This window comes from Sorex araneus, chromosome 2 (genome assembly GCF_027595985.1).
Source record: "Sorex araneus isolate mSorAra2 chromosome 2, mSorAra2.pri, whole genome shotgun sequence".
Classification (NCBI taxonomy): domain Eukaryota; kingdom Metazoa; phylum Chordata; class Mammalia; order Eulipotyphla; family Soricidae; genus Sorex; species Sorex araneus.
The window spans coordinates 80,562,445-80,634,533 of NC_073303.1; the positions used below are offsets into that span (position 1 = coordinate 80,562,445).

Sequence of the window (72,089 nt, forward strand, 5' to 3'; positions counted from 1 at the left end):
CCGCGAGTTCCAGTCGAGTCTTCCAGCTCCCCAGCCCCGCCCTCCGTCGCGCGCGCTCTCCCCGCCCCGCCCCCGTCCCCCCGCGAGCGCCCGCGACAGCCAATGAGGTTGGGGGCCGCGTGCGCAGATTCAAACGGCGGCTCTTGAGGGAGGCTGGGCGCGAGATTCGGCGGTGCGGACAAAACCCTGCAGGAGGCTGCGAGCGCTGCACAGCTGCTCGCTGCGGGGAGAGGGCGGGGGCGGGCGGCCGCGGGGAGAGCCGCGCCGGGACCGCTGCGCGGAGGCTGAGCCGAGGCGGGAGGGACTCGCGGAGGGCGGGAGCGCGCTCCCTGACATGTTGGGGCATTTTTGACCTGGCCTGGCCGGGACGAGGAGCCGTGCCGCGCACCGGGGGGGCGGGTCGCCGTCCGCCAGCCCATCCCTCCGTGCTGCCCTTGCCCGGGACGTGCGTTCCGCACTCGGTCTCGCCTGAGAGAGGGAGCAGGTCAAGTGACGGGGAGGGTCGGGGAGAAGCAGCATTCGCCCGAGGCTGGAGGAGGCTGAGCTGCATCCCTGCCCAGCCTGCCTATGCGGTTCTTGAAGGATGGCGAAGAGGTCGCGCAGGTGGGTGTGACATTCCTTTCGCCCAGCGCCTGTGGGTCCGCCTCGGCCCCGACTCTCCGTCTTTCCCGACTGCTTCCCCCACCAGGCCCCTCTCTCGAGTCCGGCCAGGGCTTTTCCTTGCCCTCAGCTCCGCATCCGCGTCGGTCCCACAGGCCGGAGCGCGGCCGTGACGGTGCGGAGAGTTGGGGACCCGTGTGTTTCCGACGCAGAAAGTGAGTAACTACGACCCAGGTTGCTCCTTTGGTTCGACTCCCTGCCGGTCTGGACGCCTGACTTCTCACAGCCGCTTCTGGACTGAAGGTTTCTCTCGCCAGGGCCACTCGCGGGGTGGGGGGGGGGGGCTCGAGGGGACGGCCACGCAGATGAGAACGATCGTGTCCTGCCTGGACCGATTGGAAAGAGTTGATCGTTTTTCTCTTTCTCCTCCCTGAATGACTGTCCCGGTGACAGGAGGGACTCGGATGTGCCTGGGTGGGTGGGGACCGCCTCTGCCATCATCGCGGCCTGTGAGGAATGGCAGAGACGGGAGTGGACCTTTGGCATTTTTTCTGTGTTGGCTGTTCCAGACTCAGCTTTGTGGCATGTCCAGATACTCGTTTTCATCCCTCTAGTCTCTTCCGGGGAAGCTGCTACACTGTTACAACCTGCCAGGAGTTTGATCCTAAAATAAAAACAATGTATTTGATTCACTTAATACCTTGAGTATTTGTGTTTGGCGCTGTATCTAAGTTTGGCACTGAGGGCGGGCACTCCACCCCCATCCCCGTTGTATTTTGGAGATGTAAGCTGATTCATTTCTAGGTCTGATTCTTATTTGTAGGTCACTAAACTAGCTGCCCCTGACTTGCATGTGGCTTTCATTTGTCAATATTAACTGTTACCTAAAATATCTGTTTGGTAGGGCTTCCAAATTATTTTATTGATCTAGGTCCACAGCCTCAGAGCCTTTTGTTTGATTTGGTTTGGTATTTTGGTTACAGAGTGCTGTGCTCAGGGTCACTTTGGGTGGTGCCCGGATTGAAGTGGGGTTGTCCACATCCAAGGCAAGAGTTCAATCCCTCTATTAATCTCTGCCTATCAGAGCCTTAACTGGAAATTGAAATTCGTTTATTGCAGACATGTCAGATATGTCAAAGCTACACATAATATTTAGTTTAAGCCTTACCAGTGTGTAAGGGTTTTTTTGTTTGTTTTAGACACTGGCATAAAATAATTCCATATTAATAGTCAAGTTCCTCTGGGCTTTTTTTAATAGTCAATAATATAAGTCAAACTTTTGAGGTGGCACAGATGTGTACACACACACACACACACACACACACACACACACACACTGCCTAGAATTGAGGTTGCTTTGTTTTGTTTTAGGGGAGTGGGCCATTGTTCAGTGCTTACTCCTGGCTCTGCTTTCAGGGATCATTCCTGGCAGGGCTCAAGGCACCATATGCAGTGCACGGAAATCCAGTCAACCCCATCAAGGCAGCACCTTAAGGACTGTACTTACTTTTCTGGCCCGTTGAATGGTGTTTTTAATCTTGACACTATTGGTATTTTGGATTAAATAATCAGGCTGTCCTGTGCTTGGTAGGGCAGTTTAGCACCCTCCCTAGCTTCTTTGTGGTAACTGCCAGCAACACTCCACTGCCCCCAGGTGTGACAATCAGAAATGTCTGCTGATATTACCAAATGTCTCTTGGGGGCAAAATCTCCCAGCTAGGATCACTGCTTTTTTGCCAGAATCAGTTTAGAAAAAAAAACATAATAAAGACTTCTGTAATTATAATTGCTAAGTTACTGATTTAGGTCTATTTTTTGGAATTAATTACAAAATTTTTTAAAATATGCCAGGTGACAAGTGTATGTTACCTCAGTAACAAATTTGTTTTGCTCATTGTATGGCATTATTTGCTTATCAATATTGATGTTAATCTTATCTGCAGAAGCTTTTTTTTTTTTTTTTTGGCTGAATGAAGTAACTTTTTGTTTTCAGGCCATCACATGCTGTGTTCAGGGATCTGGCTTTATACTCAGGAATTACTCCTAGCATGGCTCAGGGGACCATATGGGTGCTGTGGATTGAATGCTAGTTAACCACACGCAAGGCAAGGCAAAAACATTGCCTGCAATTCTATCTCTCCAGCCCCCATTTCAACAGTTTCTTGATTAATGCTGTCATCAGCATTTAGTTAGGGTCCTACGTGAATACTTAAATGTCAGGTCTCTACCTTCTCTAACTGATTTTCTTTCTGTTCATTAAAAAATATGTAGGCCAGAGAGATAGTACAGTGGGCAAAGTGCTTACCTTGATGGTGGCTGACCTGGGTTTGATTTACAGCATCCCATGAGGTCCCTCAAGCACACCAGGAGTGATCCCTGAGCAAAGAGACAGGAGTAAACCCTGGGCATTGGGTGTGGCCCTCAAACCTCCACAGAAAAAGTGTTAAAAAGTTTTGTGCATGTGTCATAGTAATAGTCTAAAAAAAATACTTATAAAATTATGTATTTTGATGAAACTGAACTTTGAGATCTAAACATAGTTAAAACTGTAGGCTCAATCTTTGCTGACTAATTCAAACAAATGACTTAAGAGTTCTAAGGCTGGGGTAAATAAATGTGGTGTGGAGCTACTCCTATATCAAAAAGTATTGCACAATTTGATGATGTACCAAGAAATCAATCATGTCTGGATGGGGGTGTGTTTCTTAGGGTCTTCATGCTGGAGTGTATTTCCTGCTCTAAAACATTTCTTTATGTTCATATGATTTAACTTAGATAAAATATGAAATATTTTTAAATGGAAGTAATCTATTTGTTAGACAAAGTCTAATTTCATCCTTTTGGTTGAATATCTTAAGAAATAATTTATAGTTGGAAGAAAAATGCAATAACCATTTTAAGGTCTCTACTCTAGGAGACAGAGAGATAATATAGGTTAAGTACTGCTTTCTTTGCATGCATTCCACCCTGGTTCTATTCACCACAAGAAGTGACCCCTGAACATTGCCAGGTGTGGCCCAAAACATACTGTCCCCCTCCAAAAAATATATCTACTATACAGCCATTTAATTTTTTTAGTATTTAAATTTATTTTTTTGGCATTTAAATATTTGAAGTTTAAACTTTGCTATTTAAAAGTTTTGCATAAGACTACAAGTATTAATACTGTAACTGGATTATTTTTCTGTATGATCTGGGGAAAAAAGATTAAAAACTTAACTGTATGAAACAAATGAAGATATTATCTCTTTTGTTAATGTCACATCTAGATTTACATAAAGGAAAAGGTTCATTTAATGTTGTGATTTTAAATAGTTTTGATCCCACTGGGGCTTTCAATGACATAATTTACAGGTGGTGCTAAAATTGGTGTGTCGGTTATTAATTTGTGTTTAGGGCTTCTTCCCCTTCAGTGCAGAGTCTCAAACTCAGGGCCTCACACAAGCAAGGCATATGCTCTGTCATTAGTGTATTTAGATTTTAAAAGTAATTTCTTCTTTAGTCAATGGCTGAATAAATAGCAGTGCTCCTATATTATAAAATAAATAAATAAATAAAAGTAGTTTCTTCTTAAGGATAAGTCAGTGGTAGAGTTCGTCTGTGAGTCCCGGAATCAAAAAATTCAAAACCAAGCCTAAATAAAAGTCAATTCTGCACTAAATAAAAGTCAGTTCTACTCTTAAGAATAAGTATTACAAAACATTACTTTGGGCTTGCTCTTCAAGCTGGTGTTCCTTAAATATGCATCTCGATTGCTTGTCTCTGTATTTCTTTGCTTGCCTTTTTCTACTCTGGAGAAGCCCATGTTCTCTATTGAACACACATTTCTTCCTTTTTAAATACAAAAACCTTATTGACAATAATTTTCAATAAAAATTTCGTGCTTTATCAAAAAATAAAATAAAAAGGTTACTTAGGAACTGGAAGTCTAGTTAAGTAACAACAGAGTCAGGCATTTACAGGTGAGATGATCTGTGACTAAACTGAAAAGATAAAAACTAGTTAGTTCTTGAATTGGTAAATATTTTTCTATGGGATATGTGAAGGAAACAGTTTTACTATGTTATTCCAATATGAAAATTATAGGTGACTACTGATATATGAAAACTGATTTTTTAATCAGCCTTGAATTAACTTTTAATCAGCCTTGAATGAACAAGCACTATTATTTCAAGAAAGCAAGTAATGTAAGTATCCCAGTTTTTTACCTGTTGATATAAGGGGTTAGGATTTTATTGTCTATAAGATTATTACAGTCTTTCATATAAATCTGATTTTCAACACTTTCATAATATTTTTTATTTTAAAATAAACATACACTAATGAAATAAAATGGAAAAAATAATATTTTTGTTATATCTAGGTAGAACTTTCTTCAGAATTTATTTTAGTTACTATTAATAATGGTTAAATGAAGTCCAATTAATTTTACTTGTGATGCTAGTTCAATCTAGAATAAGAAAACTATTCATGGGTGCAGTACATCATATTAACCACTGGGTGGCCTAATTTCACTTTTATTAAATCAGTATGATTAAGTTCCATATTTAGAACTTGATTGGATTTTAAAAATCAGGCACCCCACTAAGACAATATATTAAAGTTGTATTTTTTGTGATAAAAATTGTAGATTTGATGCCTTTTGTAGTTAAAAATAACTAAATTAAAGAGATTTTATTAAAGCAAACTTTATAGTTCTGATATATTTCTTTTTTCTTTGTTTTGTTTTTTTGGGTCACACCCGGTGATGCACAGGGGTTACTCCTGGCTCATGCACTCAGGAATTACTCCTGGCGGTGCTCGGGGGACCATATGGGATGCTGGGATTCAAACCTGGGTCCGCCACGTGCAAGGCAAACGCCCCACCCGCTGTGCTATCGCTCCAGCCCCACTATTTTCTTTTTAAGTAAGAAAAATCTAAATTCTCAAGATCTTTTTCTGAGTACCTCCTTTTATTCATTTTAGATGACATAATTAGTGTCCTTTAAAACAAGTCTTGGACATGAACTGTAGCCATTAGCGAGCCATTGCTTAACCCCACGACCCCCCAAATAAAATCAAATTTTTCCCAATATCTTATCTTCATATTGTGAAATGTGACTATTTTATTATTTCACAGGGAAAGTTACAATGATCACCTTCTGTTAGCATACACTTGAGTAAAATTACTCCTATTTTTCTACCTTATTTTGAATCAAAGTATTTTTGTCTGTGTATGTGCTTATATTGTTTAATAATTACCCCAGTCACTTTGTTCATAATCTATTTTTTTCTATTGGATCTAGTACTTAGCTTCAGTATTTGTTATAGAAGAAATAGTTTTCTTTGGTTTAGAAAATAAAACTGGCAGATATTTCTGGAAATCAAGTCTGGGTAGAAAGAAGTTCAGAGAGCAAATTCATCTTCTGTTATTGCTTTGTGACTGGAGAAGAAATACAACCTGTTTTCTTGTCTTTTAGTCACCCTAAGCTAGAAATTATTTATTTATTTACTGAGTAGTATGGGGCTGAAGCGATAGCACAGCGGTAGGGCATTTGCCTTGCACACAGCCAACTCGGGTTCAATTCCTCTGCCACTCTCGGAGAGCCCGGCTAGCTACCGAGAGTATGTTGCCCGCATGGCAATGGCAGAGCCTGGCGAGCTACCTGTGGTGTATTTTTTTTTTTTTTTTTTTTTGCTTTTTGGGTCACACCCGGCGATGCACAGGGGTTACTCCTGGCTTTACACTCAGGAATCACCCTTGGCGGTGCTCAGGAGACCATATGGGATGCTGGGAATCAAACCCGGGTTGGCTGCGTGCAAGGCAAGCGCCCTACACTTTGTGCTATCACTCCAGCCCCCTGTGGTGTATTTTATATGCCAAAAACAGTAACAACAAGTCTCACAATGGAGATGTTACTTCTGCCGGCTTGAACAAATTGATGAGCAATGGAATGACAATGACAGTTACTGAGTAGGATGAGCAGGAAATTGACTTTATTTATTACATATGCCAATACTGATTGCTGCAATACAGAAATGATATAAAAAGCAGAAAAAAATTAGTTCGGTTTGATGATGTCTAACCATTATTATACAATGTTTTTTTTTTTTTTTCAAAAAAATAAAATAGTCCTATTTAGAGACATTTTCTTAGAGAAAGATAGGGCAGGGTGAGAGGGAGGAGAGGGCTAGGACTGCTCAGAGGGGAAAGAGTAAATATCTCAGGTTGAAATGCAGTTCACTCTCCAAAGTAAAGAGGGAGAGCTAGCAATGGGGCTGTTTCATTGTTAAGAGTCTTTTTTATTGTTTCTTGTGGGGTTTTTATCCTTTACCCTCTTCCTCTGCATGTTGTAGACATTCTCTTGCATCCTCTGCTTTTATATTTTTTTCCCTGACATGTTTAAGAGTTACATCATCCTTTCAATAACCTTTTAAATAATATTGAAATAACTTCTTGCCAAAACTAAAAACACAGCTAAGGTGATAGACTTTGGAAAGTCCCAGTGGTAGAGAGAAGATTCTAAGAATTCTACTTTAATCTGTCATCACATTCACCTACTCAAAAAAACTCAGTTTCTTCAACATTGATAGGGCTATCAAACTGAAACTAATGCCCTTGCTGATGCAAAACAGAGTGAAATCTCATGTAGAAATAACATTTCTCACAAATGTGGTTAAAAAGTGAGGCAGAAGTTGATTTCATTGTAACCAGGTTTACTAAAACTACAATAAAAAATAATAAAGTAGAATTTTAGTCAGTGGGTAAATTTTCAGGAAAATAACTCGTTGCTTTTTCTACTAAACATTTTTTGATTCATTAAAATATTTTAATAGCAATTTTAAGGTAAATTTCATGCAAATTAGATGTGATGATATTTTTGTGAGTTTTCAAGATATATGAAGGCAATTAAAATTTTTATTTAGAAGAACCTAATTTTTGATTTGTTTTTGGGACAAATCTGGCAGTGCCTGGGTTACTTCCAGCTGCCTGAGAGGAAGGAGGTGTGCAGGGGGGTTTCTTCTGTTATGGTAGGGGACCTTGTGCTTCTGGGCTTTATTACCAAACCTCAAGCATATGCAAAGTATGCTTTTCACAGATTCAGCTTTTCTCCTGCCCCAGAAATAATCTAAAGCTTTAAGACAGTATATTGTAGCTATTAGAATCTGAAGGAAAATAAATGGGAATTTGTGAAAAGCACCACTAAGGGCTATCTGAAATGGCAGGAAGTGGTGCTTGCTGGAGACAGTTCAAGGAAAAGTTAGGAGGCAGCCCACAGAACTCCTCTAGCAATTAAGTTTCTGCAAGTTCTGCTTAATTATCAATTAGGATGCACTCTTTTTTTGTCTTTTTTTTTTTTTTTTTTTTTTTTACGTTACACTCAGAGATGCTCAGGGGTTACTCCTGGCTTTGCACTCAGGAATTATTCTTGGCGGTGCTTGGGGTCTATATGGGATGCTGGGTATCGAACCTGGGTCAGCCTCGTGCAAGGCAAATGCCCTACCCGCTGTGCTATCGCTCCAGCCCCTAGGATGCACTCTTGTCTTGAAAGTCCTTCTGAACAAATAGATGCCTTTTACCTCTCTTTAGAGGCCATTGTTTTATTTGTTAAAATAGGTGTTTTATTTTGATTTTTCTCTCATGGTAACTTGACACCAACTTATGAGGAAGTGGAAGTTTTGATTGGGTTGGAAGGAAGTGGGGGAATTTTGAAATGTTGGAATACTAAGTACTTGGAAGAGGTGAAAGAAGATGGGGAATGTTATTAGTCTTAGCAGTAATTGAATGGCGTGTACTGGTTGTTGCTGTGAGGCAGTTTTACATACGGTCTTTCAATTCTGAGCTTATGAGAAGGTTGGTAAGTGTCAAAAGGATTGTGAGGAAGGGTAAAAGCCGTAAGTATGAGTATGTACAAATTGAACAGTAAGCTTAGCAGTCTTCAAATTCTCAGAATGAATTGTTAAGTGACTTAATTGATTCTGGGCTTATTAGGTGATATTTCTGAGAGCAAAAAAATATATCTTTTATTAAATTTGGCTTTAATATTTGGCATAATTCAAAAATCGAGTATAAAGGCATTTGGGACTGAGTATTACAAATAGATGCTGAATTTAGGATGAGCACTTTGGAATGCTGTAGTACTTTGACTAAAGAAGCAGCTAAATAGCGTAGGTCGGGGATTATGGAATCTTGGTGGCTTTATGTTATGAAGAATTTTAACCCTGTGAAAGTGAGAAGGGAACTTTCAAACTTCTGCAAAATATCTATAGACAGTATATGTTAAATCTATGCCTTTATTTGTTTTTAGTTTTATAATATTGAGATATGTTATTTTGTATATTAAGAACTAGCTATGTAATCTTAAATATAGTAAGATTAAGTCATCAAAACTTTTGCTATTTGAAATCAGAATGAATTTTTGAAAGAGTAAGATGTAGGAAAGCAAAAATAACCTTGAATACTATTAGGCAGTTAGCTTATGCACATATAATACTGAGCCACCTCTCCACATCATGTGCTGTGAATTGTATTTTACTTTTTTCTCCCACTTAATTCTGTCCTAAAGCAGCACTTAAGGTAGGAGGTATTCTGATTTTGAAATAAGAGGAATCTGCAGCAATTTTATAAATAGAGCCTTTGGAAGGTTAATATATGCATGGATACAGAGTGAATACTTAAGCTTGAACTAGAACTTTCTGATTTCAAAGTTTGAGACTTGTCTTTGTTATCTTCCAGCCTCTTGGTTTTCTCTTTCTTTGGTTTTTCTAGTATATAGTAGTAATAGTGGTTGAGTAGTAAGTTTTGGAGTTTAGTCATAAGATATTTGGTATGACCTGTACAAGAAACAACAATAGTGACAATAATATACTGGTGTTCTCTTCTTAGAGTAGTTGTGGGGTTTTAAGAGAGAAATTTCATAAACTGACACAATGCCTGATACTTAGAATATTTAAATAAATTTTAACTTATTTTTAGGTTCTCATGATTTGATTTACTCTTTTGTTTACTCCAAATCATCTCATTCATTTTTTCAGAAAGGCCTGACCTCTTTTCTGGAACTGTTGTGTTCTTATGACTAATGTTCCCAGAATACTGTCTCTGTCACTGTCATCCCATTGTTCATCGATTTGCTCGGCAGGCAGCAGTAAAGTCTCTCTCCATTGTGAGACTTGCAGTTACTGTTTTTGGCATATTGAGTATGAGATTACTAAAAATGTGTGTCTGCCCTTGACCTTTTTTACCTGAGCCCAATGGGCTGTTGTCTTCTTGATATGCTGTGCCCAGTAAGAAAGGAACAAAAGCTAGAAGTGACTGTTGATCTTTTCAAATATGTGGCTACAAAATACTTAACCATAAAATAAACATACTATTTTGAAGACTTTAGTAAGAAAATGGAAAGTAAACTCTTTTATTATTATATTGATTACATGTTGAAATGGTAAATTTTACATATTGGATTGAATACTATTGAATTAGTTTTGCCTGTTTCCATTTATTTAAATGACTACTAGGAAATTACATATGTGCCTTGCATTATAATTCTGTTTGATAATAGCGTTCTAGATATACTCATGTTTAGTTTTTTTGTGTATTATACTTTAGGTAACATAATTATGATAATGTTAAGATTTCTCCTATTGGTGTGCAAAGTGACAAGCTCTCAAGACCCTCCACTGCTGTCCCTGTAGAACTTGAACTTTATTTTCCTTTTTGATTTGTTTTTTTTGGGCCACACCTGATGGTGTTCAAGGGTCCCTCCTGGCTATGCATTCAGGAATTACTCTTGGCAGTGCTTGGGAGGACCATATGGGATGCCGGTGATCGAACCTGGGTTGGCTGTGTGCAAGGCAAATGCCCTACCTGATGTACTACCACTTTGGCCCTTTGAAATTTAATTAAACATAGCCACTTAGAAGGCACAATAGAAGAAATTATCTATTGTGCTATTTGTCTTGGGGTTGGAATGATAGTGTGCTTGCTGTGCACGTCTCAGATCAGGGTTCAATCCCTGAGCACAGAGCCAGGAGCAATCCCTGAGTACACCAAAAAACTCAAAACAATCTATCAATACCATTTATTTTTTTGATTTGTTTTGTTATTGTGATATGAAATTCTCAATTGGATTTTTTTCTCCCCTAAATATTTGATTCTGTTGGTTTGCATATCTGTTTATGTATCAATACTATTATTTTTGTTTATATTAGTTTTTTCATATTGGGTACTGCTTATTCTTCCAATATTATTTTTTAGATTTTTTTACCATAACTGTTAATTTCCTCAAATGAATTATGGAATACACTTAATGCCCCCAGAAAAATCTATCCATGTTTTTATTCATTTTATTTAAATTAGTGAATAAACTTAGGAAGACTGGACATCTTTAATAATTTTTTTTCCTATGAAAAAACGTGGTCTACATGTTTTTCCATTTGTTCAAGTCTTCTGTCTCACAACAGTTTGTTTATTTTATTTTATTTTTTGCTCTTTGGATCACCCCCGGCAATGCACAGGGGTTACTCCTGGCTCTGCACTTAGGAATTACTCCTGGCGGTGCTCAGGGGACCATATGGGATGCTGGGAATCAAACCCGGGTCGACCGCATGCAAGGCAAACTCCCTACCCGCTATGCTATTGCTCCAGCCCCATAACAGTTTGTTTATATCTTGAGATATATGTATGTACATATATACATATATATATTCGAATTAATTGTGTTTTACCTTTTCTTGGTGGTAATATTAATAGATCAGTTATTTTTTGACCTGAATATAATTGCTTCAGTTATTTTTAATGCTAAAGTATAAACCATAGCCACTTAAAAGGCATAATAGAAGAAGAAATGGCTCGTTAAAAATACCACTAGAAGCTAAAGATATAGTTCAACAGGAAGAGCAGACAGTTTGCATGTACATGGCTCAGACCCAGGCACTGAGTGGTCTCCTGAGAACAGAGCTGGAAGAGTAGCCACCAAGCACTGCTGGTTTGGTGTGGCCCCTAAACTAGAACAAATAAAATTTAAACTATCATAAGCATTTTACCTACTGTAGCGATAGCACTGTGGGTAGGGCGTTTTGCCTTGCATGCAGTCGACCCAGGTTCGATTCCCCCCTCCCTCTCTGAGAGCCCAGCAAGCTACTGAGAGTATCTCTCCCGCACTGCAGAGCCTGGCAAGCTACCCGTAATGTATTGGATTTGCCTAAGACAGTAATAATAAGTCTCACAATAGAGACATTACTGGTGCCCACTCGAGCAAATCAATGAACAACGGGAGGACAATGCAACAGTGCTACAGTGCTATAATAAAAATGAATATTTTTAAAATATCCCCCCAAATGTTAAATATGTGGAAGTATTAATTGTTATTGTGAAAGATTAAAGGCCTTTTTTTACCTTTTTTTCTGAAATGATTTTTTTCTGAAGCAGTGATTTTTGTGATTTTTTTTTTCTGTGATTTCAGAAGCCCACGAATTTTCTGAGACACAAGTACATGGTATTCATTTATTTATTTAAAGTCCTTTAACTTTCTAAGCTAAAGGTGAAATAAAGAACAAAGGCAAACTCCTTAATGTGACATAAAAGACCCTGATGGCATTTTCAGCCCCTTCTCTTCATGTCAAAGAATCATAACTCTTCTTCATTGTATGGCTTGAATTATCTCTTATTTTTAAAGAGTTGTTTTTGGGACCACTACCAACAGTGTTTAAGGGCTGTGCAGTGCTGAGGATCAAACTAAGGTTTTGCATATGCAAGTGGTATATGCTCTGCCACTTGAGCCACATCCCTGATCCCTAATTTTGTTTTTTATTTTTGTGCCAGCAGTCAAACCTTGGGCCTAATATATCCTACATAAGCACTCTGTACTGAACTATATCATCTGTCCCTCTTTGGGGACACATAATCAAGTGATGTTTTGAATAATCTCATTTGATTTAGTATTTTAGTTCGAGTGGCTTTTTCACTCATATCTTAGTCACAAGTTTAATTTACAAAGTTAAATAATATTCTGGGTCTCACAGTTTTGTTTATGTGTTTTTAATCAGTGAGGATGAGGATGATGACCTTCAATATGCTGATCATGATTATGAAGTACCACAGCAAAAAGGATTGAAAAAACTCTGGAACAGAGTAAAATGGACAAGAGATGAGGTAATTATATATTAAAGTTTACTAGTAGCATAATTGTATTTATTGATTTGTTATAGTATAGGTATGAAAGATTTTTTAAAAGCAGAAAATGAGAAAAGTTGTTAATCAACTAACTTTTTAGCACACTGTTTTTCTTAAGCCAAAGACATGGATTGAATTGATAGCAGGACTAATAGAAGCAGTATAGTAAAAGGAAGAGCCTGTATTATAGTGAATTAGTCCTTTCAAAAATGTTTGCCAGATATAAAAGCATTGGAAGAGTTATCTTTGTTCAGGGATAATGGACTAGGATGAGGGAAAGATTTTAATTTTTGTATTTGTTTCGATAGGACGATAAGTTAAAGAAGTTGGTTGAACAACATGGAACTGATGATTGGACTCTCATTGCTAGTCATCTTCAAGTAAGTGGAGCTTGATCATTCTGACATAGATCAATGTTTCTCAACCTTTTCCTGACCTTGTATTCTTTCTGTGGCCCTGCTGTCCTCACCAGTTGGCCTCAAGACTCATACCCTGACCCCTCATTTTTGTGAATTTTTTTAAATGTTTTTTTGACCACCTGGTAATGTTCAGGGGTTACTCCTGTTTCTGTGCTCAGGAATTACTCCTGATGGTGCTTGGTGGGCCATTATGAGATGCTGGGTATCAAATCCAGTTTGGCCCTGACAAGGCAAGTGCCCAACCTGCTGTACTATTTCTCTGGCTCCATCATTTATGTGATTTTCACCTCTCCCCCCCTTGAAATATCCTGTGGGTACATAGGGAGACATAGAGCCTTTGGTTGAGAAGTGCTCATTTAGACATTTGGTTTAAATTTTCTATTTTTCAAAAATATATTTGTATTATTTTAGATTTGGTTTTCTAAAAAACATTCTGTTCAGTTAGTTGCCAATAAGCTTAAAAGCCCAATTTTTTAGGAGTTTACCTATTCAGTGGCCTTTAAAACAATATCATAAGTTTGGGTAGGACTTTACAAATTTTTGTGACAAATGTCAAAACATTTTGAGAGGGATTTGAGGAGATAACGCAAATGGAAGAGCACGTGCCTAACATATGTGTGCCTCTGAGTTAGGTCCCTAGTACCACATGATCCCCTGGGTGCTACTAAGGTAGTCTTGGTAGATCTCAAGTGATATAAGACAGAGCACCAAACCCCCAGAGCTGGGTCAGTGTGACCACATCCTTCCAAGATTCCAAATACCTGAGTGGGCCTCTATTAAACAGCCTAAGGCCCTGATAGTTACTACTGGGGTTAAGGGACCTTGCTCATGATTGAAGTTTGATCCCCAGCACCACACATGGTCCCCAAGCACCACCAGGAATGATCACTGAGCACAGAACTAGGAGTATGTGGTGAGTACTTTTGAGTATAGCCCAAAAACCTTAAAACATTTTTTTTGAATTACGTATATTTATATATTTTGAAAGCTAATTAATAAAATTAAAATCTCAGTTAAAAATTTTGTCATCTAATACTAACATTTTAAATTGGTAATTAAAAAATTATTATTATATTGATTACTGTGTAATTTTACAGTTTACAGAGAGTGCCAAATCGTAACCACTAGACCACCAAGGAAAGATAATTTACAGAATATTTTCAGTTATACTTCTACATATTCCTATTCCCATGTGAAATTCTTTTGTTTTTAAATTTTTTTCTAATTTTTTTATTTTAATGAATGACCGTGAGTCATTAAATTCATTTACAGACTTACAAATTTTCTTTTCTTCTTTGTTTTTAAAAATCATATTTATTTGTTTTTTGTTTGGAGATCATACTTGGCATTGTTCAAAGCTTACAAATTTTCATGATTATGTTTCATACAATGTTCGAGTACCCATTCATCCACCAGTGCCCATTCTCCACCACCAGTGTTCCCAGCATCCCTCCTGCCACCCCCACCTTGTCTCACTCCCTGCCTCTGTGGCAGACACATTCCCTCCAACTCTCTCTTTTGGGTGTTATGGTTTGCAAAATAGGCACTATGCAGTCATCATGTTTGGTCCATAGTCTACTTTCAGCATGCATTTACCATTCCAAGCAATTCCGCCTTCCATCATTTGCTTCGTGGTCTCTTCTTCATCCCACCTGCCTTTTCCACCAGCACATGAGATTGGCTTTTAAACCGTGGGGCAATCCTCCTGGTCTTTATCTCCATTATCCTTAGGTGTTATTCTCCTATTATGTTACTTTATATCCCACAAACCCCATTTGAAATTCTGTATTAGAAACTGAATTTCTCATCTTTTTATGTGCTTATGATTACTTCCAATGTAACCAATAAATTAAGACCAAATAGTAGCAAGAATAAATTTTGGAAGTCAATTCTGATTTGTATCAGCTCTATAAGATATGTGATTTTACAGTAGGTCTGAATCTAGTGGGGTACTCCTAACAACAATAGTGAGGTTTGTGTTGAAATATTGAATTTAACCAAAGTAAACAGAAGGTAAAATGAAACTTATCAGTTACAAGGCGGGGGGTGGGGGGGCGGGATGGGAGGTGTGTGTGTGGGGTTTTTTTTTTTTTTTGGTGGTGGTATATGGGTGCTGGTGAAGGGATGGTTGTTTCAGCATTGTATAACTGAGACCTAAGCCTGAAAGCATTGTAATCTTCCACATGGTGATTTAATAAAATACAATTTTTATTTAAAAAAAAATTTAAAAAAAGATATGTGATTTTAGAAATATTATTCAGCTTTCTTATCCAAAGTATGTAAATAACAATATTTGTTTTTATAGCATTTTTTCATATGTTTGGTTCCATTCCTCATATTTAGCAGGTATCCATTAAAAGGAAGCTTAATTTACATTCATCTTATTAGTTTAACTTGTGTGGTAGGACTACAAATACATCAACAGAGAAATACTATAAGGCTAATCAGGAACAACCTGATTACTTTAAAGAAATGAATTAAAAAATAACTGAGTTGCCTGTTTTTTTTTTTTTTAATGTACTGGGGATTCAGCCCAAGGATGCTTCACTCATGCAAGGCACATGTTTGACCACTAAGCTATATCCTGGCCCTAAAAATGAGATACTATATAGTAATCACTTAGTCTATATGCCATTAGAAGTTTTTTAATTGAGTAGGGTAATGTACTGCTGAACTGTGTGTTTACACACACACACACACACACACACTTGTAAATTAGTATTTTTAAAGTTTGATTTATTGACTATGCAGAACCATGTGAGGTTCCCAGGATGGAACCCAGGTCAGCTATGTGCATGGCAAGTTCCCTACCTACTGTATTATTGCTCTGGCCCCTGTTTTTGTCTATTGGTTTAACCTCTGTTTTTATCTATGGCTTAAGCCATGCCAATGATTTCAATTAAAAAAAATGGGTCTCAGATATTTAAAAGAAATAGTACATATTTGGGCTGGAGCAATAGCATAGCGGATAGGGCGCTTGCCTTGCACGCAGCTGCCTGGGTTCTATTCCTCCGCCCCTCTTGGAGAGCCCGGCAAGCTACCGAGAGTATCCTGCTCTCAGAGCAGAGCCTGGCAAGCTACCCATGGCGTATTCATTATGCCAAAACCAGTAACAACAAGTCTTACAATGGAGATGTTACTGGTGCCCGCTCGAGCAAATCGATGAGCAGCAGGATGACAGTGACAGTGACAGTACATATTTAAGGGTATTGAAGGTTTTATTCTTCTTAAGATTGGATGACATAAGTTTGGGTTGACTTGCTTTCTTGAAGACAGTTGTTCAGTAACAAAATTGTCTAAATTCTTTCAGAATCGTTCAGATTTTCAGTGCCAGCATCGATGGCAGAAAGTTTTGAACCCTGAATTGATAAAGGGTCCCTGGACTAAAGAAGAAGATCAGAGGGTAACGTATTCATATTCTTTATTTTCACTGTGGAGGAGGAATAGCTTATTTTCTTTATAATACTTTTTTTTTCTTTTTTGGGTCACACCCAGCAATGCTCAGGGGTTACTCCTGGCTCATGCACTCAGGAATTACTCCTGGCGGTGCTTGGAGGAACATGTGGGATGCTGGGAATTGAACCTGGGCCGGCCACATGCAAGGCAAACTTCCTACCCGCTGTGCTATCGCTCCAGCCCCCAACATTTAAAAAAATTTATATAGTTAACATGTAACATTAATTTTATGTATAAAATATAATTATTTGGTATTGTATTTTTTGAAAAATAATGCCAAAAACAGTAACAAGTCTCACAATGGAGATGTAACTGGTGCCCGCTCAAGCAAATCGATGAACAACAGGAGGACAGTACTACAGACAGTGCTAGTCAGCATAAGTTTAAGTTAATATCCACCATTATACCTAGTTAAAATTTTTTTCTGATTATGAAAACTTTGAAGACTTATCTTATTATTAAAAACTTTTAAATATGTAATATTTGTGCTGGTAACTATAGTGCTTATGCTATATATAGAATCCCCATAATTTATTTATAAATGGAAGTATGTACTATTAATCCCTTCACCCATTTCTCCTACCCTCTCTTACCACTTTCCTTTGACAATAACAGTATGCCTTCTATGACTATGAGCTTTTTTGTTGTAGTTTTTAGTATGACATATAAGTGAGGCATATAGTGTTTTTCTTTTTATGTTTGACATTTCACTTAGCACAATACCCTTCTCCATCTATGTTTCATCTTTTTAAATTCCTGGATTGCATGTACAATTTTATATACACATTGAATATATACCACAATTTCTTTATTCATTAAAGATAAAAACTTATTTTGTTTCCATGTCTTAGCTATTATAAATAATGCTTCAGTGACCTTAGGGGTTCAGATATTTTTTTTTAGAGGTACAGATATATTTTGAATTAGTGTTCAATAAATGTTCAGAAGTGAAATTGTTGGGTCATATGATAGTTCTATTTTTAATTTATTTTTTGGATTTGGGCCACACCCTGTGATGCTCAGGTCTTACTGTGTTCAGGGATCACTCTTGGTCAGATTCACAGGGCCATTTGTGGTGCTGGGGAATGAACCTCGGTTGGCCATTTGCAAAGCAATGCCTTACTCACTGTATTATCTCTCTGGACCCTATTTTTAATTTTTTTAAAAAGAACCTTCATTCTGGCTTCTATAATGATTGCACCAGTTTACCTTCCCATCACCATTGCACAGATGTTAACTTTACTTCACATCCTTGCCAACACTTGTTATTTCTTATTTTTTTAAATACTAGTCATTCTAACAGATGTGAGATACTATCTCATTGTGGTTTTGATTTGCATTTTTCTGACAATTAATGATTGAGCATCATATCTGAGGACCAGCTGCATTTTTTTTTGGAAATATGTTTATTCAGATCGTCTTTGCCCATTTAAAAATCAAATTGTGTATTTGAAGTTGATTTGATCCTCTTTGCCCATTTTAAAATCAAATTGTTTATTTGAAATTGAATCGTGGCTGGTTTATATATTTTGTTATCAGCACCTTTTTTTGTTTTTGTGGGTTTTTATTTGTTTGTTTTGGACTACATTTGATGATGCCCAGGGATTAGTCCTGGCTTTGCACTCAGGAATCACTCCTGGTGGACTTAGGGGACCATATGGGATATTTGGGATCAAATTTGGGTTGGTTGTATGCAAGGCGAGTGCCTTATCCTCTGTGCTATCTCCCTGGCCTCATGTATAGAATTTTTAAGAAATTATAGTTGTAGTTTGTATACAACACATTTAAAAACATAACTTAATATTTTAAAATTATCTTAGTGTATAGCTTTTAAAATTGACATAATTTACATAAAACAGTTTCAAACAAACACCCCATTATTTCAAGTGTACAAAATAGTAATTCAATACTTGTACACAAAAGAAATGTTTGTACACACAAAAAAAAATTTAACCTTTTTTTATTTTTTAGGTTATTGAATTGGTTCAGAAATATGGGCCAAAAAGATGGTCTTTAATTGCAAAACATTTAAAAGGAAGAATAGGCAAGCAGTGTAGAGAAAGATGGCATAATCATCTGAATCCTGAGGTAAAGAAGTCTTCCTGGACAGAAGAAGAGGACAGGATCATCTATGAAGCACATAAGCGCTTGGGAAATCGTTGGGCAGAAATTGCCAAACTCCTTCCTGGAAGGTGCTTATATAAATGTATATGCATTTTTCTATACTTAAACTTGATCTTTGTTTTTGTTACTATTAAGTATACTTTTACTTATAACTAAAATTTAGACTCCATACATAGTATCTTTGGGACTATTCATGATAAATGTTGTTTTTAGTAAAATATGTTATAGCAATAATTTGCTCAATAAATAAATTTTATGAACTTTATTTACTCCCCAAATCATGCTTACATATCATTGTAGATCAGGCAGATGAAAACTTTTCAATTTACATCTTGTCAGAATATAATTTTTCTTGTACAAATAGGGTTGGAATGGAATCTAAACTGAACAGACTTCTGTTTGTTTGTTGTTTTGGGCCACACCCAGAATTTTCTTCTGGGTTTTTGCTCAGGGATCATTCTTTGCAGGGTTTGGGGAACCATATGGGATTCCAGGGATCAAACCAGGGTTGACCACATTGAAAGGCAACCTCCCTATCTGTTGTACTGTCACTCCAGCCCCATGAACAGATTTTTTTAAAAAAAATATTGGATTATATCCTTAAAACCAGAGGATAGCACATAATAATACTGAAATAAACTGCTCTAAAGATGATCTCTAAAAATTCATTTTTTTTCACTTTTGTTTAGAAAATTCAGTCTTAATTATGATATAATTCAAATCATGGGAGCAATGTTTATATTCATGTGTTTAAAAAGTATTTTCCTCACAAGCAATGATATGTTAAGTACATTCGCACTTTTCAAGTGTTTCTTAGTAGTCTCTATATAGTTAAGTACACTAACAATGTTAGGGAAATCTACACTTTTACAAAAAAAATGCATTTGATTTTTATTGCTGTGATCTCTTATTTCTGTTGTACTTTATAGTTTATAAATTGTTTTTGCATCTATTCTATTTGTTTTTTTTAACAAATAGACTAGAATAGCTCTCAAATGAGGAAATATTTTTTGCAAAGTACTATGGTAGTTTTTTCTGGTGTTACTGGGAAACCATGCTATGTCAGGGATCAACCAGGGCTCCCCATGTATGTAAAGCTTGTGTTCCAGATTTTTGAGCCATCTCCCTTGCCCTTATGTATATTTTTAATTATTCTTTATTCTGTTCATATACTATTTACAATAAATGCCAGTATATATTGTGTTCATATACTACTTATAGAAAGATGCTAATATATATTGTATTCACACACTACTTACAGATAAATGCTAGTATCTATTATGTTCATATACTACTTTCAGATAAATGCTAGTATCTATTATATATGCAGGGATCTGGGTCTTATGGCAGATATAAGACACTATATATTGTATTCCTATATATTTACTGATAAATGCTAGCATCTGTCATATATGCAGGAATCCGTGTCTTATGGTGAATGTAAGACACCATGTATTTTGTTCCTATATATTTACAGATAAATGCTACCATCTTTTGTACATGTAGGGATCTGGATCTTATGGTGGTTGTTAGACACTATATACTATATATTTTGTTCCTGTATATTTACAGACAAATGGTAGCATCTATTATACGTTCAGGGATCTGGGCTCCGGGCTTCTCTGTGGCTTGCCAGTGGCTTGCCAGTGGATTAGACCTGAGTCTGCTGCACACTGGAAGGAGGCTGACTCTGTGCCCACTTATTTTCTCTCTGACCCTTGACGGTCAGATAAAATAAGTGCTTCACGGCTACTCGACCTTTAAGCCTAGTTCTCCCTCTGGGAGAACCTGGCAAGCTACCGAGAGTTTCCTGCCCGCATGGGAGAGCCTGGCAAACTCCCCATGGCTTATTAATATGCCAAAATCAGTAACAGTGATGGGTCTCATTCCCCTGACCCTGAAAGAGCCTCCAATGCACCACAATTGGGAAGGATGAGTAAAGAGAGGCTTCTAAAATCCCAGGGCTAGGATGAATGGAGACATTACTGAGACCGCTTGAGAAAATTGATGATCAACGGGATAATGATAATGATGATTCTTTATTTTATTTATTTTTTTTTGCTTTTTGGGTCACACCCGACGATGCACAGGGGTTACTCCTGGTTCTACACTCAGGAATTACTCCTGGCGGTGCTCAGGGGACCATATGGGATGCTGGGATTCGAACCCGAGTCGGCCGCGTGCAAGGCAAACACCCTACCCGCTGTACTGTCGCTCCAGCCCTTTTTTTTTTTTGATGATGATGATTCTTTAAATAGATGTAAAACATGCAAAGCACACACTGCTATCTTTTTTAGATAGATAGATAGATAGATAGATAGATAGATAGATAGATAGATAGATAGATAGATAGATAGATAGATAAGACTTGTTACTGTTTTTGGCATATTGAATACGCCACAGGTAGTTGCCAGGCTCTGCCGTGCGGGCGGGATACTCTCAGTAGATTGCTGGCTTTCCAAGAGGGATGGAAGAGTCGAACCTGGGTCGGCCACGTGCAAGGCAGGCACCCTACCCTCTGTGCTATCGCTCCAGTCCTCACAATGGAGACGTTACTGGTGCCCACTTGAGCAAATTGATGAACAATGGGACGACAGTGTTACAGTGCTAAATATAGATAATAAAGTACTGTATTATTGTTTTTGTCTAAATGAACGGTCCTGGTTTTGGAATTTCTCAGTTTTTTTTCCTCCTTGAGGCAAAGTGCTCCCAAGCAGTGCACAGGAGGATTGGGCGCTGCTCCTGATGATAATTTTTGCCAAGCTCCTTCTTAGAAGTTGCTTATATAAATGTATATGCATTTTTCTATACTTAAACTTGATCTTTATTTTTGTTACTATTATGTATACTTTCACTTATAATTAAAATTTAGATTGCTGTGTGGACCTGCATCAAGGAACAGTGCTGCATGTGCCTACTTGGGTGACCCATCCGCAGCAGTTGCTCAGGGGACCATGTGGTGTCAGAGATTGAACTCGAGTTCTTGCACTGCAGAACTTTGAACTATCTCTGGGACTCTATTTGTAAGCTCTTTTGCATATTTTTAACTATCCATAGACCCTACACAGTGCCCTAACATATGGTAGTAGGTCCTCAACTTGTATATTTTATGAAGGATACCAATTACATTGCAGATTTACATTTTTTGAAAGATTTACATTTTTTATAAAGAGAATCTAAGGTTCAAAAGAAAGACAGTGAGCTTTTTTTCCTATGGTATTTTGTTCTAAGAAGTGAGGAATACTACAGGGATTCTACAATTTGTACTTTTCTTTTCATGAACATGTTTGTTTCTGATTTTAAAACTTTTTTCTCACTATGTTCTTTACTAAAAGATGCTCTTTTTAAAAAAAAACCCTCGATGGCTAATTCTTGTTACTCAGATTTTAGCTTTAATGTCCTATCATGATCAAAATAATTTTGATTCACTTTTCTTATTCTCCTTAAATGATTTGATTTCATTGATATTCTCTTTATTTTACTCCTTCTTTCCATGCTACTATACTTCCATCAAGAATGTTAACTGTGGGACCAGAGCAATAGTACAGTGGGGAGGGCATTTGCCTTGCATACAGCTCACCCAGATTCAATCCCCGGCATCCCATATGGTCCTCTGAGCACTGCCAGGAGTAATTTCTGAGCGAAGAGCCAGAAGTAACCCCTGAGCATTGCCAAGTATGGCCCAAAAAGTAAAACAAACAAACAAACAAACAAAAAAATAATGACCTTTATGAGGTCAGGAACATTTTTTGCCTTATTACTCCTGTAATTTCAGTGCTTGAGTTGTGCCTGACAGATTTTTTTTTTTTCATTTCACAGCTATAAAGAACTTTAAGCACTTTGTATACTGTAAATAGTGTTAAAATCTGTAGAATTTAAAAAAATTTTATACTCTGATTTCTTAGGACTGATAATTCAATCAAAAATCATTGGAATTCTACTATGCGAAGAAAAGTGGAACAGGAGGGTTACTTGCAAGATGGAATAAAATCAGAACGATCTTCAGCTAAACTTCAACACAAACCTTGTGCAACTATGGACCATTTGCAAACCCAGAATCAGTTTTACATACCTGTTCAGGCACATACTTTTAATACCTTTATTATTTAATATTTTAAAAATTGCTATATCGGACGCGGTTTAGTTTCTTATAGGACAAATATAATGTATCTGAAGGGAAATAAATATTTAAATTTTCAAACAAAAAATGCGCCATAGCTAGTATCAAAAGCTAGAGGTTTGTTTATCTCTACTTTTTCTAATTGTTATAATTTTGGTAAATATTCATTATGATTTAAAGCTAATGGTTAGCTTTACTATCTTAGTTTTCTTTTAAACAAAAATTTGTTATTGTAGTATTGCTTATTTCTAAGAAATAAGTGTATATAAATGGCTTAAGAGAGACAATAGTTAAAAACTCACTCAAGCCATATTATTGGAAGATGTAACAAATTTTTGGTTCTTTGCTCTTTCCCCTAATAACCAATCACTTGAGAGACCAGTTTTTGTTTAGACTGCCTCATCTGAGCAGAGATTACCTCAGCTCATACTAGGATAAGCTAGATAAACATAGTATGTTTACGTGCAGGCTTTTTCTTAACCTGCAAGAATTGGTTTAAGGGTTTCATAAGATTTCCATTTTTCACAATGAACAGTTCTTGATTCTTGTTACCTGAAGTATAGGTTAGGATTTACTACTAGGGGTGAGAGCAATAGTACAGCAGGTTGGGTGCTTGCCTTGCATACGGCCAATCTGGGTTCAATCCCTAGCAACCAATATAGTACCCTGAGTTTAGAGCCAAGAGTTAAGCCCTGAGCACTGCTGGGTATGTCCCCCTACCCCTTGCAAAAATACTATCTACCAAATGCCAACATTTGGTAGGTATTAAAAGCCTATGCTTAGTTTATCTCAGGTTGGATATTATTTTTTAGCTAGAAAATTAAGGACTGCTTAAAGTAATAACATCTTAGTCTACAAATAGGAAAGCATGAAGACAGTTACCACTGATAATCAGTATCTTAAAAATTTTTGTCTCAGGGCTGGAGCAAAAGCACAGCAAGTAGGGCGTTTGCCTTGCACACGGCCAACCCAGGTTCGATTCCCAGCATCCCTTATAGTCCCCCAAGCACTGCCCAGAGTACTTCCTTAGTACATGAGCCAGGAGTAATGCCTGCACATTGCTGGGTATGACCCAAAAAGAAAAAAAAAATTTTGTCTCTTTTTCTACTTTTACTTTAGCCCTATATTTCAGCAATATAAAGTGAAAGAATCTAATTGTATCTAAGAAAAGTTATCATTTAAATTTTTAACTTATAGAAAGATAATCTTAAAATTATTATTTGGGGCCAAAGAGGGGTGTTTAACAGTGTCAATCAAAATATTTTGGAAAGTATGGGTATTTTCATGTACTTTTAGAATTTCTTACCTTTTAATTTTTAAAAGATTTATATTCATGTTTCAGTTTATTTAAAATTTAAAAGGTAATTTTTGTTGTTGTTGTTTTTTGTTTGGGGCCATGGCCAGGTTGGTTGCATACATAACAAATGCTTTACCTGCTGTACTATATCTCTGGTCTCTCTAATTTTGATTTAAAGATATGTTGACTTGAAATACAGATCTTAATGAGGGATTTGAAAAAGATAGGATTTTGATTTATTGGAGTTACCAAGTTGAGCAGTGACTGATAATAATCAAGTATTGTGAAAGATGATTTTTATGTAAGATGTTTTACATAATGGGTCTACAGTAGATAATGATTTAGATAAGCTATTATGGAAAATAGACACTTTACTATTTTAATATTACTAGATTTTAAGATTTTTTTTTTAAAAAAAGATTTTTTTTTTAAAAAAATCTTCTTGGGGCCAGGAGATAATCATAGTGTTTAGGGTGGGAGCTTAGCATACACCCAGCCCAGTTTGATTGTTGGCATCATATGTGGCTCTGAGTCCCCTAGCACTAGGGTGATCTGGTATCTCCTGTATTACCATAGAGACTTTTCACTGAATCTTAGGCCCAGTTGGCCAAGAATCATATTGGTCAAGAACCACCTGTGAGGCTCTTGGGCCTCCTGCATATCACTTTTTCCTACCCCCACAAAAACAAACCCATATATTTTTTTCTTCCACTGTGCACTAAATTTCCTTGTGAATTCAAAATTATAATAGATGCTTTAACGGAAAATTAGAATAATTCTCAGCCTCTCAGCCCGATTTCAGAGTATTACTAACAGTGATTCTGATTGACTTTCTAAACCAAGTAATAGAAAGAGCCTTTCTTTTCATATTTTTTTTCTAGAGATTGGGTTGGTGGTAGAGAAGAAATATGAAATTGAAAACCTTGGTTTAGTCTTTGTCTTTGTGACCATTTCATAGGAACCATCTCTTTTCATCTGAAAGGCAGTAACACAGTTACTATCTCTTCTCTAGGAGACTGGGCAACATATCTACAAACAGATTTTTTAAAATTTGGTGTTTACTATAGATAATATAGACTTCTTGATAATCCAGGACACATAATTGTTATTTCATGTAGGAGAAGATAGGTCTTTAGACCTTTTCATTGGTAGATTCTAATAACAGAGTTATAAGATACTATATAGATACAAATTTCAAAGCTAGCTTATACTTCCTAAATTTTTAATGTTGGTATTTTGTCAAGACTTTTTATGCTTTCCTCAGAATAAAAATTTTTATAATGTTACGTGTTATTTATTTTTTTAGATCCCTGGGTATCAGTATGTGTCACCTGAAGGCAATTGTGTAGAACATGTTCAAACTTCTTCTGCCTTTATTCAGGTAACTTTTTATTTATAAGCAAAAAACTAGAGGAAAAAAGGGACATGCTTTTAAATTTTGTAAAAAGTTTAGTAGTGACTTATTTCCTCATTATGATCTGGGACAAAAAGTACTATTACTGTGCTATTTACTTTGTTTTATGGCATTAAAGAAGAGTGTAGACCTTTGTAAGTGAACTGTAAATGCGACAAATGTATGTTGGTTATGATTTTCAGTAAGGCGATAACTTCATTTTATTTAATCATCTTTTTCTTTGTTTAAGCATTCTTAAGCACCAATGAAGAATTCAGGTTATATATGGACATGTTTTTTGCTGAATTGTGTAGCATATATAAAGTTAAAATAAAAATTAACAATATAAAATTTTAAAGTGGTGTTTATTTTTAACTTTTTAAAAAATTTTAAGGTGATCTAGTTTAATTTCCCAGATATTTTAAGTGGATAATATTTACTAGTGCTATTTAACAGGAATTTTAATGCTTTATGTTTAAGACCTTGGGGTAATTAAGAGTTATTAAGAAAAAACATTTTCTGTTGCATAGAATAAAATGAGAGCTGGAGAGTTAGTAGAGCAGGTAGTGTGCTTGCTATGCAGACAGCAGACCTGGGTTCCATCCCCAGCAGCCAGTGCCAGGAAAATTCCTGAGTGCAGAGTCGGGATTTACCCCTGAGCACTATCAGCTGTGTCCCCACACCCCCCTCCTTCCAAAAGATTCATAGAGTAAATTAAAATTAGAACATAATAGAGCAATAATGTAAGTAAGTTGGTTTGGTATTTTATTTTAGCAACCCTTTGTTGATGAAGATCCTGATAAAGAAAAAAAAATAAAGGAGCTTGAATTGCTTCTTATGTCAGCTGAAAATGAAGTTAGAAGAAAGAGAGTTCCATCGGTAAGAAATAAATTTTAAATGATTAGATTTTATTGTTAGACCTTTTTTATTCCTTTATAGTTGTCATCAGCATTGATTTCCAATGTCAAGTGGAAAGTATATTCAGTGTGATTGCAAATTTTCATATGGACTAAAAATAAATTTCTAATTGCATATTTTATGATATTCTGTGTTAAGATCATCCTTGAGTCACACATGTCAAGCAGATTTAACATATGATCTTAGGTATATGCATTTGTGAAAATTGTGGTTTAGAGTAATCTTTGGTTTTTATTTTAGACATTCCATATAATACAATGATAACTTTATAAAATATATATAAAGCTTAAAAAAACTTTAGAATAGAGATTAATGTCCTCAAAATTATTGTTAATCTGTCATTGAAAAAAAGTTCTGTATATACACTTAGAATATGAATAAAATAAATTTAAACATTAAGATTTAATGGTTATAATAAAATGTTTATTAAATATTTTAAATAAAATTATTAAATAAATTTGTTAAAATTGTTAAATAAAAAATTTAACATTAAAAGTATCACTGTCACTGTCACTGTCACTGTCATCCGTTGCTCATCAATTTGCTCAAGCAGGCACCAATAACGTCTCCATTTTGAGACTTGTAGTTACTGTTTTTGGCATATGGAATATACCATGGGTAGCTTGTCAGGGTCTGCCGTGCAGGCGGGATACTCTCGGTAGCTTGCCGGGCTCTCTGAGAGGGACGGAGGAACCAAACCCAGGTTGGCCTCATACGAGGCAAACACCCTACCTGCTATGCTATCGCTCCAGCCCAAAAGAACAGTATTAAGTATTGTTATTTTTATCATTATTTTATTATTATTATTTTTAATTTGCATAGGTCAAAATAATATAGTAGTTAAAAATTGGCCCTTAGTGATTCTTTTCTTTTTTTTTCCTCTTTTTTTTTTTTTTTTTTTGCTTTTTGGGTCACACCCAGCAATGCTCAGGGGTCACTCCTGGCTCTGCACTCAGGAATTACCCCTGGCTGTGCTCTGGGGACCATATGGGATGCTGGGAATCGAACCCAGGTCGGCCGCGTGCAGGGCAAATGCCCTACCTGCTATGCTGTCACTCCAGCCTTGTTAGTGATTATTTTCTATCATTCTATTTGCCAGTCTTCAAGTTTTATTTTTTATTTGAGTCATTAGAAAACCTGACTTTAAAAGATAAGTAAATCATTCTGTGTATATCACTAGAGAGAAAAGGGATTTATCTACAATTAGGACTGAGAGAAGAAACAGTATATAGTGTAATAAATTTACATGCGAGCACATGGGATAGATGTCTAATTGAATTTTAGCTAGTTTGTAAAGGCTTCTAGGAAGAAACCTGCTTGTGGTCAGTCTTGAAAAACAGGTGATGATAGTAAGATTGATGAACTAGCCTATTGCCCTAGATGGAGTAGGTGAATGTTTATAATCGGATTAACTGCAATCTAGTATTTGAATCATATTTAAAATGGGAAATAGGAGTTATCCTTGTTAGTAGATCAGGATTCATCTTAAACAACAGGAATAGCAGTATGTACAAAGTCACTTCAGAACCAAAAGCTGATTCATCAAGGAATTGGGTATTAAAATGGACACTTTGGGATATGAACTTAGAGAGAGAGGTCCAAATTTAGTCGTTTAGATTTTATATTCTTGTTTGTTTTGTCTCACTGTGATTTTATGATTGAATAAGATTTTGCTTAATAATATTGTTGGAATTTAAGGTTTAATGAAAGAATTTTATGTAAAATTTGTAGAAATTACATTGTTAGCTGAAATTTGTACAGTATGTTGTTATAGAAAAATAACTCCTACTTAATTCAAACTTATGTTTTGGTTGAGAATGACAATATTCAATTTTTTTCTTTTTAAATTTTTAGCAGCCTGGAAGCTTTTCTAGCTGGTCTGGTAGTTTCCTCATGGATGATAGCATGTCTAACACTCTAAACAGCCTCGAGGACCACACTAGTGAGTTTTACAGTATGGATGAAAATCAGACTGTGTCTGCTCAGCAGAACTCACCCACAAAGTTCCTGGCCGTCGAGGCAAATGCTGTGTTGTCTTCTCTACAGACCATCCCAGAATTTGCAGAGACGCTAGAGCTTATTGAATCTGTAAGTTTGAAATTTTAGATATGGAAAGCTCAGTTTAATGACATGGACATTAAACTGAGTTCAGCAAGTCAGTTTAATGGACACTGACCAATTTTTATTGTTAAGCATCACTTTTTCTTTGTTTTGTTTGTTTTTCTGGTACAAAGATTGAGCTAAAGACCTCATACCCATGAGGCAAGTATTCTGCTACTGAGCCACTCCCTGTGCCCTAAGCGTCACATTATATGTCAGTCTTATTTTTGTTCTAATACTTTGCATTGGCTTCTGGCAAATTAAAAAAAGTCTGAAGTATGTACTTTGTATGGATGTTTTAAAACAATTTTTTGATAATTTACTTTTTATTATATCAGTTTTATATAAGTATGTCAGAAAATTAGAGATAAAAATTAGGGAAAATTATAAAAGAGAAAGTCCTGTGTACCGAGTTAATAATTGGCTGCCATTCCTTTCAGGTCATGTTCTATACATATGAAGTACATATGCATATATATGTTTACCTATATATATATATATATATATTTTTTTTTTTGCCTTTTGGGTCACACCCAGCGATGCACAGGGGTTACTCCTGGCTTTTCACTCAGGAATTACTCCTGGCGGTGCTTGGGGAGCCATATGGGATGCCAGGGATCGAACCTGGGTCGGCCGCGTGCAAGGCAAACGCCCTACCCGCTGTGCTATCGCTCCGGCCCCATTACCTATATTTTTTATAATTACTTTTTTGAGAAAGCCATACCGAGTGATGCTTTAGGGGTGTTCTGGGAACTGTTTCCCCACCCTGCTTGAGGGACCATGAGGTTGTGGGAATCAAGTCCAGGGCTGCTGCATGCAAGGCATGAACTCTAGCCCTTTAAGTCATCTTCCTGGCCTCAAAGAGTTAGTCTTTTGTTATTATTATTTTTTTTTTTGTAGTGCCAAGGATCGAACCCAGGAACTAACACATGCAAGGCAAGTGCTTTACCCACTTGGTTATTTCCCTGGCACATACACACCGTATTTTTAAATCCAAATATAGACTTTTGTGTGGGGGGGAAGGGGGGGGAGGTGGGGCTTCTAAGCACTCCCAGCAATACTAAGCCTGGACAACACAATGGTTCAGTGCTCAAGCTGGTAATTTGGTGTTGCTTGGCCCTAGCAGTTCTAGGAGCCCCAGGTTTACTCTTGGTGCGTGGAGACCCCCAGGGCCACAATCAACATTGCTCAAGGACCTTGGGGTAACAAGGATTCAACTTGGAGCTGCTAAATGCCAGGCATACTCTCCAGTCCTCTGAACCTTCTCTCCAGAAAACACAGATACATTTGTATAATATTCATTGATATGTTTTTTCCACAATATATCATGATTATGCCTACTTGAACTGATTGTGAAATTCGAATTTTAGCATCTCCATTATATTTTATCATATGAATATACCAAAATTTATTTACCCAGTATATAATTATTGGACATTAAGTGGTGACCAATTTTTTTCAGTATTCTAAAGTTGTATAAGACAAGGTTTTATGCACAATTATGATTATGTTTTTAGTTTAAACTGATCTGTTAAGTCACAGTTTTGTGTCACCATTTTAGAGCTATTCTATACATGTTACAAGTGATTGTATAGATTTTCTGATATAGAAGTGTGAAAATTTTTCTGATAAATTGTTTCTCTATTAATTACTTTTAAAATAATTTGTTCCTCTTGTTTAAAATACATTGGTAATCAACTTCAGCTAGTGAATTATAAGAAATATTAATTGGGGATGTTTCATATTGGAGTTGTAGGAAAAAGTACCTCTTCTCTCAGTGGTATTGATTTTTTTTAAAAGAGATGGACAAGAAAAGCATAATTGTAATGCTAAAAATGAGTAAGTCTGTTAACCTCATCCTGTGTTCAAGCTCAGATTTATCTAGGCTATAGCATTAAATATAGTAAATAATTTTTTTTTCAGGATCCTGTAGCATGGAGTGATGTTACCAGTTTTGATCTTTCTGATGCTGCAGCTTCTCCTGTCAAGTCCACCCCAGTTAAACTGATGAGAATTCAACACAATGAAGGAGCCATGGAATGTCAATTTAATGTCAGTCTTGTACTTGAAGGGAAAAAAAACAATTGCAATGGTTCAGATAACGTTTCAGAGGCTGTTCCTTTAACATCTCCAAGTGTGGTCAAATTTAGCACTCCACCAACCATTCTCAGAAAAAAGAGAAGAATACGAGTGGGCCAGTCCCCAGGCAGTGAACTTAGTGATGGCTCATTTAATGACGGCAATAATACAGCACTAAAACACACACCAGTGAAAACACTACCATTTTCTCCTTCACAGGTACCAATGATGTTCTTTTTATTGTTGTGGAGGGGTGGGGGATATATAGAAGATTCTCCTGGTGGTGCAAGGAGTAGACCTGATGATGCTTGGGCCCTAGGAATGCTTTGGGAGACTGCCAAAGTATACCCAGTTATAGAAGTACTTCTGTTTATATTTCCAAGTGTTACTCCTGGCTCTGCACTCAGGAATTACTCCTGGCGGTGGTCAGGGGACCATATGGGTTGCTGAGAATCGAACCAGGATCTGCCGAGTGCAAGGCAAATGCCCTACCCGCTGTGCTATCTCTCCAGTGTTGGGCTGGAGTGATAGCACAGTGGTTGGGCTTCTGCCTTTCACGAGGCCGACCCAAGTTCGATTCCTCCGCCCCTCTCGGAGAGCCCGGCAAGCAACCGAGAGTATCGAGCCCGAGCGGCAGAGCCTGGCAAACTGCCCATTGGATATGCCAAAACCAGTAACAAAAAGTCTCTCAATGAGAGACGTTACTGGTGCCCGCTCGAACAAATCGATGAGCAACGGGATGACAGTGACAGTGATTTGCAAGTGTTGATGAAATAATTAAATTTGATCTTTAGTGCTCTTAATGTTCCTTTAAACAAAAAAAATGAGTATGTATTTGTCTTTCACAAAGTATATTAAATTCATTATAATGTTAATATAATTTTGAGAGCTAATACAGATTTTTTCTTCTTTCTTTTTTTAATTGAATCACCGTTAGATACAGTCACAAAATTGTTCATGATTAGGTTTCAGTTATAGTGTTCCAACACCTTTCCCTTCACCAGTGTATATTTTCACCACCAGTGTCCCCAGTTTTCCTCCCTGCCCCCCTAATCTGCCACTATGACAGATGCTCCTCCTCCTCTTCCTTCTCCTCCTCTTCCAGCTCCTCCTCCTCCTTCTTCACTTCTCTCTCTGTTCCTCCCTCTCTCTCTCTCTCTCTCTCTCTCTCTCTCTCTCTCTTCCTCTCTTCCTCTTTATCTCTCTCTCTCCTTTTAGGCACTGAGTTTTGCAGTACCATTACTGAAAGGATATCATGCATATCACTTTTCCTCCTTTAAGCACCCAGTTTTTGTTAATAGGGATATTTTGGCCGCATAGTTTCATATCTTTATAGGACTCATCAGGAAATAGACACACAAAGGTAGAATGGTTTTCACAAATCTGTCATCTCAGTATGGTAGACCTGAGACTGAGATCCAGTTTCCTAAAATAATTATTCAACATGTATAAGGTATAGATCATATATACATATGTATGTATATATATAGACAAGAATTACACATGTGCTTACACTGTTTGATCACATTCTGATTGTAAACACACTTTAGTTGTGGGTCTCTCATATAAATGGTTTTCATATAATAAGAAATTAGCTGCAGTGCCAGAGATCACAGACAACTGAGCTACCAGGCATAAGCAGCAGAACGACCAGGATCATGCATGTGGACAGTACTGCAATCAAACTCATGGCTTCACAGTTGCAGAGCAGGATTTTTCGCCATTGAGCCATCTTTGACCCCCTCAGTAATTTTTCCTTAAGATAAATTAGGAAATAACGTGAAAAATTTTATAGGTTTAATATTTGTGTAAGGAATTTTGATGTTCTAAAAATGGTCTTTAACCTCTTTTCTTTTTGTAGTTTTTTAACACATGCCCTGGAAATGAACAGATTAACATAGAAAATCCTTCATTTACATCAACCCCTATTTGTGGGCAGAAAGTTCTTATTACAACTCCTCTTCATAAGGAAACAACCCCCAAAGATCAAAAGGAAAATGTGGGGTAAGTAGGTATTTAAAAAAAATTTTAGAGAAGATGGGAAGCAGTTTTAAGAGTAGCTTAGTTTTTTGTCTTTACATGTAATCACTATCTTAGAATTTTGTTTTTGTTTTTCTTTTGGGGGTCTCACTTAGATATGCTCAGGGGTCACTCTTTGTTTTGCACTCAGGAATTACTCCTGTCTGTGCTCAGGGGATCATATGGGATAGTAGGGATTGAACCCAGGTTGGTCACATACAAGACAAACGCCCTACCCACTGCTCCAGCCTCTATCTTAGAATTTTTAAATAAATCATAATCTGTGTTGTATTCCTAAAATGCTGAAAACCAGCCATATGTAGTGTAAATTTTGTGGGTTTTTTTTTTTTTTTTTTTTTTTTTTTTGCTTTTTGGGTCACACCTGGCGATGCACAGGGGTTACTCCTGGCTTTACACTCAGGAATTACCTCTGGCCTGGCGCTCTGGTGGTGCTCAGGGGACCATATGGGATGCTGGGAATCGAACCTGGGTCGGCCGCGTGCAAGGCAAACGCCCTACCCGCTGTGCTATTGCTCCAGCCCTGTAGTGTAAATTTTGATCTCAACCCAAACAATGTTTTCATTACTTTTTTCTACATTTGTCTATTTTAAGATGAATTATTGGAATAAGAATTAGTTTGGACAGACATACTTTAAAATAATCCTAGAATGTTTAAATAAAGAATTTGTAGGCAAGGTACAGGGGCTGGAGTGATAGTATAGTGGGTTTACCTTGCATGTGGTCGAGCCGGGTTTGATTCCCAGCATCCCATATGGTCCCCTGAGCATTGCCAGGGGTAATTCCTGAGTGCAGAGCCAGGAGCAACCCCTGTGCATTGCCGGGTGTGACCCAAAAAGCCAAAAAAATTAATTTGTAGGTACAAAAAAAAATTAGTGTATACTGTTATGGCTTTGCCTTTATCTCATGAAATCAAATTTTCTTTAACTCATTAAATTTTGACTGTAATACAAATATCTAAATATTTGTATAGGTTTAGAACACCTACTATTAGAAGATCTTTATTGGGTACTACACCAAGAACTCCTACTCCTTTTAAGAATGCACTTGCTGCTCAGGAGAAAAAATATGGACCTCTTAAAATAGTGGTATGTACAGTCTTAATTTTTGATAATTTTTCGAATTTCTAATATACAAATGGATTTTTAAATATTTTTTAAATGTTCTCTTTTTTCTCATGATTTTTAAAATTAATTTGAATTGTTAGTATATTTTTTTATTTTTAATTAATTTTTTTGCCTGACTTCTATTGAATTCTTATTTTAAATTATTTCATCTAAAGTAAGCAAATCAAGTGTCATGGAACCCCTTAATACTAAATATTCTTCTTATTTTCAGTAGTGGCTGCCTATGGTAGGACAAAATAATTCATATTTGTGTTCTTTCCTAATATTCTTTCCTAAAATTGACTAAGCTAATTGATCAGGATACCTCTTTTAAGGTTCATTTTTTTCTCTGCAGTGAAGATCATAAATATATCCAGGGTTCATTTGTAAACATAAATGAGGTAGTAGAAATATTAATTGCTTCTAGGGTACTTTTTTGTTTGATTTTGGGCCAAACCCAGCCGTGTTCATAGCATATTCCTGACTCAGGGATCACTCTTGGAAATCACCTGTAGTTCCAAGGATTAAACCTAGGTTTGCTGTATGCAAGGCAAGTGCCTTCCCTTCTGTACTTTTTCTCTGGCCCCACTGTAGGGTACTAGAACTATTTTATTGTATTGTATTGTATTTATTTTTTGCTTTTTGGGTCACACCCAGTTATGTACAGGGATTACTCCTGACTCATGCACTCAGGAATTACTCCTGGTGGTGCTCAGGGAACCAGGAATCAAACCTGGGTCGGCCTCATGCAAGGCAAACGTCCTACCCTCTGTGCTATCGCTCCAGCCTCAGAACTATTTTATATTTAATCACATTTCAGCTAGTTTCACCAAATACCAGTTTTATTGACTTAATGGTTCTGAAGATGTCATATTTAAATCTTGTTATTGATAACTGTTTTTGTCACTTAGTTATGAACAGTCATATTCTCTCTAGAACTCTGTTGACTTTTTAGGCATATACGCATAACAAAAATGAGATAATATTTGATGTACAACTTTGTTAGTTTTAAAATTTAACTGTTAATAAATATGTTTACCGTAGCTATTATGATTTATTCAACAATTATAAATTTAGTACCTAGTGGGCTCCAGGCTTTGGGGATATAATATTGAACATATCAAGTATGGCTTCTGTTTTCACAGGGGTTTAAGGAAGTAAGGTAGCTTAATTGGGAGTTAAGCAAATAAACACAATTTGTAGGCATTTAAAAATGTTGTGGTGTCTTAGGTTATTTGGTCATGTTGAATAAAAATGATCTTCTGTAATAGTACATGAAAAATGGGGTCTCAAATGATTTTTGAAAGTTCTTATGAGATTGTGTATATTGGAGACTTTATTTTCAAACAATCATCTTCATCAGTAATTTAAAATACAAGGCGAATGATGATTCAGTTATTTAAGGTACTGAAATATCTGTAGGCTTATACATTATTTGTTGTGGGGTGTCTTGACTTTTTATTCTTCTCATTTCTCCTTCAACTGTCTACTGCCAGTTGTTTGTTGTCAATGTATCATTGACTTTTGAGTTCTAATATCTCATCCTAAATATAAATATTATTCTTATGTTTAATAAAAATTGCTTAAAGGACCAAAAATTTGATATATTTTACATAAAAATTCATAAATTTTCTTGTATCAAACCTGAAAAATACTTAATGCATTGTTCTTTTTATGCCATTAGGACAATTAGGAGAATAATTCTTGGTATGGAATGAAGTCATCTATGTCTTGATCAGTTCTCTAGGACAATAGTATATATTTTTTTATGGTTCCTGAAATAATGCTCAGGGGGCATTCTTAGGTATACTTGCCCTGGTGCCTCTTGGACCAAGTAGTACTGGGAACCAATGGGACTCTGATGGTGCTCAGGAGACCATGCAGTTCCAGGAATTTAAACAGGGGTCTTAGCATGCTAGTCATGTGCTCCTGTCTTTTAAGCTCTCTCCATGCCCAAATTTTGTATTCTTTTTCATATTTTTAATTTTTTTTATTAAGGCACTATGATTTACAAAGTTATTCATAGTTGTGTTTTAGGCATACAGTGTTCCAGCACCCGTCCCTCTGCCAGTATCACCAGGTTCCCTTCACCCCACCCTACCGCCTAGTCAGTCTCCTTGACAGGCACATATTTTAAGTTTGGCTGTTGTGGTTTGAATTTCCTGACTGCGGTTTGAATATATAGCTATGCCACTTCTCTACACCACCAATTTGTATTCTTAAAGAAGAAACAAGAGATTTCAGATTTTATTTTTAGAACACTTTATTTTCTTTGTGAAGCATAATCCTTAAAACAAAGCTCTTGGAGCTAGACATAGAAATACTGACACATTTCCTGCATGGATCAGCCTGTTGATGAGTTATTTTTAAGTTTCTAGTTAATTTAAAAAGTCTTTGTAAGTGCTATGGAATCTTATTTATTATGAATGCTATTTTTCTTTTCTTAATTTTCCCCCCAGAAGACTGACCTATCGGTGCTAGTTTTCTAACTTTGCTGGTTGAGATATAATTGGCCATTTTAGTGTTAGCTTTTTAAATTTAGTATAGCATCGATGTGTGTTTGTTCCTTTATTTTGCTTCTCTTTAAAAAAGTTTTTTTAATGAAGACACTGTGATTTACAAATTTTTTTCATAAAAGAGTTGTTTCAAGCATACAGAATTCCAACACCAATACCAACATTACCATCCCCTTCTCTCCACCAGTGTCCCCAGGTTCCCTGCCACCTTCCAGCCTGCCTCTTTGGTAGGCATATAGCAAATTTATATCATTTACTTTAACAAAATTTAAAGAAATGGCAAGAGAAATTATCAGAAAAGTTATCAGAAAATTATCAGACAATCAACAAAAATCAATTTTGTAGTGATTGATTGTTATATGATTTAAGTTGAAGTAAGGAAATTCAAGTAATTTAATACAATATAATAGATTGCCAATTGTTATTTACATATCTAAATTTTCAACTCTGGCATCTAAAATATATTGCACTAAATTTAATTTGTACTTGGATCTTATTGCAGTAATCATCAGATCTTCCCTGTCTGAAAATCTGAATGAAGGGTTATTTTTTTGCCCCTTTGCAGGCATATAATAAATTTATTTCATATCACTTGATCAAAACTTTAAAAATGGTAAATAGAATTATAAGAATATAAATCAATAAAAATCTATTTGTGATGATTAATTTCTGTATGTTTTTAACCTTACTTAATATAGTAGAGGGCAACCATATGAACTATTAGTGAGTGCCATACTCAATGCCACATGATGGGAAGTTTCTCCCGTCCTTTAAAGGAGCTCTTTTAATACTTCATGCAAAACTAGTTTCAAGTCTGTGAATTCTATGAATTCTCTAAGCTGTTGCCTATCCATGTAGCTCTGTATAGCTTCTTCAAATCTGAATAATAATCTAGCTAGATAGAATATTTTTGGTGAGGTGTTTATTTCATTGGATTTTTGTAGTGTATCCTCCCATATTCTTTTACTTCTCATTTGATAGATCTGCTGTACATTTTATGGGCTTTCCTTTGCAAGTTCCTCTTTTGATCTTGTTGTTTTCAGTATTCTGTCTCTATCTTTATATTTTGTCGTTTTGAGTAATGTATCTTGGTGGTTTCCTACTTGGGTTTATTGGGTTTATCTTTTGGAACTCCTGGATCTTGGTGCTTGTAACCCTTGGGTCTGGGAACTTACTGTCTATGATTTCCATCATTTTTTTTAACCTTAAAGCAGATATTAATTATGGTAGGTATTAAGTTTGATATAATTAAGATTGGTTTTGGTGGTCTTTTTGGTTTTTTGTTGGGAGCCACTTGTACTGTTGGGCAGGGCTTACTCCTGGCTTTGTGCACTACTGTGTTGTTCAGGGGACCTACTAGGTTGGACAAATGCAAAGCAGGTGCTCTTCCACTGTACTATTTCTCTGGCCCCTTAAATTTTTTCTTAGTTGAAACCAGAGAGATAGTACAGTATGTAGGGCATTTGCCTTGTATGTGCCCAGTCCAGGCTCGATCACTGGCACGCCATGAGCATGACCAGGAGTGAAACTTGAGAATAGAGCCAGGAGTAAGCCTTGAGTACCACCCCTGCCAAAAAAAAAAAAAAGAATTTTTTTTATTTTTTTCCTGAGATTTGGGGTATACATAGCTATTTGATTATTTGATAGAGAATTAGATCATTTTGATGTTTTTATTTATACATCCCATACTCGTTTTATTCTGTAACAGGAATAAAATTCTAGTATCACATTCTAATCTACACAGATACATATCAATCAACTAGCACTCACTCATCTACATCTATGTGTTCAAATATTTTCAACACTTTGTCCCAGTCTATGCTTAAAAAATAAGTGTACAAAGTTGAAAAATATATGATTGCTGCTTTCTAGTAGCTCACACCCTTAGTGGTAAAAGAAACTAACTGTTTTTTTTTTCTTTTTGGGTCATACCCGGCTATACACAGGGGTTACTCTTGGCTCATGCACTCATGATTACTCCTAGTGGTACTCAGGGGACCATATGGGATGCTGGGAATCGAACCCGGGTCCGCTGCATGCAAGGCAAATGCCCCACCCGCTGTGCTATTGCTCCAGCCCCAAAAGAAACTAACTGTTAACTAGTTATGCTCTGTAGTGAGTGTAAAAAATGTACAATGATAGTACTCCCAACTTGTCCTATATTTTTTCTATTCTTATATAAAAATATTAGGGATATAATAGCTTTTGTGTTTTATTTTGGAGATTCTGATTAAGCAAGATATAAAGAAAAATTGTGAAAGATGAGTTTCTCTTATATAAGGATAAAAAATAGCTATGAAAGTCTTAATTTTTTTTAAATGATTATTTAGTCACAGCCACTTGCTTTCCTGGAAGAAGACATTCGTGAAGTCTTAAAAGAAGAAACTGGAACAGACATATTCCTCAAAGAGGAAGATGAACCTGCTTACAAAAGCTGCAAACAAGAGGTATTATTACTTGTAGTCATAGTATTGTGATTAAAAGTCCTTAAGTGACATTGCTCTAACAGTTTTATTGTAAATTATTCATTCTAGCATACTACTTCTGTGAAGAAAGTGAGAAAATCACTAGTCTTAGATAATTGGGATAAAGAAGAAACAGGTACTCAGCTATTGACAGAAGACATTTCAGACATGCAGGTTTGTAAATAATTTTTTTTATAATTAAAATGGTTGAAGTCCTAATAGTTCTTGTGTCATTACTCAGGATGTGACCAGTTCATCGAAGACTAAAGTGGTAATTTAGAATTAATCTGCCTAGTTCAGAGATAAACTTTTACCATAGAGGTTATTTTCATTTATTTCCTTGCTTTTTATGTTTTGTTTTATTTTGAGAACAGTAAGCCTTCTTATGATACATATGATGTTAAGAAATGGTAGTTCTCAAAAGATCATATTTCAATATTTATCTTTGATTTATTTATGAAATATTTGATTTTACTACTTTCCTGAAAATTTCATCAGAGCCAAAAGCTTTCTTGGAAGGAAATGAACAGGACTTCCATTACCACATACTCACCAGTCTCTGTTTTGACTTCATTTTTGAATTATTTTATTTTCCTCTTTCTTTTTTCTCTTAGTCAGAAAATATATTTACAACATCTTTATTAATGATACCATTATTGGAAATACATGACAATAGGTGCATCTTGACTCCAGAAAAACAAGATATAAATTCAACCAACAAAACATATACACTTAATAAAAAGAAACCAAACCCTAACACTTCCAAAGTTGTCACATTGGAAAAGACTCTTCAGGTATGGATTTATAATTTTCTTTTAGTGATTTTTGTTGTTGTTTATTCAGTCTCTTTGGGACTTACCACAAATCATATTTTTTCTTTTTAAATATAAAATTGACTATAACAGTAACTAAACATTCACCATTTTGTCATTCAAATTAGATTTGGGTTTTTAAGAGACTCATTTCATCAGAGTACATATAAACTAAACAATTGGAATTTTAGCCAGATTCTTCTGGTGATTTCATTTTTGTTTTTTTTTATGGCCATATTCAGTTATGCTTGGACTCTGCACTCAGGAATCACTCCTGGCAGTGCTCAGGGACATTAGGGGTTGAACCTGGATAGGCGTGTGCAAAGCAAATGCCCTACCCACTGTACTCTCTCTCCATACCCTTCTGTTGATTTCTTAAGCCTGGTTTCTATTTAAACTAAAGATGTCCAAATCCATTTATTTTTGGCACATCTTGTATAATAAATATGCACAGCCCTGAAAGTTATTTTGAAAAAGGGTAAGTGGTTGGAAGCAGTTTCAGCTTGAATTTATTGGTACAATGGTTTCCAGTGAACTTTTTGGCTCAGAAGTTGCAAAATAAAATCTTCCTATATATTTAGTATCTACCTACAAAAGGAAGGCTGGAATTTTTTTACTAAGTATTTTACTATTTACTAAGAATTACTAAATTTTTACTAACTTTTTTTCTAAGAGTTCAATCCAGAGAACTTGAGAGTTCAATGAGGGAAGGTAATTTTCTTCTTTATGCAACTATGACTGCAGCAGTAGCATTCATGACATTTAATCATTAAAAATGCCTTTGGCAATCAGATGGGCCACCTCTGATATGAGCCACCTATACCACCTATATGCCACCTCATTTCCGTTTTGATCTGCTGTTCGTCAAAAGAGTTAAATTGCATATTAATCTATTTAAAATTACTTTATTTTCCAGCACTTAACACAAAACTTTTTAATAAATTTATTACGTAGGTGATACATATACTGTAATAAACTTTATAATACAGGAATAAAACAAAAATTTAAAATAGACTTTGTATGAAGAATACATAACAATATATAATAAATAAACAATATAGAGAGCTGAAATATTGTCTTTTAAAAAATTCAGCATTGTGATCCAGGAGATAGCTCAAAGTGGTAAGAGGTCATGCCTAGCATAATGCAAGTCTTTGAGTTTGCTTGCTTGGAGTGGCTTCTATAAAACAAACAACAAAAAGTGAGTTTTCATAAATATTTTGTATAAAATATTTTAATAAATATTTAACAAGAGCCCATCTATTACCAAAGCATTTTTATAATAATTAATTCATATCTAATCAATTGATAGCTAAGTTCTAAAACTGATTGTGAAGTCATGTAGATTCTCTTGCTATTTTTCACATGATTATTAATACTTTCTTCCTAGTCAAATTGTGAATGGGAAACAGTGGTTTATGGGAAGACAGAAGACCAACTTATCATGACTGAACAAGCAAGAAGATACCTGAGTACTTACACAGCTACCAGCAGCACTTCAAGAGCTCTAATATTGTAACTGTTATTAAAACCGATGAAATGCCTCACTCTCTTAGCATATTCAATGCCAAATTAGGTTGCAGTGAAATTTTTGTGAATTAATTGTTTTTAAAGTTTTAGTACAACCCTGAAATAGTTTCATCTTTTTTCCCACTTTTGTCAGAAGAAAACTAAGGCACTTAAGTTATGGGTGAGCAATTTATTAACTTATTTTTTAGAGATAAAAAGTTTTGAAGGTAGTTTTTAAAGAACAAGATGAGAAAATCAATTAGAATTTTTATGATATTCTAAAAGTAAATCCTCACATTTTCTTTAGAAGATCTATATATTTGCTACTCTGTTGATGCTACCATTTTGTTATTAATATGTTCATCAGTATGTATGATTTCTAAAATTAGTCTGTGTATGAGGGAGCTACACCACACGGTTTTATGAAGTACTTTTACCTACATGCTGATTTACTTAGGCTACCATTTACCAAGAAACACAGTGGTGATATTTTAAAGGAAGGGTGGAAGTTGCACTACTACTTTTTTATATTTTTCAAAAACATTAAAATTAACTACAGTGTTAAATGTATTTATTTGAGCATAGTACTGAAAGCAAAAAACATTGAAGAGGGTTTTTTCTTTATTAGAAAAAGAGTCAGTATTTTCATAAATCTCAGAAAAGCTGAGAGTTTTGTTGAATGTATTGTACAGTATTTAGGAGCAGGAAAACTTTGTAAATTGGAAAGAGGTCTGTTTTTATAATTTATTTTCATTTTTAAAGCTTAATTGTAGATATGTATACCTATACAGGGTTTCTAGAAGCCAATGTTGTTTCTCATTATTACAGCTAACATAGTAAAGAGCAATTTTGACTTTCAAGTATGAAGCAGTAGTAAAGCTAAAGTTGCAAAGAATATAAAATCTATACTGTTTGCCACATACATCTACCTAAATATTGCACTATGCCCTTTAAATCATGTTGGTTAAAGTAGTTCTAAAAATTTACTAAATAATAATATAATATTTTATTTTTAATTTATATGGGGGTCATAAAAATTAATCTGGTGATTTGTATATGTGTTAGAAAATTTTGCATTTTCTTTAAAAAGTAATATGGTACTTTGGTCCCTAAAAACAGTCTGCACTTAGAAGTTTGTTATATTTACTCAATGTTTCAGAAGTAGAGAACATTATCTTTTATTTATAAAAATATTTTGTCCTTTTATAAATGTTTTGTGTTTCTCTACAGGTTACAACAGTTGCTTCAGTTGCCTGTTTTAGGTGTTTGCACTTATTTTATTTCTTCTTGAAAGAATGTCTTTATTTGCTTTTGTGTAGAGATTTTATGTAATTTTTCTTGAAACATAATGGTATACTGTCAACTTAAACACTGACAGGCAAATAGAATTGTACACTGTAGTTTTAATTATTTATAATTGACACACTCTCTCCCTCTCCACTCCTGAAGTATGCTGCTATAGAAAATAGCAGAGTCGGCTTGCTGCTATGAGAGATGGAAAGAGCGACCACCACTTGCACTGTGTGAAAGATAAAAAGCAAATGATGGCAAGTTCTCAAGTTAACTTAATGGAATCAACCATTACCATGCAAATCTTGCAAATGCCAAAATACTATGTCTTAAAAACAAAACAAAAAAAGCATAAGGTTTTCTGATGTTTTTGTTAATATAAATGGAAATATTAAGTATTTTAATGCCTAGCTCTTGAACAGTAGACCTAAAAGGTTTTAAACTATTTAAATCCACTTGCTAGTTTTTGCATATTATACCTAGTGAGAAGTAAGGAAAATTTATGGTACAAGATTATGACTTGTTGATAACAAATATGTAAACCAATTAGAATCTTAGCATGTTTGTTAAGTATATGTTGATCGCTTCCAAATTAGTGAACTTCTCACAGAAATTTCACTTATAAAACCAATGGTTATAGCAAAATCATACTGAATCATTTCAATTTCAGTTACCTTGACCTAATAGCACATAATGTTTTTGTGTTTTGTTTTTGTTTTTTAATGTAGCCCTTAGTTGGTTTGGATGTACATAGTCTCCAATCACCAAAGTGTAATATCTTGAAAGAACTATATTTTTTTAAAGTATAATTTTTCTTGAGCATTAAATTTCTCAAAAATAATATATTGCAGATACCAGGGCTTATTGGAAATGGTTCATATTTTTATTGGTATTGGTTGAATCCTCCAGTTAACTGCTTTGTTGCTTTTTGCAAGAAGATTTTAAATGTCGGGCATCTTAAGTCACCTTACTACTGTTGTATTCATTTGAATTTCATTCAGTATATTACAAAAATGCCAGACGTATTACATGTAGCAGTCGTACTTACATGGAAACTGACTACAAATATATAATATGCATTTTGTTGTAAGGTTTTCACATTAATACAGCAATTACCTGATTAAATTGAGCTTTTTTAGTATTGGGAAAATATTCCATTGTAAGAGAATCTTACATACAATGTTGACATACATTAACATCAAAAATAAAGCATCTGTGTACAACCTGACTTGGCTTTACTTATTTCACTTGATTTTGTCTTATGGTATAGATTGAATTCAATCTGACATTCTATTCTTAGGCTTTTTCCTTTAGAATTTCCTTTAAGGTAATTTTATATGTTAAATAAACAACATATTTCTATTCAAAAAATGAAAATACTTATAGTGTTCCATAATAACCATTCAGAGGTAATTTTCAAAACTCCTTTTAGATTTTTTAATTGAGGCACTGTTTTGCAATATTAATAATAGTTTGGTGCATACCGTGTCCTAACACCACACCTACTACTATCACATCCTCTTTTTTTCCACGAGTGTTCCATGATCCCCTCCCAACTCTTCCTCCAACTCTCCCACTGATACTTTTATTTATTTATTTATCTATTTATTTATTTATTGCTTTTTGGGTCACACCCAGCGATGTTCAGGTTTTACTCCTGGCTCTGCACTCAGGAATTGCTCCTGGCGGTGCTATGGGGAATCATATGGGATGCCAGGATTGAACCCAGGTTGGCCGCATGCAAGGCAAATGCCCTAACTGCTGTACTATAACTCACCAATTATAATTTTAGTTTTGTAGAACATTGCCTTTGGCATTTTTGTTATTCCTTTACTATGTTTATAGCCCTTTTATGAGAAAGGTCATTCTGTATTGGTCATTCCTTCTGACTGACTTCACTCAACATGATACTTTTTAGTTCCTCCATGTAGTAGCGAATCCCATAATTTCATCTCTTCTTGCAGCTGAGTACTATTCTATTGTGCATATCTACTACAATTTATTTATTTATTCATTTGGTCCTTGGGATCAAACCTGCGTTGGCTGCATGCCAGGCAAGCACCTTACCTGCTGTACTGTCTCTCCAGCCCGAATTTTAAAAATATTTTAAAAATTTATGATTTAGTGTCAGTAAATGTTTGATTCATATATATATTTCTGTACCTATATACACAGGTCATATAAAACATTGAGGATCATGAGTGGAAAAACTTGTCTAAGTGATAGTGTAATTTTCTCCTAATCTAGATCTGGGGACTTGGATTTTTTATGAACATATATGAGTATGTTTCTATCTCCATGCCTGTGTTTGTCGTGTTTTCACTGCATGACTGCTTTCTTTCATCTCTCTAGCCTGTAAAAATATTAGACTTAGGTCTGAATTTTTCCTGATTATCTGAGTGCTTTGTAAAAACTTTGTACTTTTACGTTTTGAAGAGTAGGAATTACTGTCTATAGGCTTTGCATCTAGATTGGTGCTTGGAAAATCTCTGATACTAAAGAATTTTCTTTAAAAAAATGCCATGTGATACCAGGGAAAATTAATAATGCATGCAACATGCTATAAATTGCATTAATTTTTAAACTAACTGCATGAAAACAATTTTGTAGTCAAAATATTTTATTAAAATCGTATAGCTCACCCTGAGCACTGCCAGGGGTAATTCCTGAGTGCAGAGCCAGGAGTAACCCCTGTGCATTGCCGGGTGTGACCCAAAAAGCAAAAAAAAATCGTATAGCTCATTTTATTTCTTATTTTAGGCCACGTCCAGCAGTGCTTGGGGGTCATAGTGGTAGTTGGGGGACCATGTGGTGTCAGGGATCAAACATGGACTTCTGCATGCAAAGCATGTGCACTGATTTTTGAGCCCTCTTCTCTGATTCCTTTTTTTTTTTTTGCTTTTTGGGTCACACCTGGCGATGTACAGGGGTCATTCCTGGCTCTACACTCAGGAATTACCCCCAGCGGTGCTCAGGGGACCATATGGGATGCTGGGAATCGAACCTGGGTCGGCCGCGTGCAAGGCAAGCACCCTACCCGCTGTGCTATCGCTCCAGCCTCTTCTCTGAGTCATTTTACATCTTTGATTTCCTGCTTGATTTATACCAATTATAGAGTGATAAATAAGACTTGTCAGGTAGTGAGACCTTTAATTGTAATGTAAAGCAGATTGTAGAAGTAAATCCTTCTCTTTGAGAGGTGAAAATATGCTTTTAATTAAGTAGAGAAGGGTTAAACACAGATGTGAAATTCCACTGAAAAGTTAGTTTTCCCCTTCTTTTTTAAAAATAAAATATGTGAAATATTGGTAGAAAACAAAGACAAAGTGCACCAGTATCACTTGTGTTGGGAAGAATATTTTTTAAAAACTAAAAAAAAAACGTTTAGCATTAAACTCTGTTAAAAGTTTAGCAGACTTTGCAGTAAAAGTAGTGTTATATATTGCTCTTACTTCCCAAGTTCTTAGATCTGGTGTTCTTACATTTGGATTTTTCTGGCTTTCTCAGGCAGAGAGGATTGCTCTGATTTTATCACTATAATTTTGCTAACCACAGCTCAAAAAATGTGGGCAGTTTCTGTTATTTCCTAAGAACCATACAATAGGTATTTATTTAACAAGCAACCAATAACTGAATATTTACAGTAGCCAGTGCTAGGTACTTGTGATGCTGTGGTAAACAGCACACAAACCTTTCCTTTAAGGAAGCTGATATTTTAGAAAGGGGAGAGAAATATAGTAGAAATCGCATATTTTCAGTCCCAACGTGTGAAGGATCAAGTAACCAAGTTTTCTGCTATATTTGTAGATATATTCATTCGTGAATAAGGCATGGTGGTCATTGCCAAGATTGTGTGAATTTCTCCCCTCATACTGTGGAGAATTGATTGGTCTAGATGGCTCCTTGGGGTCTTGCACCATCCACGAATTTCATAGAATAAGTTTAAGTACAAATGGCAGCTGCAGTCATGTGTCTTTCACATCTCCTGTAAAGCTTGTTTGGTAAACATCCTTGTAATCGACATGTATGTATTTGAGAACACATTTAGAGGTTTGTCCAGACAAAGAACTGAGAGTCATTTAGTCACATGAGATTTAGAATACTTCTCTAAGTCTAGGACGGAAAAGAGTACATGGCATTTCATTTGTACAAAAGTATAGAGAAAAACAAAACTAATGTGTGCTGTTAGAGGTTGGGAATGTGGTTACCTGGGTAGAGAGTTGTTGAAAAGAGTTCTGAGGGCTCTGGAGTGCTACAAAACCCCATTTCTTGCTCCAGATGCTGAAGTTTTGGATATGGGAAGTTGGTACAGATTCAAGCTCTGTTTTTACATGCACTTTTCCCTGTTATACTCAATAAATTTTTTTAAATAAGGCCTATGTTTATTGTAAGGGAAAATGAAAATTCTCTGCCAGAACAATGTAATAGCTTATTACCTGCATGATTTCATTCATATACTGATTTATAAGAATCAAAGCTAGCACTACTGACTGTTATGAACTTACTATGTTTTTCCTGGTAGAGTAAATGTTAAATTTCTACATGAAATAACTAGATATTTTCCTGGACTGTGTACATGAAGTGCACCACAGTTTTATGTTTAAGGGCTTGTTCTACTCTGTGTGAATCCCTTAGCTTTAGCACTGTAGCACTGTCATCCCTTTGTTCACCAATTTGCTCCAGCAGGCACCAGTAACATCTACATTGTGAGGCTTGTTACTGTTTTTGGCATATCGAATACACCACGGATAGCTTGCCAGGCTCTGCTGTGCGGGCAGGATACTCTCGGTAGCTTTCCAGGCTCTCCAAAGGTATGGAGGAATAGAACCTGGGTCGGCTGCATACAAGGCAAACGCCCTACCCGCTGTGCTATCGCTCCAGTCCTTATCTTTAGGCCAAACAAAATAGTCCCAGTTGCCCATAAATACTTCATTATTATATCTCTGAATATTTATTTATCTTTTTTGGGTCACACAGGTGATGCACAGGGGTTACTCCTGGCTCATGTACTCAGGAATTAGTTCTGGTGGACCATGTGGGATGCCAGGCATCAGACCCGGGGCAGCCGCAGACAAGGCAAAAGTTCTGCCTGCTGTGCTATCACTCCAGCCCCTGAATCTTTATTCTTACTTCCATCTTGAAGTCCATGATTTCACCCCATGAAAACAAGATTCACCAAGTCATCTGTTAGCAAATATTGGTCTGTCTATTGTAGACCACTAGCTAGCTACTTTTTACCTTACCAACTACACTTATAGCTTAAAGTTATACTAGTACTTAGTTTTGATATTTTCTTAATAGCTTAATTTTCTTAAGTGGTCCTTTGTTTTATTTCCAAGTTAGTTCATTCTAGGGCTAACCTAAGTGTGTTAGAAGGCTCCCATTTCTTCTGGAGGCTTTCCTCCTTTTCTTTATCTCTTCCTGCTCCTTAGGGTCACCTGTGTTCCTCTAATAACCCTTCCCTCATCTTCAACCAGTAATGGTTGGTAGAGTAATCCTCATCCTAGATTCCTCTGATATTCTTATTTCTAGGGAAATCTCTCTATGCCTCATTTATGATCATATTATCACTGTATTACTGTATCACTGTCATCCCATTGTTCATCGTTTTGCTCAAGCGGGCACCAGTAACATCTCCATTAGTCCCAGCTCTGAGATTTTAGCAGCCTCTCCTTACTCATCTTTCCAAATGATTGGAGGCTCTTTCAGGGACAAGGGAACGAGACCTGTTATTTTTACTATATTTGGCATACCGAATATGCCACGGAGAGCTCGCCAGGCTCTTCCATGTGGGTGGGATACTCTCCATAGCTTGCTGGACACTCCGAGAGGGACGGAGAATGTATATCAGAATATATACATATATATTCTCTGTGATCATATTAAGCAACTTGAAATATCCAGGATGCTCTTCTGATATCAAGATTGTTAGTCATAATTGCCATGTCCTTTTTTCCATGTAAAATAACATGTATAGGGGTTGGAGCAATAGTACAGTGAGTCAGGCATTTGCCTTGCACACAGCTCACCCAGGTTCGATTCCCAGCGTCCCATATGGTCCCCTGAGCACCTCCAGGAAGATCCTGAGTGCAAAGCCAGGAGTAACCCCTATGCATCGCTAGGTGTGACCAAAAAGCAAAAAACAACAACAACAAAAAACATGTATATAGTTTGAGGGGGGTTGGTGTGTATGTGTGTGTGGGCACACCTAGTGGTGCTCAGGGGTTACTCCAGGTGTGTACTCAGGAATTAGTTCTGCTGGTGCTTGGGGGACTATGTGGGATGCTGGGGATTGAACTCAGTTCAGTCACAAGGCAAACCTACCTGTTGTACTATTTCTCCAGTCCCTGTATAAAGTTTCTAAGGATTCACATATCAACATCTTTGGGGTTTTGCACATTATTATTTGTGTACCAGTCCATGTAATATATTAATTGCATAATTGTCTGAAATTTTAGTCTATGAAAAACAATGTAGATAGCTCCTCATAAGATCAATATCTTAAGTGTTCTTTTTTTACCACATAATTTTTGTCTTAATTTTTTTTTAGTACAGAAAATTTCTCTACCGTATTCTCACTTATTCTCTGGGTATGCACCCTTGTATGTAAAAGGGAGATAATTCTACCAAAGTAAGACACAACCTTTCTTATTTAGAAATCAGCATTCTTCAAACTACACTGAAGTACTGAAAAAATAAAAATCAGCTCAGTCTCTGAAGTATATGAAAACCAAAATTCAAGATGTAGGAAGGAAATCTTGGTTAAAGATTTGGGAAGACCAATAGTAGGGGTTAGTACAAGTTTCTCTTCTCTTCGGACTGAAGTATAGTTGAACTAAATATCTTAAAATACATGGAATAAAAACTTAGTAAAATCACTGTCACTGTCATCCCATTGTTAATTGATTTGCTCGAGTGGGTACCAGTAATGTCTCCATTGTGAGGCTTGTTATTACTATTTTTGGCATATCGAATATGCCATAGGTAGCTTGCCAGGCTCTGTCTTACAGGCAAGATATTCTCAGTAGCTTGCCGGGCTCTCCGAGAGGGGTGGAGGAATCGAACCCAGGTTGGCTGTGTGCAAGGCTAACGCCCTACCCGCTGTGCTATTGCTCCAGTCTGATAAAATAAAATAAAATAAAATAATTTAATGTTCAGAAGCTGATAAGTCAAAACTAATATAATTTTACCTTTCCCATTTTTATTAGTTTAACTTGAAATTTGAAATTAGGGGACATAGATATTAAGATACTTGCTTTGCATGCAGTAACCCTGCCTCAATTCCAGCACCATTTATGATCCTTGAGTACACTGATGTGGCCCCCAATCAAAACATAACAAAAAATTGAGGTTACTTTTATGTGGTAAAAAATATAGACGCTCCTAATATTTAGAAGAAATTTGCTTATACCTTTTCAATTGTCTCCACTCTTGAAAAAATATGTACATCTTTTTTGTTTTGGGAAGATACAGCTAGTAGTGTTGGCCTGATGATATGGTCTTTGTGTGGACCTTACAGGGCTACTCTGACTGGGCAGTGCTACTTAGGGACCTCTAAGCATTACATCTGGTAGTGCTTGGGGCCATATAGTGCCAGAGATTGAACTCAGGGAGGGCATTATACTCCACTGAGATAAACTCCCCTGTCCTTAAGTATATGTGCCTTTTCAAACAGGAAGAAGAAACCTTAGACTTAATAAATCTTGGGAAGTAATACACCTAACCAATTTAAATAATACACCTAGCCAAAAATAACTCGTTTTATTTACTTTTTTTTTCAATTGAATAATCATGAGATACAGCTACAAAGCTTTCATGTTTGAGTTTCAGTCATACGATGATCGAACATCCATCCCTCCACCAATGTGCATTTTCCACCACCAATATCCCCTGAATCCCTCCCTTCCACACCATCCTACCCCTTCCTCTGTCTCTAAAGCAGACAATTTCCCTCATACTCTCTCTACTTTTGGGCATTATTAACCAATTACTCTTTAATATTATTTCATTGGTTTCCTCTCTGCAGTACTCAGAGGTTGCATGTGACACATTTTTTTCTTCCCTTTATCTCAGACCTGCTGTGAGATAGTAGCAAGCCTCCTTTTCAGATTATTCTATTTTGTACCTACCTTGAAGTTTAAGTCCTACTCCTTCTTGAATTATTGTCCAAGGTAAGGTAACTGAACTGCAGTCATTAGACAAAGAATTAACCCTCCCCGCTACAAAGGCAGGACTAAAACTCAGGTTAACTGCTTACAATGGAATGAATGAGATATCACTTGTTGGGTTATCAGCAGCTTTTTTAGGTTGTGTAGACACCAGCTTTTATTGGTATCTAAAAGTCTGTTGGTAAAATGAAAGTAATCAGGAAAGGAAATCTGTGTTATAAAGTGGAATGAATTACATTTTTATTTGTTTATTTTTATTTATTTTATTTTTTTTAGTGAATCACCATGAGAAAAGGCACGGGGCCGTAGCTTAGTTCACAGTCTAGAGGCATTTCTGCAAGAAGCCGCTGGGTTCGAAAGTCGTTAGTGGGCCTCCGGGATCATGGAGTAGCCATTTGTGCACGGCCGCTGGGGGTTGGAATGAATTACTTTTAGACTTACTGGAGGTAAGGTAAAAGAGGTCGCTTTTAGACTTACTTGAGCTTTTGGAAATTTTGGCTGAAATAGGTACTTTTCTTGGTGAGGAAACAGACCATGTATTAAATGGTTATTTGTAGAAGTAAGAAATAACTCGTTGAAACCTTTGTGTATAACTTAGAAGAAAACAGACTCTGCAGTATAAAGGAAAGCTGTTACCTGTTGCTTATACTGAATTTCCTAGTAGGGATTTGTAAACCAAATCAACTGAGGTCAGCATGACCCTCTGACAAATTCAGGCCACCAAAGAGGCTAGCTCTGAGATGTATGCACTTCCAGTGGGGCGTGAAACAGCCACATCTCCAGGCTTTTGTTCTATAAGTACACCAGCTTGGGCAGGAAATTCATCTGAGATTGCTCTGAATTAGAAACTATGAGGGCATGAATGGTCCGTCTGCTCACAGATCAGAGCCGTTGAATCTCTTGAGTTCTCTAACCCTTTTCTAACTGCTTCAATGCATCAGGAAAGAAACCAGATTTTACTCAGCCCCTTTCCCAGAAGAAATAATTTTTAGGGGAAGGCCCAGATAAAGTGATGTTTTATGTAATTCCTTATGTTGCTATAAATTGCTTTAGAGGCTGTGTAAAAACTAACAAAATATGTTAGTCTAAAAATTCACTTAGTATAAAATTAACGTCTCTCAGTCACATAAGAATTAATCATTACCTGTTATTCATTTTACTATTATTTAATTAACATTTGTTAATGAATTATTATTTGTTAATTATTTGGTGAAAGTGGTAATAACCTAACCAGAAGGAAACTATCAGTGTGACAAGTGAGGGGCAGTGCCCCATATTTCAAAGGCAGCCTTCGTATCCAGATTACCTGTGTCAGGAGGGTGCTTACCAGCCTGTATGGCTGCCTATAGATCCCAGGGCTGTCTCTGCATTCTTTTTCACAGCAGTCATCTCATGTAGCAATTATGATTCTATTTTAGAGTTGAACACATTGAGGACCACAGAAGTTATGAGACCTGTATAACATCATCAGTAAAGCAAATAATGCTTAAACTTCTGGATCTCCCTTGGTCCCTATGATTGTGACTGTCACAGAATATGGTGGGGAGGAGGATTGGAAATTAGGTTGTAATCAAAACATTTCTGTATGACACTTCAATTAAATTAACTCAGTTGAAAAGTTTGTGATCTTTAAATTTTCAGACTAGGTTGTGATTTCCCTTTTTCATTCCAAATAAATCTCTTAGTATGATTCCAATTTTGTATTCTTAAAAATCCCTAAAATTGTCTGCCTTAGAGGCAGGGGGAGGTGTGGGATGCAATTGGCGGTGGAAAATGTACAATGATGGAGGGATGTAGATCAATATACGACTGGAACCCAAACATGAAAGCTTTGTAACTGTATCTCACGGTGATTCAATTAAAAAAAGAATAAAGAAAGAAGAAATCCCTAAATTGTAAAGCTTAGGCCTCCATAAGACTTATGTCTTTGTTTGTAGACAGATGGTGAGTGACAGAGCTGCATTTGAACTTGTGCCTTCTGATGAAAGGCCTGCTTTCAGATGATATAGAAACATAGGAAAGTAAAAATAGAGCATTAGGTGAAAAAATAAATTTTAAAAAAGCAAAGTACAGTAACTTTAATGGTTATAAATAAAACTTTTGTGCCTGATAAAAGACTAACTTTTAAATTTTAAATTTATTTATTTTTTAATTAGTTAATAACCGTAAGGGTACAGTTACAGATTTATACATTTATACATTTTTGTGCTCATGTTTCCCTCATACAATGTTCGAGAACAAAAGACTAACATTTTTAATAAGTTTTCGGTAATTATACTAGAATTTGTGAGCTTCTGAAAGATTTAAAATTTTTCTAGATGTTATAAAATGAAAGTTATTCTATTAGTGTAACACAAAACTGGAAATAATAATTAGTTGCCTTTGAATTTTGACTGGTTTAGCAAATTATTAGTTCAAGTTCTAAGCTTATTAAGCTAGAATAAATTACCAACAATTAAATTTGTGAATTAATATAAAATCCAACAGATAGTTTATTTTCTCTCAAAGAATTGGCATATAATTTATATTCTTTTGGCAGAAGTCAGGCTGAATTTTATTTTAAAACCAATAGGCTTCGTGTGTTTGGCAGCATATCCTAGCATCTGTTGTGCTTACATGACTTTTATCTACAAAGTAGAACTAATATTGTGTATCCTTTCTCTACCACTGGTTTGATGGTAAAATTGAACAAGAGATCAAAAGGTCAGGACCTCACTCTGGATCTGCCATTCATCTAAGGTTTGCTAAATCAACCTTTCTGAACCACAGTTTTGTCTGTCGTAAAATGGGGATAGACATATCTTTATTAATGATCTCTAAATTAGGATAAAATCAGATAATAAATGTGAATGTACTTTTTAGCTATAGACTCGTTTTCAAAAAATAAAGCCTCTTAAAATTTCTAAATTGCCAACTATATATCAGGAACAAGTATATCTAAACAGAAATCCTTTACAAATTCTTAGAATAAACAAGTCAACTAGCATAGGTTAAGTAAGGTTATAAATCAGATGATCAGAGCAGGAAACTATTCATCTCCTTCATTGGTGAAATCAAGTAATTAGTACTATGGTCAATAGTAGGTACTCAACAAGTATTTGAGAAGTAAATGTTTACTTGCATATGTGTAAGAGCAATTGAACTTTGCTATAATGTTGGACATGAGTATTAGAGGGTAATTTTGATTAATGATGGTGAAGAAATTGCATTTTGGAAAAATGAACCAAGACTAGAAAAAGGAAAACTAAGGAGACTCATAGGGAATGGCAAATGACCCACTTTGTCTCAAATGTAGAGTGCAGAGTGAAAAATAATACAATGAAAATGCACAGTATAGCTAGAAACTTGAAGGTTCTTTGAAATCTTGATTAGAAGTTAAAGACTATTCTGAAGGAATACTTTGAGTATCATAAAAATTCTTTTAAAAAATAAGATATTATGTATAAATAACATGAATATGTATTATTCCCCCCAACAATGGAAATTTTTCTTTGTCAATAGAAGAAGACAGACCACCAACATATGGTTCACTGAGTGACTGTTGATCCCGAACCTTAATGCAATTGGTAATTAAAATTTATTCAATCAACAAAAATATTCATCGAATATCTCATGTGTGTGAAACACTAATGGACCATGTGTTGCACTTAACTCAGTAATTCAATAAAAAAAAGCAAAGATTCCTATTGCTTAACATCCCCAGGAAGATGAATAGAAATGATTTTGGATGTTTGCTAAAGACATGTGAGCATTTCTCCTGTAAACCAAAGACATAGTACATGTAGACAAAGACAAAGGTACATAAGCATAAGGTATATAGATATAGGGCATATAGGTAAAGTATTTTAAGAGTTCTGGAAATATTGGATGCTAGACCTAAAATTTAAAAATTTCTGTAAGAGATATTATTAAGACATTAGTGTACTGATTTACTTGAGCTGCTAAAACAAAATACCATAGAGTACACTGCTTGAACAGTACAAATTAATTCTCTTATAATTTGAGAAGACAGGAAAACCAAAGATCAAGGTACTGGCAAATTCAGTTCCTGCTAAGACCTTTCCTGGCTAGAGGAAGACTGCCTTTTAGTTTTTTGTTTTCATTCTCACTTGGCTTTCTTTCTGCAGTTGCAGGAAAGAGAGAAGGGAGAAGAGGGGGGAAGGGGAAGGAGAGACAGAGACACATAGAGTACACACTCTGGCATCTTTGTTTATTTACTTTTGGGTCACACCTAACGATGCTCAAGGCTCACTTCTAGTGGTGCTCGGGAGCCCATATTCAGTACTTGGAACTGAACTGGAATTAGTAGTGTGTAAGCAAGTGCCTTTGTACTATCTCTCTAGGTCCTGTTGTCTCATCTCCTAAAGCTACAAGTCCTGTAGGTTTGGGGGCCCAGACTCATTTCTCATTTTAACATTATTACTTTCTTTAAAGAGAACCCTCTTCTTCAAATACAACCACTGAAGTTACAACTTCAACATATGATTTGGGGGGAGGCATACTTAGTCCCTAGATATTAGCAACACATGACTCAAAGATTAGAAAATAGTATTGCATCAATGTTAAGCTTTGCAATTTTGATATTGTACTATGTTGTAGAAGTGAACAAAGTGATCTTTGTTCTAGCAAATCTCAAAGTGATAAAGATAGTTTAAGGATAAAGGGGTATTCAAGAAAAGAAACGCGCGCGCGCGCGCGTGTGTGTGTGTGTGTGTGTGTGTGTGTGTGTGTGTAAAATGTCAACAATTGGAAAATCTGGTTTAAAGGGCTCTATGAAAGTTTCTTGTATTATTTTTGCTATTTTTCTTTAAGTATGAAGTCATTTTAGAGTGAAAAGTTGAGCAGTTTGGGAAACAAAAGAAATCTGGTATTATAGAAGAGATACAATTACTTTCTTTCCCCCCTGTGTTCCGGAACAAGGAGCCTGCAGCCAACTCTGGCTCTCTTTGGTTTTGAAGACCTGAGCTTTATGCCAGAATTTTATTTCCCTTCTTAGAGATTGCATCAGATTTATCTCTGCTCTCTACAATACTTAGGGACAAGCAAACCTCATTTAACCAATTTAATGGACTGTGTAATTTATTTTTGGTTACTTCTTTTTCCAAAGGAGAAAATATTTGGGAAACCCATGTAATAATCTTTATATTTATTGCCATTTTAGTACTTTTAGATCTAGTAGTTTTGTTTTGATTTAAGTCCTTTAATTTGGTTTCTCCTAACAAATTTTATGGTGGAGAAAATAGTCGTATAAGAAAAAAATTTCACTAAAACACAATACAAATTAAGGGATAAAGGGACAAGTCTGATAAGACATACCAGACTTCAAATTTAGTACTTGTTTATACTTCATTATTTTAAAAATCTAATAGGTCCATAGAATCTAAAAGATGGGAATCTTTCTTGGAGTTTTTGGAGAAGAAATAGTATTGTAACTTTTTGCTAGAGGGTTCTCAAATGATTTCCAACTTTTATTCTCTTTAGGGCATTTTCTGATATTACTGAGGTATTTCAATATATTCTGTGGTCTATAAAGTAGGATTCCTCAATCTTGGTGAGAAGTTAGCATTTAGGGGGTATGGTGCCACCAGCAGTCAACCTGTACCTGTGGGGTGAGTGCATCAGCAGCCTGATGGTGACTTCAGACTTCCAGATACCCCCAAATCGCTGCTATACCTTTGGCCAGACCCCAACAACTTGGGGCCAAGTTTACCAAGAAATTAAATGGCCAAAAGTTAGGTATGTGGGAGCCACACACACAAACCAACCCTGGCTCAGCTATATAAACTCACTTATTGGCCTTATTTCAAAGACCCATAAGTCTCAGAGGTCAAAAGACTCAGTTAGGGCCTGTAGCACGGAGGTAGATGGGAACCCGTGACTGATATCTCCAGGCCTGCTTGGATCAGGTTTGGGCATCCTCCCCCCAGGTCCCCAGTTTTCCAGTAGCTTGGCAGTCACACCCACAAACCGCCCCCGGTGCCATGTGATCTCATCAAAGGACAAGACTCAGACTATAAACTAAAGTCTCCAGAAGAGAGCTCCACAGAATTTCCTGATCCCACACCAGGCTGTCTCTACCTGGGCACCTCGGAGTGGAGTGGGTTGAGTTTCCCTCCCTGCCCCAAACAGAACCCTGGCAGTTAAAAACCTCCAGAGCCCAATCACCGCCATGTTAAGGCCACTCTCCACATGCTTGGATGAGCTCCCCCAAGAAGGAACAAGCCTCACTCAAGACAGGATGAACCTCACTGGAGTGCAGACCAGCCAGAAAACCCAGGAACGTGGGAACCTGTGACTGAGATCTCCAAGGCCATTTGGATTGGGACTGGGCCTCCTCCCCCCAAGTCCCCAGTTTTCCAGTAGCTTGGCAGTCACACCCACAAACCGCCCCCTGTGCCATGTAGTCTCATCAATGGACAAGACTCAAAGACTATAAACTAAAGCTCCTGGAAGAGAGTGCTGCAGAATCTCCTGACCCCGCACCGTGCTGTCCTCACTGGGGCACCTTGGAGGAGGGCGGGTTGAGTTGCTGTCCCTGCCCCAAGCAGAACCCTGGCAGCCAAAAACCTCCAGAACCCAACCACCGCCATGCACAAGGCCACTCTCCACACTCTCAGACGACCTCCCCGAAGAGGGGACGAGCCTCACCCAAGATGGGATGAACCTCATTGGAGAGTGGGCCAGTCGGAAAACCTAGTATGCGGGACCCCATGACTGAGATCTCCAAGCTTGGTTGATGGGGACTGGGCCTCCTACCCCCAAGTCCCCAGTTTTCCAGTAGCTTGGCAGTCACACCCACAAACTGCCCCCTGTGCCATGTAATCTCATCAATGGCCAAGACCCAGAGACTACAAACTAAAGATCCCAGAAGAGAACAGCACAGAATTTCCTGGGCATTATATTCTACCCATAACAAGCAATACAAAACAAATTGTCTAGTATTGTCTTTTCAGCAGGTTTGAGGTGGCGAGACTTTTCAGCAGGTGGTGAGACTGGCGTCGAAATATCGAATATAAACAAAATATAGAGAGAATACAGGGGAAATTGTCTGCCACATAGGCAGAGTAAGGGTTGGAACGAGGGTGGGAGGGGGGGAATACTGGGGACATTGGTGGTGGAAAATGTGCACCGGTGAAGGGATGGGTATTTGATGATTGTATGACCGAAGCTCAAACATGAAAGTTTTGTAAATGTATCTTACGGTGAAGCAAAAAAAAAAAGGAGTAGGGGGAAATAATGATAAAATGATAAAATAAAATTAACATTCTGAATAAAAAAACTAAAAGTAATGTGGAGTTCATGCCCAATTTAATCAGTTTAATCAATGGCTGAATAAATAGCAGTACTCTTACATTATATAAAGAAGAAGAAGTTAGCATTTAATCTTTGCTGCTGATGTAAAGCTTTTTTGGGGCACACTGATACCAGAAACTTAGCTTCTATTAGCCTACAGGATATTTGACTACAGTATTAAATGTTTAAGAACATGGCTATCACAGTAGCCACTATGGTGCATTTTTAGATTTTGAGATGAAAGAGAAGTAGATCAGCAATTTCAACTGAAAATCCTCCTCCACAATGTTAAGCTGTGGTAAAGAATAGATGGCCAATGGGAAAACAAGGCACAGTGCATTCCCAGCAGCTGCATGGATTTTCTTCTCATAATCCACAGAAAATGACTCTAAATGACAGTGCAAGGTGTCTATTTAGTAATAACCACAAAGAGAAGGAGTTGACTGACAAGGCAGCACAAAGTCCAGAGGTAAAATGATGAGAAAAACTCTAGAGGCAATTACATGGCAAATTACTGGCCATGTAATTAAACCATCAGTTGTCACCTATCACCTTCCTCCTACATTGAAAGGAGCAATATTCTCATTTATGATTATAATCTTCCCCTTTTCAAGGAAATATAAAATAGCATGTGTCCTGGAAAAAAATATACAAAGTTCTATATGCTCAAGTGTATATTCACTAAAAATAAAATATGAGGGGGCCTCATACAGCGGCTCTCTCTCTCTCTCTCTCTCTCTCTCTCTCTCTCTCTCTCTCTCTCTCTCTCTCTCTCACCGCCGCCCACGTTCGGTAGTCTCATGCTGCTTCTCCCACCCCAGGGAGGTGTATTCCTAGCATGCTCTACCATCTCCCGGACTCTGTTCAGATATTTTGACTCAAGTAACCACTCGGTATCCACTGTTCTTGGTATCCACTGATGACTCCATCTCTGCTTGAAGATGTGACAAGAGTTTTCAGAGGCTTTGTTGACTTGATTGATGGTAACCATAACTGGGATGACCATATCATCCAAACAGGGACAGTTTGGATCCGGAAATATAGTGCTATTAATAATAGCACTGGGACAATAAGCACAAGCAAATCATAGGCAAGTTCCTGCTACCTCTATAATTACGTATCTGATAATGTAAGTTATTTATATGTAACTCTTGGTTTTATAAGCAGAGTTTGGGACTCAGAAGACCTATATTAAGCTCCCGAAACTTTGATTTCCTCTATTCTAAAGTAATTCTAAAATGGAAAAATCTTCCTTCTCCTTTCTCTTTTTTTTTGGGGGGGGTAGTGGTGGTAGGGGAGAGTTGTTGGGCTGCACCCAGCAGTACTCAGGGCTTACTTCTGGCTCTGAGCTCAGGAATCTCTCCTAGAGGGCTTGGGGGACCATATGGGATGCCAAGAATTGAACCCAGGTCGCAAGGCAAATGCTCTACAAGCTGTACTATCACTCTGGCTCCCAGCTACTTTCTTTCTCATTGTCTCTCTCTCCCCCTTTCTTCCTTCTACCCTTCCTTCCTTCAACACTTATTTTCAAGTTCTTATTAATTTTAAGTCTGTACCAAGGATTCACGCAGTAAAGATTACCCATTCTTAGCCCTAAGGAAACTTCTGGGTTATTTTTAGAAGCAGACACCCAGACCTACTATAATTACTGGCATAGTGACAGCCCCTTCCTCAGTTTTCTGAAGGGTTTGACCCCCAAATTGTCTTAATTTACAAATGTTAATTTAAAAATCTATTTATTAAAAGAATACGTAAAATTTAATTTGTTTATTCCTTCTTGCTAGTTGTAGGGGCCACTCCTCTAATGCTGACAGGCTCTGCAGTACAGTGCTGGAGGTCGAGCCCAAGGACTGCCTTGCACTTCCACGGCACTTACTGTCTGATTTCAACCACGTCGTCAGTCCCCTCAGTCAAGTTTTAAAGTTTAAATAGATGTGGGGCAGGAGCGAGAGAAGCTATTTGCAGCAAGGATCTGCAGCGCACCAGGAAGAAATGTTATAAGGATGGGGAGCTGCGCAGGGCGGCGTTCCCCAAAGCCTGCCGGTCTTCTGCTTGCCCCTGGACCCGGTTCCTCACTCACGGAGTACCCCCACGACGGCACCGCTGACCTTGTGCAAAACGGACAACGATGCTGCTGTGGGCAGATGATGTAGAGACAGACTCACGCCTACACCCGGGCCCAGATGGGGACAGACTTCTTTGAGCTGTCCTGGTCTCCTAAGGCACACCCTCCCCTGGGGCTTCGATGCCCACCGCAGCCCTCCATCCCACCCCCACCCCGAGGCCGCCAAGCACGGCCCGTCTCTCATCTGTGCAGGGGATGGGTAAGCCCAGGTTTCTGTGATGCACCCCATCCTGAATTGTTACGAATTGCTTTTAGGTTTTCCTTTTTTGCCATTCTTCACAAGGTCACCCGAGCTTTTCTAAAGAGCCGCCCGTGGGTTGCCAGGCAGAGGGGGGCCCGGGAAACCCGCCTAGCCCAGGCTCCACGGGAACCCTTCTTCTCTTCGGCTCTCCTCTCTCGCCACCTGTCAGCGTCGGGCGCGGGAAGCCCGCGGCCCTCGGGCGGGTCCCCAGCGCCGCCGCGTCCCGAGGGGCCGGCGCTGCAGCGACGCTCTGGGCGGCGAGCGGCCCCGCGGCCTTTGTGCTCGCCAGACGGCAGATGGGCCGCGAGGGGCGTGCCCGCAGGTCAGATGGCGGCGGCCCTCGCCCACCTGCCGCCGCCGCCGCGTAGGGGACAGGTAGTTTGGCGGGAAAAGAAAATGCCACAAATCAAGCAACGACAATAATAATAATAAAAAAGAGACCCCGCCCCAGCTTCCCTCCCCCTCTTTGGATAAATGACTTTTGATTCTCTGTCCGTGTGTGCACGCGTGGACACGGGGTTGCCTCTCGGAACCAGGCTCTGTCCCTCGGACCTGAAAGCCCATTTGCTTTCTGTTAATTGCTGGGCTCTGAATGCAGAGGGGGTCAGTGAGGGATGGGTTTGCGGGGATCTCAGGGTATGTATGAGCATAGAGACGGAGGAAGTGAAGAGGGAGAGATAGGAGGGCCCCTCTCCTCACCCAGAGGATCCCTCCCTCATTGACACCAGAGTTCAGGGTTCCTGGGAGGAAAAACCTAGCAGCCAAGATGTGTGGACAGGGCCCTAGCCAGGAATGGTTTTGCTCTGTGTGTGTGTGTGTGTGTGTGTGTGTGTGTGTGTGTGTGTGTGTGTGAGAGAGAGAGAGAGAGAGAGAGAGAGAGACAGACAGACAGACAGACAGACAGACAGAGACAGAGATAGAGAGACAGAGAGACAGAGAGAGACAGAGACAGAGAGACAGAGAGAGACAGAGACAGAGACAGACAGAGAGACAGACAGACAGAGAGAGAGAGACAGAGACATAGAGAGAGAGAGAAAGAGAGAGAGTGTGTGTGTTATTGGGGGCTGGGCAGCAGGAAGGCAGAATTATACCTTCTGTTGTTGCTACCATGCCCTATGGTCTTTGTCACCTGGGTGGCCCCTTTCCCAGGTCTGAAGCAGAACTGATGTTTTAAGCTTGGTGTCTCCAGGTCTGAGGCTTGGGCACTGTTAGATGAAGTGGCAAGTGCAAGTGTGCTTAGATTTGAGCTGAGTGGCCTAGGCGATAAGAAGGGGGTTCTTCTCTTTCTTTCCTCCACCCGCTCCACTGACTTGTCTCTTGAAGTCTAAGTGTTTTCACAGAAATGCCCTATCCCATGAGCAGTGGTGATTCTTCGTCTGATGTATTAGCACCCTTCAGCCCTTCAGCAGGGAGCTGTGCATGCAGGTGATGACGCTAAGGCTGAATGTGCTGTGGAAGAGCACATTTGTCCTCTCTGGGGAGTGTAGGAGAGAGCTAGGCAAGACCAGAGGCCCCTACCGTGGGGAGGGGACAAAGAGAGGAGTCCCATTGCCAGGGCTCTGAAAAACCACAGTGGATATGGTTACCCGTGGCCAGTCTGCTTGCATTCCACCTGGCCAACTAGTCCCACATGTCTAAGAACTATCCTGGGTGATAGGTGTAGATTCTGCTCCGTGTTTAGGTGGTATGCCACTGATTTTCTAGGAAAAGAGTGAAGCTTGATGTGCGGTTAAATAGCATAATGTTACCTAGTGCTCTTCATTTTCTCATTGTCTGCTGGAATGGGGACTCCTCTGTACACTGTATGTAACATGAAGAGTCAAGCTCTAGGTATGGGCCCAAGAGATAGGACAGGGATTTAAACACTTTTCTTGCATGCGGCTGACCCTGCATAATGGTCTTCCGGCATGTTTAGTTTTTTTTTTTTTTTTATAGTCCAGGAGTCTCTTTATTTTTAAACAAACACTTCTCATGCCATGAATTCATAGGGGCTGGGCTCCAGCAGCTCAGGCTCCTTTCCATTGGTTCTTACAAAGTGCGCTTCTCTGGATGGAGCGGGCTGGCGCTTCAGTTGAACCCAAGTCCCTTTCTCTTTGGCTTCCTTCTTTTTTTGATCATTTTCCTTCACCCATTTCAGGAAGCTGTCTCAACTTTTAGAGTGCTTAATACGCTTGATGTGGACATTAATTCTCTTGGCAAGAATCTTGCCCTTGACTTGTTTGCTAACGACAATGCCGACAGCATGCTGGGTAACATTGTAGACAGTTTTGCCATGATAACATTTGTGGGGCATTCCTTTTTGGACTGTGCCCATTCCCTTTGTGTCTACGATATCACTGTTCTTGTATATACGCATGTATGTGGCCAAAGGAACAACTCCATGTTTTCTGAAAGGTCTAGAGAACATATAGCGAGTGCCCCTCCGCTTTCCCTTTGTGTTGGTCATTTTTGTGATTTACTGGGCGCTGGCAGTTCCGGCCGAAAGGCCCGGCATGTTCAGGTTTAATCCCATATACACTTCTTGGTGTGAATCGGGGATAGTCCTTAATCTAATTTTGTGATCTTGTTGCTAATTATAAAAGAATATCTAGTTCATGGTGTCAGGGTGAAGATGGAACAGGATCTGTACAGAATATAATGAGGATGACAGTGATATTTTTTTCACTCTTTCTGGTCGAATTTTCCTAGAGAATAAGTTTTTCTCTTCAATGATGGCAAATGACATTCTGTCTCTTTTTGAAATTGTTGGGGTCCTTAGGTTATCTTTTCCATTTATATTTCAATATTTAACAGGTTTAGTAACCATTAATCACATTTGTTCTTCATCACTTAAAATATGGTTTAAGCAAAATAAATGTACACCAGATTTCAAGATTTAGTACAAATCACAATGTAAAATGTCTCACTAATACTTTTTTCTATGGCTACATGTGGAGATAAATAATAGTTTATATACATTGAGCTAAATGAAATATCAAAATTAACCTTCTACTTCTTTGTGTTTATTAAAATGTTGATTTCTAGTAAATTCAAGCTTACATATACATAATGCAGTATACTCCACTTAACACTGCTAACCACCTGTTAGAAAGAATGCTGTTATCTTGCAGGTTATCTTCATTCCCTCTCCTAAAACTGGCTGGCGAGTGACAGACTCTCATCTATCTTTATCTTACTTTTTTCTGGGGTGGATTGGGGACACATCAAGCAGTGCTCATAGGCAATTCCTGACTCAGTGCTCAGGGATCACCCTTGGTGATACCTGGAAACCTTATGTCATATCAGGGATCAAACCAGGATCAGATGCAGGCCAGGTAAGCTCATCTCTCTCCTGCTGTTCTATCTCTCCTGCTCTAACCTACTCTTTGGAAGCCCAATGATCCTGGCTTCAGTGTTTTCTGGCCCTAGGTAGTCTTGAGACTGTGAGTCTTGTCTTGCTTCCTGTAAATAAGGAACAAAAGGAAGATTTCCTTTGCCACTGAATTAGCTTACACTGTTCTGGAGTTGGAGCTCTGGCATCCCGGCCTTGCATTTCCGCACAGGAGGATTAGAGAAAGCCTAGATCCAAAGGCGATTTTGCTAAGGATTTAATTGGCCCTCTTATTTCTCCTTTAAAGTTCAGTCAAATCTCAGAACAGTTAAGGCTGTATTTTAGGGTAAGATGTAAGTAGTCATGATTTGGAGATGTCTTTCCTTCTTTGAGCTGCAGGAAGCCTTGAGCACATTCTCAGAGGGATTTGCCCCCACCCACAGTGACACCCCAAATGCCTCCTTCTCGCCTACACTGGGAAGGCACTGAGCGTGTCTCACTTAGTTTCCATGGAAGAAGTAATTTCACACCAATCTTTGTATTTTGGTGATGGCCAAGGACTAGACATTTTTTTTTAACTTAAATATTCTCATCTGAGTGACTTAAAGTCCCATTCCATTTCTTTCTTTTAGAATGACACAAGTTCTCAGAACACTGACTGCACATCAGACCATATGTGGGGTCTCTAGCCTGACTCCTGTCCCACCTCCCTGATCCAGGGCTGGGCAGCACCTATGACTGTTCTTCAAGCTCTCATATTTTATAAATATTTTTAAAAACTGTGGACAGCAGCCAGGCAGTGCAGTTTCATGTAGGCTTCTAGAGCACTGCAGCCCTGGGATAAAGCACTCACCATGCGGTCATCAGGTTTACCAAGAGGAAGGTCAGTTGTTCCCCGGGATCAGCAGGGTTGTGAGCTATACCTGCAAACGTAGCATGCAATCCCCAAAGGAGCAGAAAAGAATAAATTTTCTGATAAAAAGTGGAAGCCAAAGGAGAAAAAGGAACAAAGGCAAAGTAAGCAAAAGCAGTGAACCAAGAAACAAAAGACATAGTAAGAGGGAACCGCAGTCTATCTGATCTCTGCTGTGATACGAGAGAAGAGCCATGTCTGATTAATAGCATGTCCAATGTCTGAGCAGTAATCCCTAGCCTCCCTCTTACACCCAGAGGAATATTCATTTGACTAATTTTATTTCTTCCCCTTCTTTCCCTCATTTCTGTTGTGATCACTAGGCATAACACACAGCTGGCTGAGTTACTTGCATGGTTTTGTTATGGTATTGGTAGAGGTGGCAGTAACTACTAGATTGCCACCTTTGCACTCAGCTGTGGTGTTCAGTGAGGTTGTGTTTCTTAAAAAAATTTTGCAGGGGGATTGGAGAGGGACCATGTGACTGACCCAAGTTCAATCCGTAGAACCACATATGGTCCCCTTTCAAACTGCTTTTGAAAGTCAAAGTTTTATAGTCATTCCAAAAACATTCTAAAAACATCCTACCTCATGCCATTTTTAAATATAGATGCTTTAAAACAACTTGAGAGGCCATATCCAGAGGTTCTCAGGCTAGTCCATGCTTGGGGCTTGGAAGTTATTCCCAGGGGAATGTGCAGTGCTGGAAAAGTATCTGCCATAGGGCACAGAGGCAAGCTGGGGGTGTTTGTTGGGAAGGAAACTGAGGGCATTGGTGGGCAATGTACACTGGTGGAGGGATGGGTGTTGGAACGTTATATGACTGAAGCCCAATCATAAACAACTTTGCAACTGTTTATCTCACTGTGATTCAATAAAAGGGGAGGTATAAAATATGAGATGAAATAATCTGCTGGCTAATTTTTTTTGAACAGCAGAAAATTGCAAAATATTTAAATGGAAAGTTTTGATTTTCTTGAGCATCAGCTTAACATTTCAAAGATGGTGGGTAGTTTTGATAGCCTACTATCTATACAAGCATACTAAATGGCAATGTGGAGTCATAGTTAATCATTTACTTTGATTCCTGTGTTGTTGTAGTTCCTTAGGTAGAAATATTTTCCATAGAAAGCCACCGCTTGGGTGCTGGGGGCATAGCTCAGAGCTGGAGTCTGGCCTTGCAGGCTTGAGGCAGAGAGCTCTAGAGTTGGACCCCAGGCACCATCCCGCATGAAAGAATGTGATCTCAGCAGCTGTGCTGTTTCAGAGCCGTGGCACCACAACAAAGTGTGTGGGATATACGGTGTATTGAAACCATGTGTGTGCAATCACCACAACTAAAGTGGGTGACCTGTTTTTAGCACCCAGCTAAGTGTGCAAGCACCACAATTACATGTGTAATTCCTGGTGGTTACTGCAAGAATAAGTGATCTCCAGTTATGGCAGAAACAACAAAAAAAGAAAAGGGAAATGAAGAAAGAAAGAAACCCCCTCCTTGATCTTGGCTTTCTTGTCAAGTTTGCTCTGCTTTGTTTTGTTCGAGGAGCAGCCATGTGCTGGAACCACTCCCTGCTCTCTGCCAAGAGAACATGTGGGTCTGAGGATTGAATTGGGGTCTGCTGCATGCAAGGCATGTACCTTAATCCTTGTACTGTCTTTCCATCCCATCTTCTCAGAATCTTAGGCACTCTAAAACATCTGGTCATAATAGTATAGTTTCACTAGTAACTTTGTCAATGAGCTATGAAAGAATAAAATATTTTAGTGTTTATATAATGTATATGATACTAAATTGTGACTTAGTGCAACTTACATGCAGCTTCTCAACATTTGAAGATATTGGTACTTGACATTCAGTTAAGTAAACTTTGTCTCCAAATAATAGACTTATAAGTTACCGAAATACTGTTTGGAAAGAATCCCAACTACATATTATTTATATATATATAAATTATATTAGTTTACATATATATTTAGAGTTTTGATAAGTTAATAATTAAATATTGGGAGCTGGAGAGATAGTACAGCGAGTCACTTGCCCTGCATACAGCTGACTCGGTTTGATCCCTGGCATCCCATATGGTCCCCTTAGTTCACCAGTAGTAATTCCTGAGTTCAGAGGCAGGAATAACCCCTGAGCATCACCACGTGTGGAGCATACCCCTCCCCCAAATAATAAAGTAAAATAAAATGTAACATATATATTTTTTAAATTGTGCATGTACCAGAGAGATAGTATAGCAGGTAAGGCTCTTGCCTTACATGCAGCTGACCCAAATTCTATCTCGGGCACCACACATAGTTTCCATAGCCCCACTGGAAATGATCTCTAAGCACAGAGTCAGGAGTAACAAACAAAACAAACAAAATGAATTGTGTATGAATTAAAATGTCTATTACTAATTCTCAAAGCAGCCACTTAAATCCCATGATAGGAAAAAGGTAATGAAAGGTCTTACTCAAGTTTGACCAACTGATTTGAACAAGTTATTCAGCTTCTTTATTGAGTAAAAAAACTGGTCAAATGGGCTTTACTGTTCCTGTGTCCTGAAGTTTTGTGAATCTATTTTTTTCTTTTTTCATTTTTTGTTTGGGAGCCATACCTGGCAGTGCTTAGGGCTAATCCCTGGCTTGGTGCTTAGGGGTCAACTCCTGGTGGGCGTGGGTGATCATATGCAGTACCAGGGATTGAACCTGGGTCAGCCATGTGCAAGGCAAGCACCTTCTCTACTGTACTGTCTGTCTAGGCACTAAGATTTTGTGAATCTAACTTCAGAAAGAAAATTACTGGAAATTTCTTCATGCGGGATTCAGATTTACAGAAAAAGGAACTGAAAATTTCTTCTTAGAGCAACAACTACGCAGAAACAAGTACAGGTGACAGGAGATTATTGTTAAATAAGGTTTCCTTTTCCTTTTTTCTTTATGGGCCACACCCAACAGTGCTTAGGAACTACTCCTGGCTTGGTGCTCAGGGATTGCTCCTGGTGGTGTTAGATTGGAGGCAGGGGAATTTCATCATGCCCAGCTATTGAACTGAACCTTCTGCCTACAAAGCCTGTGTTCCAGTTTTTTCCTATATCACACTGGTCCAAATAAAGTTTCTTTTCTCACCATTCTTTTCTTTATGATGAAAAATATGCCCTGTGAGAATTATCACAAATCCAGACTTTGCTTTATCTATGATCTTGATTTTTTTTTCTTTTTGGGTCATGCCCGGCGATGCATAGGGGTTACTCCTGGCTCTGCATTCAGGAATTACCCCTGGTCGTGCTCAGGGGACCATATGGAATGCTAGGAATTGAACCCGGGTCAACTACATGCAAGGCAAATGCCCTACCCACTGTGCTATTGCTCCATTTCCATTGATGTTTAATATTTCTATGCTCTGGGGATATCTTCCTGAGAACAGGACATGACAACTTTCCAACTCTCAGGCGGGACCTCCATGGGGCCTGTGAGCCACTGAGCACCTGCTGACTGAATGGTTCTGAGAAGATGAAAGATCAAAAGACCTGGAAAAAGAGGCTTTGGCTGGGAGTTGTGGTAAGCAATAGGAAATTCTCACACATCCTCTGCTTATCTACTCCCTCATCTACAAAGAGGTCATATAATCCAACTACAGTTGTGTTCATATCAGAGCTGTAGTAAAAATATCTTTAGTGACTTCTCATATCTGGGATCGTCTGTGACCCAACTCTAAGCTTCTCTTTCCAGCCAGCTCTGACTTCCAGCCAACTTTCTCACTCAGACTCTCTCATCTCAGAGGAACTCTTCATTTTCCTTGACTTATACTTTTTCTGGGATAGTCATTACTTCCCAACTGCCTTAATTCTCATCTCTGCCTCTTGAAATCCTAATCATCTCTCAAGCTCAGCTTGTTCTGCTAACTTATATATCAATGTTTTTTCTCTCCCTTATATATCAATTTTTCTCTCCCTTATATATCAATGTTCAGAGTCATTGGTTTGTGTCTTCCTTTGGTTAAATTATTTGCTTTTCTATTTAGTTCATAATTATTTCTACACATCTTGGGCCTTGTCTTTATGGACCTTGGAAGCATTTAAGTCACAACAAAAACTTAGGAGCCACATGAAACTGGTGCAGAAGTGGATGTATCAGGACAGCTGTAAGGCAAGGTGAAATTGAAACCTAGGAGCAAATGGCGTCAGATCACCTCAAAGCACAAAGGCTTTATTTTCTGGAATTGAAGCTCTGGGTATCTTGCCAACCCGTCAGCCTCCCAGGGAGGGACCTTGTTTTTTTGCCTTTCTCTTTTCTTCTTTATTGAGCTCCAAACACCTGCATCCCTCTCAGGTTGTATAAGAGAAGAATTGGAAATACAAGCTGCACTTAAGTAAAGAAGTGTTAATTTGGAAAGATTATATTGTGGTTTGGCTAATCGCACAATTACAAGCCATTTAGTTTTGATCACTTATTTTCTTATCATTTGCCTTAAAGAAGCAGCATCTATATTCAAAGAGAACTTTAGGATCTCGTGTGAGCCAAGCCAGTGCTTCTCAAACTTAAATGTGTGTCCCCTCCCCATAGGATCTTCCTAAATCAAGTGTGGGTGTTGTTTCGGGAGGTGTGGTTGAGGTCTGTAATTTTGTGTTTTCTGACTGGCTCCCCAGTGATGCCTGGGCATCCTACAGCACACATTGAGAACAAGGCTCTAGACTTGATTTCCAAATTAAATGCATTAACAAAGTTTCTCAGATCACTTTTTCTCAATTTGAATTCCTTTTTTTTTTTAGACTGTTCGTAAATCTCTTAGTGCAGGTTTGTTTATTTTCATTTGAGCAATGTTAATGTCAAAGACAGATAACCCCCATGCAGCCAGCACATAGTCAATATTTATAAATACTCCACACCAGGCTGTTTCCACTCAGGGCACCCCAGGGCAGGAGCGGGTGAAAATCCTCCCCGTCCCAAGGGACCCAGCCCCTGCAGCCGACCTCCACTACCCAATAGCCGCCATGCTCCAGGCTTTCCAGAGCAACACATTATAAGACACTTCCTACCCATTTTTCATAATTACCACACCATATTTGATGGAGTTCAGACAGTAGGCAACAAATCATAGAGTAGTAGATAGATAGATAGATAGATAGATAGATAGATAGATAGATAGATAGATAGATAGATAGATACCTCTCAGAGAGCCTGGCAAGCTATTGAGAGTATCCAGCCGGCACAGGCAGAGCCTGGCAAGCTACCTGTGGCATATTTGATATGCCAAAAACAATAGGTCTCATTCCCCTGATCCTCAAAGAGCCTCCAATCACTGGGAAAGACGAGTAAGGAGAGGATGCTAAAATTTCAGGGCTGGGAGGAACAGAGACGTTACTGGTGCCCGCTTGAGTATTTATAAATAGCTTAAAAAATTAATATGTGAGTGAATAGGGAAAACAAAATAAAACAAACAAAACCCAAAACAAGACTCAAAGGCATTCCTGTACTCCTCAAACTTCAAGGGACTTTGTGGAAATACTTCTTGTGTGTTCACAAAAGGTGGTGGCGCTCTAGGTGCACTATCTCTCCCACTGCCTGCGTTCGGTAGTCTCACGCCACTTCCCCCACGCCAGGGAAGCTGATGGGGATGGGCAGGAGAAGGAAGGAAGGAGTGCCAGGCTGGTCGGTATCAACTGCAGTTTATTCCAATCTCCACTCCCCTTCTGCTTCTGTCTCTCAGCCCCCTCAGATCTTACAGTCTTAGTTTATATAGCAATCAGATAGGGTGGTAACACAAAGGTGGGTTGGAACATTAACAAATCAACAAAGAGAGGTAAGATCACTCTTCAAGGACAAAATCTCATCTAAGGACAAAATCTTATACTCCAGATTTCTAGGAAATATGCTCAAGGGTTGGATCCAAACAAGGGTGTGTCGCTTTCTTCTTTCCTCAGCTAGCAATCCACTTAAATAGTTGTAGTAAATCTACTTCTAATATTTCTAGCAATGTCATTCTGTATGAGCACAGTAAGAGATATAAACTTAAAGTTTGGTTCTTCCTGAGGACATCTCACTATACATTCCAGACCACAGTCCTCAGGCCAGGTTTATCTTCCTAACTCCACCAGGGTCCTAATCTCCTCTTTACTTTTGGATCACGACAGGATTTTTTTCATGATCATGCCCTCAACTTATAGTTGAGTATTGTGATGCTTTGGCCTGGCCCATTTTGATGCCAGGGTAGCTCACAGCTTGCCCCGGGTCCATTCCATCCCTTGTTGGGACCCTGTTTTTGGGGTGCTAGGAATTAAAGGCAACTGAGTCAAGAAAGCAGATGCCCAGGAGTAAATATTATTGGAGTCAATCAACTACCAACTTACAAAGCATAATATTGACTGTCTTCCTGTGTCCATACAGAAAGGACATTGCTTTAAGCTAAACTATGCGAAAGACACTAACTTACAATACAAGTTCAGAGTCCTTAGAAGAATCTGATCTTATAAGCTAATAAAATCTGATTAGGGAAAAGGTGATAAACTGGTTGGGAAGGAGGTTACAGAGAAGAGTTTGCAGATAAACAAGGGAATGGGAGTGACTCAGGAGCACTGTGAAGGGTGTAACCAGTTAAACCTAAGTTCTCTTCTGCAAGGCTGAAAGGACAAACCTTATGTTATCCTACAACTTCTCTCAGGAAGTCACTTGGGGAGAGAGCTATTTTAAAAAAAATTTTAGTTTTTAGTTTTGAGTCATCAGAGTTACAAAGCTGATAATAGTCAAGTTTCAGTCATACAGTGTTCCAACACCCATCCCTCCACGAGTGGACATTTCCCACCACCAATGTCCCACACCCTCTCCCCAGCCTGTAGAGTTCTATGGCAGGCACCTTCCTGCTTTCTCTCTCTGTCTCTGTCTGTGTCTGTTTCTGTTCCTGAGCTTTTTGAATTGAATGTATCATTGACTTTTCTTAAGGCTCTTGGTCATACTTCCAGATGTGTCACAAGAAATGACAGACTGTGTGACCTATAACAATCACACAGAAATCACACACATCCATCCATTAATGCATGCACCTTTGAGACATTTTCACTATACTGCTTTCAGTTATTTAAATACTAATGAAAGCACCCAAAGGAAACCAGGCTTTCAGTCTTAGTTCATTATTTTTTCTTTCTTTTTTGGTGGGCGGGGAGTGGTCACACTTGGTAGTGCCCTGAGCTTACTCCAGACTCTGTACTCAGGGATCACTCTTGGTAGGCTCAGCGGACTGACAAGGATAGGCTGCATGCATGGCAAATGCCCTACTTAGGCGATCACTTTGGCTGTATATTTTTTTCTTATTTCTCCCTCCTTGTCTTGTTTTGGTTACTTTCCAACTTTTGGCCTTTCCACCGTGTCATATGAAGTCAGAATATCTGATTTATTCTGAGTATCTGTCTTCCTTAGGCATCAAATCCTTCTGTCCACTGCCAACCAGAAATCAAAAATACTTGCGTAATGAATTCTAGTCCCTCCCTTTTGCCTGTTTTCAACCTTACACATTGTCCTTTCTAACTGCACACTTTGCTCCTCTCAAAAGGATCAGTTTTTCAATCCCTTAACACATTTCTAGGCCTCCTGGTTTTGCTTTTATTGTTTGCTTTGTTCCAAAATGCTTTCTTTACACCTAGCAATTTCATACTCCCTGTTCTGTGTAGT

At 37.8% G+C, this 72,089-nt stretch overlaps 1 protein-coding gene and 1 pseudogene across 1 annotated transcript; one reads left to right on the forward strand and one right to left on the reverse strand.

Moving 5' to 3' along the window:
* Positions 1 to 270: 270 nt before the first annotated feature.
* On the forward strand, positions 271 to 43,600 carry MYBL1 (MYB proto-oncogene like 1). Its single transcript, XM_004602414.3, has 16 exons — positions 271 to 603; positions 12,622 to 12,727; positions 13,057 to 13,128; positions 16,478 to 16,570; positions 18,595 to 18,815; positions 22,653 to 22,827; positions 25,471 to 25,545; positions 26,332 to 26,436; positions 28,330 to 28,563; positions 30,499 to 30,873; positions 32,516 to 32,658; positions 33,665 to 33,779; positions 38,644 to 38,760; positions 38,848 to 38,952; positions 39,393 to 39,572; positions 40,981 to 43,600. The coding sequence occupies exons 1-16, from the start codon at positions 584 to 586 to the stop codon at positions 41,107 to 41,109; spliced, it is 2,265 nt and encodes a 754-aa protein (XP_004602471.1). The 5' UTR covers positions 271 to 583; the 3' UTR covers positions 41,110 to 43,600.
* An 18,585-nt stretch (positions 43,601 to 62,185) lies between these two features.
* On the reverse strand, positions 62,186 to 62,662 carry LOC101540608 (60S ribosomal protein L21-like; annotated as a pseudogene).
* Positions 62,663 to 72,089: the final 9,427 nt, after the last annotated feature.

Coding starts and splice junctions, on each gene's coding strand:
- MYBL1 (XM_004602414.3), top strand. CDS start 584: ATGGCGAAGAGGTCGCGCAG. Junction 38,761..38,847: donor ACAAAAGCTGCAAACAAGAG/GTATTATTACTT, acceptor TATTCATTCTAG/CATACTACTTCTGTGAAGAA. Junction 38,953..39,392: donor AAGACATTTCAGACATGCAG/GTTTGTAAATAA, acceptor TTTTTCTCTTAG/TCAGAAAATATATTTACAAC.